Genomic DNA, 72,089 nt, shown 5'->3' with positions numbered 1-72,089 from the left:
AGCTAAAATGATGTCGTTTTCCGTAATCCTAGAAAATCCAAAGCCGTACAGGTTCGCAGCAGGGGAAACAAAATAGTGTTCATCGGTTGAAAAATTTGCGGCGAAGTGGTTATTTATTTCGTCAGGAGATTCATATTTCATGGTAATATTTTGTTCGTATCATATTTTTGTCCGATCAGATTAAGATTTAATGTTTCAATGATAAAAAGTAGAAAATTTATAAGGCTTATCTATTTTTTCTTGATATAGGCATTTAACCTGCCTGATATGGGCAATCAAAACTTGTCTCTTATTTCAATATTTTATCATTTAAAACTTTGCAAAAGCTTCAATTTGTTCAATTTCCGATTTCCAGATGAATAAGAAAGAAAAAACCATTAATATTTTTGCTTACAGATTCTGTAGGCATGAGAATTAAAGTTCAAGATATTTTACAAAACTGATTAAGATCTTGGTTGAATTTTATTTTTTCAATTTATATACCAATGAATATTTATCATGCCATTTGTCAAAAGCGTCCCAAGCAACCAAAAGTTCCATAAAACAGGTACAAAAAAGCTTACTCAGCCTCATCATTGATATGAAGTACGTTCTATGTAACTCAAAATATAAGTTCTAAGTGATACTTTAAAGTTCCAAAACAAATCTTAATGACCTTCTATTCAGCTTCCAACGGCCTTTTAATTCAGCTTCTAAAAAAATCGTAAAATGAGCAAAAAATTCTCTATCTTTCTATGTTCAGTACATGGTGTCGCATGATGCTACACGCCGGATTCCAAACTCGACAAATTGCGGTTTGCCGAGATTTGTTCAATTTGCTTCTCAATTGCCTCTTCCCACATTTTCTACGTATATCGCATCAGAATGGTATCTCAAGTTTCCAATTACTTATTGAAAAAAATCTTGCCCGGCCTCGGGATCGAACCCCAACCTTCGTGGTGAGAGTCGAACACGCTACCACAAGGCCATGCCTTGTTGTTCTAGCTTAAACTAAAACTCGAAGGGGTGATATGATTTTGTAGCATACCTGCAGGCGCACCTTCCCAACCAGACAGCCAGCCAGCCAGCCAGCCAGGAGGAAAGCACCTTAATGCACTTTTTGTGACTAAGTAAATCCCGTTTTGTGGACTTTTGTGCCCTTTATGTCCCTTGCAACGCGCGTATATATCAATATTGCAATTTTCAAGTTAATTAATTGGTACATATAGTTCACTAGCAGGAATTGGGCAAAAAAGTCCCATACAACGTACATATTAATCACTTTTGCAACTTTCAAGTTCATTTATGAGAACGTAAAGTTCACTACAGCGAACTGGGCCGTTGATTCTCTTTGTCAGCCAATATGTAACTTTGGAAGCTTTTTCTAATCATACATTTTTAGTCGTTATACAGCATGGATCATCCTAAATCTGGACGCATTAAAAAGGGTCTATCTCGGAGATATGTATACGAAATAAAAATGTTTTATACTCAAAATGTAGGGTTTTCATTGCAGTTTAAAAAATTACATTTCGGAGTCCATGGTCTTGTTTTTCACAAAAACTGATAAAGTCCTAAAAATACAATGAAAGAGATTCCAGGCACCTTAAAGCACCGTTTTTTGAGTTATAGTCAAATCAAGCTGAAAAATTCATGCAAAAGGGTAATTTTTACCCATTAATGAGTATAAATTCAACAAAGTTGATGTTGGTTTGTCAAAAAAAATGTTTTTCATGATTGATCAATCATTTCACACATTTTTCTCTTGAGTTTCATGAAATGTCTTGATGTTTTTTATCATTTAATGATCAATTAGTCCAAAACCCGGTTTTCAAAAGAAATAAAAATTAGGGTCAAAAATAACACCAAGCATCATACTTTAAAAGATATTTTTACAAAATTTTTGTTAGAATTTATTTTAAGTTAGTTAAAATAGTAATTTTCATACAAAATTTTCAAAAATAACAAAATAGTCTAAAACATCTAATCATACTTTTTGCCGCCTTATTATATTGAACTGCCCCATAGTGCATTGGCTTTGTTAAATTTTTGGCCAGAAAGCTGCCCAAAATCCATCTTCACGTACGGTTCGTCATCCATGAGGATGCATCCGTCGTACTTCTTTAAAACCTTGCTGTATAACTTTCAGGCATGCCATTTGGCTACTACACTGCTTTAATGTTCGTATTAGTTGCTTACTGGCCCGTTAAGATTGTATTCCTTCGTGCAGGCGAATCTTTCTGACGGTGCACCGGTCGGTATTGAATTCCTTGGCGATGTAATAGTCTGACAGCCCTGGGTTTACCTTGATCGTTCTCAACACCTTCAAATGCAGTTTCCGATCCTTAGTTTAATTATGACGCTTGGTATCAACCTGCCGATGGAGAGTATGCATCTCACGAAAACGTTTAACCCTTCGTTTCATAAAGTAACAAATTGACAACAATTAATGTATGGAAAAATGGAAAAATCGTATTTTATTTTAATTTTTTTTCTTGATGTACTCATCATTTTCAACTGTTTAAAATGATTTTTAAAGAAAAATAAAAAAAATCATGAAACGAAGGGTTAAGAACTCTGCACACGGTCGATTTGACCATTTTTAACGATCTCGCGATTTTTGAACCCGAAAATGTCGAATTTTTGACGTGAGTGTCCAAAATTGATTTTCGTCTCACGGCTTCTATCGCGTATAACTTTTTTGAAACAAAACGAATCATAATTAAATTTTCAGCACTAATAGAGGAAACATTCCAAAACAAAGTAATGTCAAAACATTTCAAATCCGACTACTAGGAGCGCTATGGTATAATAAACAGTGCCTCCAGATTTTGGATGATTATACAGTGATCGCGATATATGCCTTTGAGTATGCGAACAGTAATCAATATGCACAAAATTTAGGTATAGTACAAGAAAATTTGAAATGAAAAATTAATAACTGTCATGTAACCTCCAAGACATTAACAGTACTTGATTAAATTGAAATATCTCAGTGCCACCTCAGATAGCATATGTACAGTAGAACCCCGCTTATCTGAGCACTGGTTATCCGAGCCACTATTTGAATCCAAAATCCATGTAAAAATGTGTTTGATCATCGCGATATATTGTTAAGCATTTTAAATAACGTTAAAATATAAACTTGCCAGAAACGTCGATTAATTATAAAAATAAAACCATGTAAGATCCGAGCTATGCGCCTGAATGATATGCAATACTAGAGCAAAAGGATAGGGTTTGTTAATGTATTTCGTTTAATCCGAGGTTTCATTTATCCGAGGTGGTCCCTCCCCCGATTACCTCAGGTAATCGGGGTTCTATTGTACATCTTTTTGTATAAATACCATCCGAGCGCAAAGCTGGATAAATATATTGATCTTGTGTCAACCTGATGGCTGGAATAACGCGGAGCCCAGAAAACTGAAATTCAGATAAGCGGGGTTCTACTGTTTGACGTTCATCCTGGCTTTTTGGATAAATGATCTCAATGTACTCTTAATGGTATGGACATGGATATGGGAACCCTAGTATAACCCTCAAACTGCACTGATTAGATATATTTAATCTCCAGCCATATCACCAATCGACTGTACGCGCATATTACCCAATATGCCATTGAGGATCACTTCCTCCTATTACATTCCGTCCTATAATCATTGTGTCATTTCATATCACCCTTTCGGTAAGGCGCGTTCTGTCTACTAGTTTTGGCGTTCTACCCCGCGGTGTGTTTTATATATGTTTTAGTTTTCTACAGAAATATCATCAAAATCGTGTTTTTATCATTCTGGTGCGTTTTGTACAGTTTTCCTTTTCAGTTTCAAGTCTAATTTAGAAATGATCGAAACACAACCCTGTAAGAAACTCGTTTCTAAGTTTTTACTTTGAAATCGGATTATTAACTCCAAATTTGAGTTCTGATACTGAATCCTAGTTTTTTTCAATTTTTATTCAATACTTTGGCGAGCTATAAATTTTGAAATAAACGACGTCTATTTGGCATAATGACCATAAGACCTAATATCTATTCGTTCTTACTTCATTTGGCCAAACATCTCTCGACCATATGGACCAACACGTTGCAACCGTGGTCTAGAGCACATTGAATATAATTTTACCTATGCATTGCATTCCTTATGGAAAGTTCCAAAGATAAGTGGGATGACAACTGATTTACGCTTTTGTGCTTTTACCATCTTGTGTTCATAAATTTGATTCGAAGATTGGATACCCTTCGATAAGAAGGTGTTTATCACACAAAACTATGGAATATTTCTAATATATTCATCAATTTTTAGGATTTCAATTTCTTATTCAATATTTTCAGCATAAATTTTCCCCGGGAGGCCCTTCTGATGAATAACACAATAAACTACGCGAAATCAAGAACGAACGAAGGAACGAACGAGTGAACGTGCAGTGCTGCTCAGTGATTGCATTGGGATTAGAAATAAATTATTTTCCCATCCATAGAGCTACGCTACCAAAAGAAAGAGCGAGTCGACGAGGACTTGCATCTATTGCAATTTAAACTGGAAGGAACTTCTATTCAGCTTCATGCACACGAGCAACGAACGAGTTCTACCTCTTGTGTGCACAAACATCGGTTGTTGGTATGTACTTACTTATGGATACATTTATGTTCACATTTATGCAGAGCAACGTTGTTCAACATTCCTTATTCACGGACCACAACAATATGTTACCTCTAGAAACTCTCAACCGAAACTATAAAAAAACAACTTTTGGGCCCTTATTGTCATTGTCCAGAGACTTAGAATTCCAGTCCATTCAGTCGTTTGGTCGGTCGTTTTGAATGAAAGTGCAGCACAGCAGCGTTTGCTCTACGACCGACGACGACGACGACGATGGCACAAGTGTATGCGCGCTTGGAATTCTGGGAATATTTTTTGGCTTCGACCTGATTTGTATCGTTTTTGGCGTACGAAAAAGTTCCATCTGAAGGATGTTTCCCAAGTGAGCTATTTGACCGGATGATATAAAACTATAATAAATACTTTCGAGGATTGAAATCATGGGAAAATAAAGAACAATGTGTGCAGAAAAAATGCTTACGTACATTCTTTTAATTTTTGTTCATTTTTTTTTTGTTAGCTTAAAAATACTTTTGGACAATCACATTGTTTGGATGGGATCAAAATATGATGGTAAAACATGGAGAAGTAGGAAAGATATTTAAGTTTGAAGATGGATGTTATTCGTTCCTTAGTTAATTGATTGTCTTTTTTAGGCTTGGAAACAGCTTCCATTAGACCATGGGAACAGGAGTGACAGGTGTTTTTTTGTCAAAAATCAGGACGCCGCGAAATAAAAAATCTGGATTTACAGGACACCTCTGAATTTATGTAATCTAAGCTCTGCATAGATTACATAAACAAAGGCGAAATACAGGTACTTTATACGCCTTAATTTATGCAATAAACGTGAGCAGCTTCTTGGCCCATATCGAAAAACACCATTTAAATATTATCTTTACTGACGAATACCATCGGTTAAATAAGTTTAACTATTTTTATTACAGATTTATTCGAAGTTCTCATAGTTTAATTAAAAATAGGATAATTGATATGTTTTTTTTTTTTTGAAAATCATGACTGTCCAGGGCATTTCGAAGAAACATTTTCATAAATCAGGACAATTCGAGAGAAAATTCAGGACGGTCTCTCGAAAATCGGGACAAATTCTGATAAATCAGAACACCTGACACTTCTACATGGGAAGCCAAGATTTTTACCTTAATTCTCGTGGGAGCTTTCATTACATCGTATGAAACAAAATGTAAACAAACAGTTTTATTACAAATAAAAAAAATTCAAAACTGACATAAACTAGTTGCAATTTTTTTCCATTTAGTTCATTCATAGTCTGGACAACATATTCAATATGTGAAATTCAATTTATGAAGTTGTTTTGATAACTTTTGCAGCAGTTTTCTGTGAATTCTTAAGATGTTTCATGCGTCGTAATGAAAGCTCACGCGAGAATTACCTAATTTGAAAGCTACAAGACAGCAGTAACTGAATTTCTTCATGAAAATTCTACATCATGAATCAGCCTGTGGGCTCTATCTGTACATCGAAAGAGAAATTCGGGGATCTTTAATAGCTAAAAAGCATTTTGCTCGCTGGTCATAAAGTTTTTGAATCCTGACGACTCCTGGCTATATGCACACATTTCTTTTTTCCTTCATGTACATTAAGAGCCCACAGGCGGATCCATGATATGACTTTTCAAAAAGAGGTTATTATTCTTCAGCAGTTGGCCCGTACTGAACAAAAATTTCATATGTGATGTTAATGCTTCTACCCGCTCATTTTCAAAATCCTTCATTTCTTCTTACTTTCTATCCATTCATGAAAATTTTATTATTTTAAGATGTCCCTACTAAAAAGGACGTCACCGCAAAAGGCGATAAATATTTATTTCCAGGATCTCAGAAAGAGAAGAGACCTGATAAATCGTCATCCAACAAGCCATTTGCTTTCGTCGAGAGCAACCAGGACCTGGACCCCGCCAGCGAAAATAATCCAGATCTTTTGCCTTCTGGTGAGTAAACCTTGTTTTTTAAAATTCAATAGGTAAAATTTAAGTGTTTTTTTTTTAATCCGGGATATTTTCGTACACATTTGCTATTTAATTTTAAACGTTGCTAGTTTCTTCCGGTCCGAAACACCATCACCGGGCAAAAAAAGTTGTTCCCCCAGAGAAGGAAATTTAAAGTGTTTTCCTCGGGAAGTGGTTATTGTGCCCGAAAGCTAGTTTACAGTCCCTAGCTCATAGTGTTATCGAACATTTTGGTCCTTCGAACCGGATAGTCCAGTGAAATTTGGACATAGTTGGACAGTTTAGTGGTGATATTGGGTCGCCTATGAATAGCGACGGACATTTTGTGCTGTTGGTTCGAGAGGAGAAATTCGACGCAGAAACAATAGCAGACGAAGAGCAGTATTGTCAGGCATCACTCCTTGCGTTGCGTCCGAGAAAGGTTGAGTACTTGAGTGCGCCTGGGTTTGCAGAAAGAGTTGAAGCAATATCCCGTGTTAAGCTTCCGGACATCAAGCTGCCAGTTTTCAATGGAAAACTTCGGGACTGGATTCTGTTCCGGGATATGTTCGATAGCCTGATTCACAACAACACTTAGCTCTCCGACATCGATAAGTTCACATACCTGCGGTCAGCAATTAGTGGAGTCCAATAATTCCTACCCCGTAATACAAACACTCAACCGCAACACACCACAGACAATTCCTTTACCTTTAATGCGGCACTAATGCCGGAATGCGCTAAATTTCGTCTGCTACATGTTTTAAAGTCAACCGTTGTAGTGCGAGTTGAAGATCGTTTTGGAAATCATACGTTTGCGAGAACATTGTTAGATTCGTGTTCCGAGTGTTGCTATGTGACAAAAAGTTTTGCGAAAAGGTTGAATCTTCGGAGAAGTCACAACGTTATGAGAATCCAAGGAATTGGAAATGATACAGTTGAATCGAATAAGTCAGTTGAGGCGAGGGTTCGGTCTCCTTTGTCAGAAATATCAACATTTTCGGAAGATATGAGATTCCATGTTTTACCAAAAATAACAAGAGAACTGCCCATTCGAAAAGTTTCGCTCAATCGGTGCGAGATTCCCCAGAATTTAGTGTTAGCTGATTCGGAATTTTTCAGTCCAGGTCCGATAGACATGATCATCGGGGCAGAATACTTTTGCGATTTATTGCAATCTGGGAAATTGAAAGTTTCGGACAATGGTCCAACTCTGCAAGAAACCGAATTTGGTTGGGTTGTCTCCGGTAGAGTTTCTGTTAGTTCCGTCGCAACATTGGCATCTCCAGTCAGTTCAGATTATTTTGTCAGTTCTACAGCGAATTTGCAAGACATGATTGCTAAGTTTTGGGAGTTAGAATCCTGTAATACTTACAGTATTTTGTCAGTTGAAGAGTCAGTTTGTGAACAGATGTTCAAAGAAACCACAATTAGGAATTCGGAAGGTAAATTTGTCGTCACCTTACCGAAAAAACGTGGTGTTTTGCGTAACTTGGGTGAGTCTAAAGGAAAAGCGATGAGTCCATTCCTCAGTTTGGAGAGAAGGCAGAATTGAAGGCCTTGTATGCGGATTTTATCCATGAGTTTGTGTCTATGGGACATATGAAAGAAGTGTCAGATGATATGTGTCAGAATTCAGTCGGAATGAGTCCGAATACAGTCGGAATGTGTCAGAAAAACGTTCAGAATGAGTTAGAATCAAAATTTGTGTATTATCTCCCACACCATGAAGTATTGCAGCCGGAGAGTACAACTACAAAGCCACGCGTAGTGTTTGATGCCTCGTGTCGCACCTCAACGGGCGTTTCGTTGAACGACGCGTTGATGGTGGGGCCTACTGTGCAGAACGATTTGTTGTCAATCATCTTGTGCTTCCCTTTGCACCGATACGCCATTAGTGCTGACATCGAGAAGATGTACAGGATGATACAAGTTCAGCAACCGGATCAACACCTTCAGCGAATTTTGTGGCGAGATACACCTGATGAACCCATGAAAATGTTTGAGTTAACGACCGTTACAAACGGAACTGCTAGTGCTCCGTATTTGACAACAAGGTGCTCGAAACAGCTAGCTGAAGATGGATCAGCAAGTCATCCGATTGGTTCCAGAGTAGTCAGAGATAGTTTCTACGTCGATGACTGTCTAGTTGGAGCGGACAGTGTCGAAGAAGGTAAGCATTTAGTTGAAGAAACTACCGATCTCAAAAATTCAGCTGGGTTTAATTTGCGGAAGTTCAACTTTAACTCACCGGAGATATTGGCAAGCATTCCCCAGAGTAGGAAATTTAAAGTGTTTTCCTCGGGAAGTGATTATTGTGCCCGAAAGCTTACAGTTTACAGTTCCTAGCTCATAGTGTTATCGAACACACGTTAAGAAAACAATTTCTCGATAAGGAGGTAGTCATGAGCCGAGCCGGATTGACATATATTTCGACTTGCGTTAGTCCAGCAATTATTCTGAATTGCTTTACAACAACTTTCTAAAAATCGCACGATGTCTTCCGAACCGATGACTGATAACCGATTATTTTGATCCAGGAAATGTCAAAAACAGCAACGCCACCAATGGTATCTGTAAATACAGATGCACTTTTTGGTTCCAAATCAATTTGAAATCATTTTTGAAAACACCGAGTGGTCGAAAGAGGAGAGTGTAATAGCATCCGTTGCACCTGTCCAAACAACTTTGGAAAATGAAGATGAACTCGTGGTGGATACCCAGATTACCCGAGCAAGCATCATAATAGTGGATCACTTGAGATCAGTCACGGTAATGCGGGATGATGCAAACACTGTTCTGAATTGGAGAACAGAATACGAGCAACTTGAGGCGAAACATTCCGAGCTCGAAAAAAGGATTGCGAAACTGAAGCGTGAAGTCGTTAGGACCGATAAAGAGAAATTGGAAACAGATGAATACTCGCTGAGCATTTCAAAGGAACAACGAAGTCTATAAGCAATCTAAATGATACTACCAGGTAACGTTTTTTTTTACTAAAAATCCATTGATATCGTCTGGCGCATTGTTTTAAACCGCCTATAACATTTGCTGAAAAAAGAAATGGTAAAAAAAATTGTATTTTAGTTTAATTTAAGGCATAAATTGAATTGAATAGCATAAAAATACTCTATGATAATTTATCGGCCTCATCGGAGAAAAGTGATGTCCTTTTTAGTAGGGACATCTTAAGATTATGAAGTTTTATAGATGGATGAAACGTTAGATGGAATGAAAGATGGTGAACAATGAGCGGGTCACATATCAAATTTTTGTTTGGCACGGGCCAACTACTTTGAAGTGATAGATACAGATAGCGTTGCTTCTATCACCACACAACGTTCTATCCATCTATAAAATTTCATAATCTTAAGATGTCCCTACCACAAAGGACATCACTTTTCACCGATAAGGCCGATAAATTAAAGTAACATTATTTTTAATACTAGCCTTACGGTCTCCTCCAGCAGGTCGTGCATTGGTTCAAAAGCTAAGTTCTGGTAATGTTTGAGTTCGTGTAATGCACAATCTTTGATGAGGCCGCAAGTTTTGGAACTAAGAGTGTCTTCCTGAAGACACCTTATATCTTCTTTATGAGAGTCCAGTTTTGGAAACAAAGCTCCAAATCCACCATTCTTCCAGCAGGTTCTATAAATGTGGAGGAAGGGCCACTTTTATTGGATTCGACCCTGGACTCAGTACGTGTTAGTTCGAATCCTTTTTCTAAAACAACCTGCTATAATTAAACTGACTTACTTTCAAGGAGTTCCATTAAGGAAGGGTCCAAAATTTCTTCCATTTTACAATATTTCTATGCACGACACACAGCACTCTTAAACTAATTATTAATCGATCAACAGATTAAAATTATTGTTAACACTTAATTTGCCGCCCGGAATCGATGCTGAAATCTAGAGTTTGTTTTGATTAGGTCATATAAACCAACATTTACAAAATTGAATTATTTAGTACAAACGATTGAAATACATGTATTCTACGCTTGGTAAAAATTTTTGTGTCATTTTATCTAAAAATTAATTTTAGAACATGATTCGAATTTAAGACGTATAAAGACTTTCTCATTTTCAAGTGCAATTTGGTTTTAATGACTATTTGCATCGCACTTAATTCGCCCAAATTGGCATACATGCAAAAAGTCGCAAAACAACAGTTCGGTTTAAGCGACCTTTTGAACTTCAAAAGCAAATGTGGTGTAAAGTATTATACTGATTAGATTTTTTTAAGGAAGTTTTTTGCACGAGTCCCAGGCAAACAGAAAATGAACTGAAATACCCACAAAGCGTCGATTTCAAGCTGCTGCAGCGGTGAAGAGGAAAGTATCCCACTGGAGTATGGTTAATACTTGGACGGGGTCCGTTCCAAACTTGCCGTGCCATTCTGTAGTGCGCATTGAAAAAACTGATTCTCACACTCGTGCAAGGGTAGTCTTGTCCCCACCTATAGATAAACCACATAACCCTTGCACGAGTCTGAGTATCAGTTTTTTTCCATGTTTTGAGTGCTACGTCACAAACGTTCATGAGCCTCTCGACGTTACAGTCACTATTCACCGACGGCATACAAAGCTTCATGTAGGACATGCTCTATTATCTCCCACTTAAGCAAACCACTGATTTGCAATGTATTTCGCGCACATTTTGTGTAAAAAAACGAGTGTACTCGTTGAAGGAAAGTGTTTTCTACAAACGCTTATGATTTCTTATTACTTAAATTTATTAAGTTGCTTTAAAAACATGATTTTTCAAAACTATATTCAAAGCCATGTAAATAAAAAATATTCAAAGCCACAAAACAAAATTGTGTTGCAAAAACGCGCCGCTGTGTATTTAATACGCGCCTACAGCCGAACACACCCGCAAGCAGCCGAAGGCCGAAAACACACTAATACTAACAGACACTTTTACTAAAGAGAAAATCAAAATGAACTAAACAAAATTTTAAAAAAATCAATAGTAGATTTTTTTTAGCTCAATCAACGCTTAAAAATGGTTCATAACTTTTTGTTCACTTTCAATGTAAATTGGCCGTTTTGAAAAATTAATGCTATTTTCAGCCTACTACGATTGGCGCGTTATAACGAGCGCATGAGCCGTGATAGAACATACCCATAAAAAGCATTCCTTAGCGAGTTCAGTATGATTTTTTAGCATAAAATCATAGTTTAGATTCTCTTCTATCGATGTGTCAGAAATTATTGTCTTATTCGTTTTTCTTTGCTTGGTGACACCTTATTGAAAGTGTTTTAAAATTTAGATCGAAATGAAGAAAAACCTAAATTGTGAAATTATCACGACCCAGGGGCATTTTAAGGTAGAATTCATACTTACCACGACCAATCATGTCGATGGACTCGCTCGCAATTCCGGTATATTATTTCTCGTGTGTTAAACAGAGAAAGCTATAGCCTTCACTCCAATTTCACTCCGATTAGCTGTCATTCTTATGGAAATCTGTGGAAGAGTAAAGAGCAGGCTTTATTCTTCTTAGCAGGCCCAATCCCAATGGCATTTAAAACAAATTGGTAATATTTTGCACGCTTAAAATGTTACAGATTCTTCAAAACAAGGGTGGCGCGTATTAGCCACATGGCGCGTTATATGAACTTTTCCCCTAATTTAATAAATCACAATCAAAGCACCCTTTCATTTACGCTTTTTTTCCTGGCGCGCAGCACGACGACGCTATTTGTTCTAAATAATAAACAACTTTATTTGCGTCCCAAACACTCCTCCTGATAAGTATCCATGGCTACATTTGGCCGCTTAACACTTGACTCCGTCGCGTTACGTCACAATCATTCATAAACAACTGTATGGATACAACGAACTAATACTAAAGTTTTTGGTTGTCCCCACCTATAGTTAAACCACATAGGTTGCAATCTACTTCGTACCTACTGGAAATTCCAACCTTGTTACTGATTGATGGGCAGCGGCTAGACAATCAAGGCAAGGTACTCTAAGAGTACGGAACCTCAGGGCCGGCTGGCTACGTGGTAACCAAGGACTTTACGGATAAAATACACAAATCTGGAAATTTCATGTTAATTGTGGTTTTATTGATGTTTTTATGTGGCGTGTTGTCTGTGTGTATAAAACAATGTTCTGTTTGTAATGTGGCGTGTAAAAAAGCTCACTAACCGTGGGTTTGCTGCTGTTACGTCGTTGCTCCGGAAATCCAGTTCCGGAAGCAGGAGGGCCGTCAATGTATTGGCGTAATGACGGGGCGACGAAACCGTCGGCGCCAGCGGGCGTTGGTGGACTCGGTCGATGCAGGCGTCTTCCTTCGTTGGTTGTTAATCGGCCTGCCCACGAGAGTGCCCCGTATCCGGACAGGCCGAGAAGGGAAGTCCTCCTTAATAATTAAGGATCCGCAGAACCCGAGGACGAAGATGCTGGTCCTTTACGCATTAGGCGCGAGACCACAAAGGGTCTGCGGGCCGAGCCATGACGAAGACAATCCGGTATCCGGGTGAATTCCGTAGACGTTCACAAACACTTAACAGGCACTTGACTTTACACACTGACGCCTGGTACAGAAGAGAGCTCGAAAACGGAAGCAAGCTTCCTTTTCGGCTTTTTCGTTTCGTTTTCCAACTTTTCCTTCAATATCAATTGACAGCAGCTTGCACAAATGTAGCCTACTGTGGTTCTATCTTGTTGTGAGACTTAACAAAAACATGAATTTTCTAGAATATAACATTTAAATATATAAACTAAAACAAAAATCCAACAATTTGTAACCAACCGGTTACAACCTTTGGATGAAAGCAAAGTATCATCAGCAAATAATCTTCTACCTTTAACCACTCTTTAACTTTTGGTACATCAGGAAGATCAGAAGTAAAAATATTGTATAAAATTGGCCCAAGTATACTACCCTGAGGGACACCAGCTCTAATGGGTGTCCTTTCAGAGCATGAATTTTGATTGCTTACTTGTAAGGTTCGGCTAGTCAAGTAATTTTAAATGATTTTAGTGAGATATACAGGAAAATCAAATCGAGCTATAGCTAAATTTACTAAACCTTTGTGCCAAACACTGTCAAAAGCTTTTTTTAATATCTCGCAGAGCAACACCAGTTGAATAACCTTCAGATTTGCTAGCGTTAAAATATAAGTTACACTCAAAAGTTGATGTGTTGTATAATGTCCATGACGAAAACCAAATTGCCCGGACAAACTTAAGTTTTGCCTTGGCACCACTTATACGTATATTATACTCGCCTTTGGGTATGCATCTGTTGTTATCATGGTTTCGTTTTAGTCTGTTTTTATTAAATCAACCAACTATGTTTGAGTAGCCAAATTTAAAACAAATTCAAATATATTTTTCATATTGACCAAAGAGACGCTGCCGTTACTCTATGTTAACAGTTGACGATCAGACTTCGTTGGAGACAGACGTCTTCTAGATACAAAGCAACAAGTAGTACAACCTCAAAAGAATCAGCATTTCGTAATATTGTTCTCTAACCACGTGTTTATAATGGCGGATGAATTAATGAAAATCACGTTAGCTTTTAAGTATCCGGAAAGTGCCTCTAGTCAATCTCTGGTTGAATTGGCCCGGGTTTTCAAAGGTTTCAATGCGGATATAACAAAGATGGACTCTTTCTATAGAGTTGCAGAGGAGAAGTCTTTGTTTATAAAAATTAAGACAAATGCTGCGATGATGGACGCCATTTCTCAGAACACAGAGGTAGGGGAGATAAGGGCATAATGACCACCTTAAGGAAAACGCTTATTTAACCATAGAGAACAGCTATAATATGTGAATTACATCATTGTTTCGTGTTCAGACACTCAAATAGTCTATTGCCTAATTGGATGAAACTTGAAAAAGTAGATAAAAACGTTTAAAAATGCATTTTAAAAAATTTTGCCGAAAGCTGAAAACCAGTCACTGTAGGGGCATAATGAGAACCCCTGGGGTATAGTATAAGCACTATTAATCAGGGCAGGATGAGCGTTTTCTGCCGGGGAATCAAGCAGCGAATTCGACTCGATGAAGTCAACTGAATAATAGAGCTACAGCTTGACTTGTTTCATCAGACGATTTGGGCTATTGATAAGGTGTCGGAGAGGAAATCAGAACTCGGGTCTACTGATTACCTCTCCGACACCTTACCAATAGGCCAAATCGACAGATGAAACAACTCAAGCTGTAGCTCTATTATTCAGTTGACTTCATCAAGTCGAATTCGCTGCTAGATTAAACGGCAGAAAAAGCTCATCTTGCCCTGATTAATAGTGCTCTGTTCGCCCCAGGTCAACAAATTTAAGTAAAAACGCGTTTTAAAATTGATAAAAGTGAAAAATCAAAAATTTAATGATAGTGAAAATTTAGAAACAATGTGTAAATCATGTTGCAGTGCGTACATTTCAGATCAAGATGATTTAAAGGTCATAAAATCTTATTTGGTGGTGCTCAAAAATTATAATATTTTCGTCACTTGAGAACCTAGCTGGTTATTATTGAATATTTCTGTAAAGATGAACAAGATATTTCTTTTTTGGTGAAAAATTAGTACAAAACAAATCCTCATAAAAAATTGTTTTTGAAAATACGTACTTTTGTAGAAAAAAAGAGTGCTTACTATACCCTGGGTGCTCGTTATGCCCTTATCTCCCCTACTCAAATTGTTCTACTCCAACGGGAATGCTGTGGAATTGACTATGGGATTAGCAGAGTGTTCAACCAGATAAGTAAGGATATTCGATTTACCTCCGGAAATCACCGATGAGAACATTGCTGCGATCATGATTAAGTACGGAAAAGTGAAGAGAATGGTCAAAGAAAAATTTTCTCGGGAACTAGAATCGGATTCATTGACCGGTGTGCGGGGATTGTTCATCGAGTTAAAAAAGAAATTCCAGGTTTACTTTTGTTTTTAAATAGAAGAGGGAGAAATTATTACGACGGTTTAAAGCAAAAATGTTTTCGCTGCAAGCAAGAGGGCCACATAAAGCTCGATTTCCCGCAGAATCAAGTAAATGAAGGAATATTGAACCAGAACGACGTAAGACGTAGAGATGACCAGCTCGGAATCTAAAAGACAAACGGAGAAATCGAAAACTGATAAAAAGCAAAGTAGTTTCGCTGAAGTGCTTGAGGGTTTCGCAGATTTTGAGCAAAAGGAAACCGAAGAATCCAAAAAGCAGACCACCGGTATACGACATCGATCGCCAGTATCAGAGGATACAACTTTCGCTACTGATCAGGATGGCTTAACGCGAAAAGCTTCACGACGTTTTCGGAAACTAAAAAAAGGAAAACCAGCTCCAGAAGATAGCAGACGTTCCCGTAGTAAAAAGTGTTTTTCTTTCTATGTCATTTGAAAGCAGTTGAAGTTGACTAAACTTGAACGAAATTCTTGTAGATATTAAGTTACATTGTAGGATTCAGTTATATTTTAATTTAAAAAAACTTGCAGTCGTGTCAATATACCTCTACAACTTTTTGTATTAGTTTTTACCCCTAAATGTATGCAGCACTTTTATGGTCTTTCTTATAAAACCCTTTTTGACATGACAATTCGAACAAAACCAAAAATTACTTCAATTGTTGTTATGCATTAAAAAACACAAATCTATCAAAAACTATAAACGATCACACGTTTTCAGTAGATTATTCATGAAAACAAAGTTTGTTGCAAGTTACCCCTTTTTTCAGAGTAAGGTGAAAACCGCATGTTTTAGATAAATAAAAATAACTGGTAAAACCAATAATTTTTATGACTACGTCAACTTGTCAACTTGATGTTCCATCAACCTTAAAACTTTTGGTTCATAAGAAGAAGTCATTGAAGTTGAAAAGTATTACATGTTACCCCAGTTGACGCTGTCAACTTTACGGTAGGGGAGAGTGGGGTATCGTGGGCCATGGGGAAACGTGGGCCACTTTTAATATCTCAGATGTGTGTTGTGATAAAAATCTCAAACCAACTGTCATCGTCGTCGCTTTGCGTGAGCATATATTCCTATATGTTGTTGACTGAAATACGCATCATATGCTTCTTTTATTTATCAAGCTAAAAAAAGTTAGAAAAATTTACTTACATAATTAAAAAAACACCCGCTAATTTCATCAATTGGGGACCTAAAGTGCATAACAAAAATATGCTCATACGCTTATGATCTTAGGTTTGTCATGATCTTTCACGTGGAAAAGGAATTTTTGATGAAACATCAATAAGTCACACAAACGAAACCAATTGGCAAATCATAGCTTGTGGGGAATCGTGGGCCACACATCTTGAATCTTCTATACTTTTATGTTTTTATACACATTCAGAACTTAAAATACGTTTTTCGTAACTGCAAAGTTTTCTTATGCCAAATGAAGAGTTATGAAATATTTTTTGTCCATCCTATATAAGCAATTTTGCCAAAACGTTCGCGAGCCAAGTTTTGGAATCTATGCGATCATACACAGCTCTCTTTTTTTTATTTTATCATCAGAAATTGCTTTAAAATAACGGAATGAATTAGGAAATCACAGTTTCGGGTCAACTCATAAACTTTGCATGTTATTTGGTCGATTTGGATTTGGTGGCCCACGATTCCCCACCATTTTTCATAATCCAAAAAATATTGCTTTTTTTCAAACAGTCAGAATTTGGGGAAAATAACTTATTAGAAATTTAAAAAAAAAAATACCGTTTGATACCTTGAAAATGTAGAAAACCATACCATTTTTTATTTTTATTTTGTCTTTTATAATAAAGAAGTTATGGAACAACGAAAAAAAGTGGCCCATGATTCCCCACTCTCCCATACCTATTATCCGAACGAATGGAAATGATCCCAAAACGGGACTTACGGTGGCCATCAAGTCAGCTCACATTTCGTATCAGGAAATAAACGAGCTCTGCTGCTCTGTGACACATTCGAAGTCCCATCTGATAGAGAATCCATATCCGATGCCATATCGGATTGGGCGAATCTGGCCAATCCAACCATATGATGATGTTGATGTGATCAAATTGCGGCATCCCCCGGAAGGCAAAAGCCTGGCCATCACTTCTCCGGGGACAGTTTGTTCCGGAATTGATTAGGCGATAAGGGATAATCCTCCACCGCCAGAGTACTGCGTCGCCTATCAGGAGCCAACAGCAACAATAATATAATCGGAAACCGGATGCTAGGACTTTTGTCCTGGGTAGCAAACGCGCAAAGGGTGGAAATGAGTCTCCAATGAGCTGCAAATAATCTGTGCGATGGGTAAATGTGTAATGAGAGAGGAGATTTTATGACAACCGGGATTATACACATAATCGTAAAAGCAAACACAATCGCTGGAAACAATGTGGCCATCAAGGGAAGGAATGCTAGAAAAAAAAGGAAAAACCCAGTAGATAGGTATGGATGCAATTGTCTGCGGTTTTGTTTATCCACCGGATTTAGAGGAATAAAATGTTCTAAAGTTTCCGTTCGGTTCTGATGATGGTGGTGTACGCTTCTTTGATGGAGCAATGGATTTTTACGATAGACAACATAATCCTCGTGAAACCAGATGGTCATAAAAGCTACTTGTTTGATGGAATAAAAATTTGAAGCATTAAAGAATTAAAATTTAACATTCACTAAACATATCAAAATGTAGTTGAAATTTAAAAAAAATGCACTTTCGTTTCCCTTCTGATTTTCTTATTATCTTTCCTATAGCTTTTACAACCTAAGCAAATACCATCGTAAATTTATTTTGTTAAAAACTTTTTTACTTTTTTAGATACCTTATACTTATAGTCCACCCTTTTTTCTACTTCAATGGCTTCTATAAACTTAATGTCCGTAGATAATCATACCGCTTGTACATTAAAAGTTTTAATGTTGCTTGGACATCAAATTGACGTACCGTAAAAGGGGGCAACTTTGATCAGCGGGGTTATTTTGACCAACAATAATTTGTTGCACATTATCATCAATAACTGAGTCTACAGTTTGAATATTTGAAAACTGTTTTCTACGTTTTAAAGCCTACTAATTGAGTATGAAAAAGGCAAAATTTGGTTTGTATTTTAAACAAATTCTGTTAGTAAAAATGTAATTTCAAAATCTTAAAATAACTATTTTTTCCAAGGCTCGCAAATAATTAAGAAGCATACGGGTTGTTGAATGTGAAAGAACTCCTTTTTTTGTATTCGTATAGTTAAAGTGCTATTTTTATAGTCGTTTAGTGATAAATTTTTTATATTTTAAAATCAAGGACATTTTCCAAGAGTAAACCCGTATAGGACAAAGTGATAGGAACGCAATCAAATGGTTAACTTTGAAGAAAAAATGAAAATAGAAATAGTGGGAGGGCTTATGGGAATATGTGTAGATAAAATTTAATTTGTATTTTGTAAATCAAACTATTTATCAATAATTTTAGTTTTTGCCCCTAAATGTATGCACCATAATAGTTCCTTTTTCGATTATAAATGTGTTTAAACGAAAACGTTTAAAAGCATAGTAACATTGATAAACTAGCATTTGTAATATTATGAAGGTGTTTTGTATCCTTTATAATCAAGAAAACTCTTTAAAACCGTAAAAATAGAGACTGATCAATGTTACCTCAAAGCATCAAATTCTAAACAGAGACGAAATCGATTTTTAAATCAAATTTAAAGTAGTCTAATTAGTTTCTGGAACCATGTTTTTCGTTCATAGGAGTCCAGTACTGGTTTTAAAAATACGAAACAGACTTTACAGAAAAAAAAATCAAAAAATATTGAAAAAAGTGATCAATATTACCCCGGATTACGGTAGTCAGAAAATTATTGGTTTCACCAGTTATTTTTCAGTATCTAAAACAAATTTTTTTTATCAAATTTACTATCATGAGTGATTTTTTTCCTACTAAGAAAATAGGGTAAGTTGCAACCAACTTTGTTTTTAATGAAAAATCAAATAAAAACGTTTGGAAATTTACAGTTTTTAATATATTTGAGATGCCATAATGCAGAAATCACCTATTACAGTAATTTTTGGTTTTGTTCCAATTCAATTTTCTTTTATTTTTTTTCAAAAATACTACAAATACATACCTCAATTTTGTGTCGATTACTGTTTGCATACTCAAAGGCGCTTCTCGCGCTCACTGTTCATAACTACTAAAAATGCATGTTTATTAAAACAAAATGAATTAATTTGTTATAAGCTGTATTCATTTCATAGTTTATGCATAAGATGCGAAACAACTTCATAGAATGGCAAAAATACGTTGGTATTTCTGATCGAAAGTTTTTCAACAAAAAAATTAGTACATTTGGTTAAATTTCACAAAAAAAGAGTACGCCCATTTTTCGATCGAAAAAGAGTACATGTACTCTTAAAAGAGTGCGTATGGTAACTCTAATCTAACCCTGCTGTTGCATAATGACGTTTGACGGTAATCAGTTGGACATCGTCCTGTAGATGGGCAACATCGAGCCCGAAATTGGTAGACAAGAAAGGTAATTTAAAAACCTTTTCCGTTAGTTAGTTAGTTAGTTAGTTATAAAGTTAGGTGTCGTGTCCTGTAATACGTCATGTTTTATATGTGTAGTATAAGTTCTTACTTTGTCACAAAATCACTAAAATGAGCGAAGACTACGATTTGTTTTTTAATTTTATTACTACAATTTTGAGGAAACATCATTTATGTATGTGAAGAAAGGTTAAAAAAAACTACGAACAAAATCATAAAAGCATTTCAAGATGCTTGATTTTTGTCAATTAATTCAATTTTTTAAGGGATTTTTACTCCACAGAAGGACTTTGTCAGGCGAATACTTAAGATCTTAATTGGCATTTCGGCGAAGTATACATTTTAATAGAAAGAATATCAAATGAAAGTAATGAAAATTATAGACGTATAAATAGATTCCAAAGCAATCAGAAGTCTTGTATAGACTAAAATGAATGCTTTCAAAGTTCAATTTTAGCTGAACAAAGGTTTCTGAGAGAAAAGAACTAACTAATTCCCTTAAATTTATATTAATTACTCATTTGCGAAAATTAAAGTTACATGAAGGATATTTAAGAACGCTTTATGAGACTTCATAATGGATGTTCACAAGAAGGATTTAGTTGAGACATAAACAAGTCACACGAAGGATATTCAAGATAGTTTTAAGTGACTTCTAAACGAGTGTACTCAAGAGGGTCCGTAATTCTGCTTCGTTTAGACATGAACAAGTCCCACGAAGATAATTTGAGATCGTTTTGTGTGACTTCTAAAAGTGTGTTCCTTAGAGGGTCCGTAATCTACTTTTTTGAGACATAAATAAAACAGTTCCGAAAGTAAATCCAATCGACAGTGTTCATGATTGAATGGATTTTTTAAAGAAAATTAGAGTTAGTAGTTGTTTGTTATGTTTCCGTCGCAAGATGTTGGAATAAAAATAGGCGGAGGAACAACCTGATAAAGGTGAAATTTATGTTCCAGGTAGTCAAATTTTTCGAGCTATAAATAATTAAAAAAAAAAACATTTCCATTTCAATTTTGCAGCATCCTATTGTTCACTTGCACCGGATGATTTTTAAAATTCAATTGATATTAATCATCAAACATTTAATCCAGAATCGGATTTTGATGTTTCGTTTGGAGAAGATGACGACCAAGAAAATGAAACTAAAATAGGTGAAATTGAAGGGGATATAATTGAAAACATGAACCTTGAAGAATGCCTTTGATACTGGGCTTTTAAAACTAAACAATCTCATGAAGCATTTAGGTAATTTAATATTAGAAATCATTCGTCGGAAAACAAATTCAAAACGGTTGCCGTGTTCTGCGTGAAAATTATTACACACTTCGAGGGTTGAAACTTCTAACATAATAGTCATGCCTGGTGGACAGTTATGGTGCAAAGGGGTAAAACTTTGTTTCAAACATTACTTTCTACTTTTACTTCATTACTAAATTTTAAATTGTTGAAAAAAAAAAACATTATCGCATCTTGAACTATATTTCCAGAAATCTTAAAAGCCCTCTCTCAAGAAGAACTCACATGAACTTGTCTGAAAATATTTGTTTCTCTTCGTTCATTGATGGACAATTCTTTACATAAGTTTTCTTTTCATAAACATAACGCGATGATTAAGCTTACGGCGCCCACAGTACATGGAAAATAACAGGTAGGCCATTACGCTTAATCTCATTTGAAAGTTCCGTGTATGTACACAGTATGCTTACAAAAGTAGTTGAAAATTCGGCAGTTCCATCTATAGAATGAAAGCAAGCAATGTGTTTTTTCATAAAATTTTGATTTTAAACCGTAGAAAAAGCCAATTGCATATCACTTTCAGCTGTGCCGAAAGGCCTAATGTTGTTAATTAAATCAATATGCATCAGTGCATATTTTTAAAATAATTTTGATGATTATAAATTTGTAAAAAAATATGATTTTCTGAAAAATATCATACATTTGCCAGTTTTTTCCATAACTATTTTAAAGGGCCTCTTACAAAAACGTTTAAAGAGAGTGGAATAGCCTATCTTGAATATTTCAAAGAACGGCGCCAAGCTCAGTGGCCTAAAAACACTACCAGTAAATGTCAAAGCTAGTGTTACCACAATGATGCTTTAGTAAGCTACGGACATCCAGGTGAGGCAAAAAGAAATTCGCTGCAGCACTTTTGCATCATTTTTTTTTTACTTTTCGGCAGAAAAATGAGCACTTTTTGAAAAGATTCGTAATTGTTTAAGATAAAAATCGGGCCGGAATCTAACAAAGTCAACAAAGCCATTCTTTTATAGATGAGACATACTCAGTTTGGTGAAACTTGTAAACCTATCCAATGCAAAACTCTCTCAAAAACTTAAAAAAAAGTTTTAATAATGATCTAATGAAACAAAGTTTGATACCTGCTCACTGGTCGGTGATTTATTCAGATCAATTTGACATTTGAGCGTTTTTTTTTCTCGGTTTTCCACCCCTGGACGGACATAAAATGTCACCTGCTAATATCTTATTAAAGTTATGTTTATCTTATATTAATTTATATTAATTCTATAAATTGCTTCAAAGTTTGTGCTATGAAATCATTCTATCATTTAACAATAAACTTCTGTTAAAAATACTTATTTTTTGAATCAGCTTCCAAAATCTTTCTGAGATATTGATATTGATACAAAATACTGATGGTATTTATCATGATACATTTTGACCAAATAATGAGCAATCTATTTGTAATGCTTTGCCTTTTCTAACAATTTTTTTAAAATTGAACATTTTATACGAAAAAATTGCCAAATGAATACTTACAAAATCTGCTCGAAATCCCTCATTTCTCAATTTTGTTTCCAATTCGTTCAGCTCTTGTTCGATATCTAGGTAGGCTTAAAGCAAAGGCGAGACCTACTGCCTTGGAACTTTCGGTGAGGTCGTCGAGTTTGCTCTGCATATCTTGTTGTGTTTGGGCGAGCAAAACAATATCGTCTGCCAGGTCAAGGTCGTTCTGTGGTCGTACTGTGGTCGTACTGTGCTCCATGGTTGAAGGATTCCACGGCAATCCTCGGTTTGATCTACAGTCAACTGATCCAGTCAAGATCTCATCCATTACGATGAGAAAAAGCAGCGGTGATAAAATACATCCTTGTCTCACTTCAGCAGTTACCGGGATAGGTTCGGACGAGACACCGTCGTGCAAGGCTTTGCACGAAAACGCCTCGTACTGTGCTTCGATGAGATGGCCTAGTTTCTCTGGGACTCCTCGTCGCCTCAGAGCCGTCCAGATGTTTTTGTGGTTAAGTCGGTTTAATGCTTTTTCGAAATCAACGAACACCAGTAGAAGAGAGTGCTGTAACTCGTTGATTTGTTCCAGTATTATTCGTAGCGTTGTGATGTGCTCCACACATGATCGTCCGGATCGGAATCCAGCTTGTTGCCGTCGGAGTGTAGCGTCGATTTTCTCCTGGATCCTGTTCAGGATCACTTTGCAGAGTAGGGTAAAACTGTACAAGACGCACCAGCTAAGCATAATTGCTATTTACAGCGATACCAATCATTTAAGAACCAAATTGAAAGTTGACGACAATTCAAGGATGAAATTTACGTATTATCGAAAACATAAAATATGGTAAAGACAAGATTTTGACTGTATTTTTTGTAAAAAACTAAAACCGCCAGAAAACAAACCGCGGGGTAGAACGCCAAACTAGGAACGCACCAAACAGGAAGGGTGGTAAGAAATGAAACAATGATTATACGGAATGTAATTATTGAAACACCAAATGTTTAATTACATGTTCATCGTATTTTTGTAAACTAACATTCTTTGGCTAAAAATTATGTAATATTGCTAAACTCACCGAAAATTTCGCTTTTCAAAATGTACTTTTTTGTATCCTTATAGATAAAACGCCTTCAAGTAGGCAACGAAATTCAATTTTTTTGACTGATATAGTGATATCGCGGCAAACATGGCGGCCGATATTTTTTTCGAGTCGAATTATGGTGCACCGTTTTAACTCGACCAAGGACAAAGTAAGTTATAACTATGCACTGTTATCGTAATTTGGGAGTCAGCAAATAAAAAGAATGGCATTTTGTTTTGATATCGGGTTTTCTCAAAAGTTAACAGCATTCAAAATTTGAGCGTAAAACACGTGGTCTTGTAGGCATTCTGCCCCAATTTTCATATGATTGATTTTTGATAAAAATTTGTAGAAACTTTCTACTAGAAAGTTAATAAAATACAACAAAATATTTATAGTCTTCCGAAAGTGCACATGAGTGGTGAAACGATAAGCTGTAGTCTGTAGTCTGATATTGCGCAGGCTATTTTACCATAAAACCTTATATGTTACTTATGAAAAATTACAAGTTTCACGCTGATTCCATGAATTCCTCTGTTTCTAAGAACTTAAGTAGATTTTGTGAACTTTTCATCTATTGAATGATGAAAAACCTTGTTTGCTACAATAAAAATGAAGAAAAACATCACTCGAAGCCGTAGGTTAGTGTATTTTTGAGAAAGAATGACATGGGCCATCTTACCCCGCTGGTGCGTCTTGTACAGTTTTCCCCTACTTTGAGGGTTGTACAGATCAAAGTTATGCCTCGCCAGCTACCGCACTCTGTCAGGTCTCCTTTCTTGGGGACCTTTACGAGGATACCTTGCATCCAGTCGGCCGGGAATGTTGCAGTATATCAAATGTCAGCGAATTGACGGTGCAACATTTGTGCTGTCAAGGAAGGGTCGGCTTTCAGCATTTCAGCAGGGATGCAATCGATCCCAGGCTCTTTGTTGGATTTCATGACTTTGATTGTCGCTTCTATTTCAGCCAGCGAGGGCGTTTCCGAATTGACGCCATTGAAGCGACTCGAGCTGCGGGTTCTATTGGCCATCGCTATTCGTGCCTCGGAAGAGTTGTTCGAAGTGTTTCAGCAGATCTATTCGATCGGTCAATAATTGACCTGCTCGCTCTATTAGTGACATTCTAGCATTAGTCCTTGCACCACTGAGGCGGCGAGAAATGTCATAAAGTAATCGGATATCTCCATTGGCGGCGGCTCTTTCCCCCTCTTCGGCTGGGGAGTTTGTCCAGGCTCTCTTGTCTCGTCTACAAGCTGGTTTAACTGCCTTTTCCAGCTCCGCATATCGTAAGCGGGCGGCTGCTTTGGCTGACCCGGTACATGCCTGCTTAAATCCGACTTTTGCCTTTCTCCAATCATCCTTCAAGTCATTCTTGATTCCACACCACTGTTCTTCGATTGTCCTGTCTGTCGGCAATTCCGAGGCTCGGGATTCTAGCTGTTCAACGTATGCCCTTTCACCTCGGGATTCCCCAACCGACGGCTATCGTATCGACACCCGATTTTCTCCTCGATACCCAAGTGACTTTAGGTACTGATCGATGGGGGAAGAGCGATCAGCCGATCACCATGTTGTTGTAGCCACAAAATTCTACAAACAGCTCTCCGTTTTCGCTTATCTGTCCTAGGCGATGGCGCCCCAGGATGCGCCCAAGGTCCTGATTGTCGAAGCCCATCTTTGCGTTGAAGACGCCCAAATGGATTTTAATGTCACCCATCGGAATTTTCTCTACCACGCTGTTCAATTGACTGTAGAACTGCTCTTTCTCCTGCAAATCGGCAACGTCAGTCGGCGCATAACGCTGAAAAATTGTAAGGTTTCTAACCCATGTTCTGAATCTGGCTACGATTATTCTTTCGTTTATCGGTTCCCATCTTATGAGGGCCGCATGGGCCTGCGGGCTTAATAGGAAACCAACTCCTCGTTCCCGAGTAGCATGTTCTCCTCGTATGCCAGAGTAAAACAGAACTTGCCCGGACTGTGTCTTGTGTTCTCCAGTATTAGGCCAACGGCGGCTAGCTTCTCTAGCAAGTTGAACCAGCTTGCCTTGTTGGGCAAGGGTTAAAACGTTCCCAGTTCCAATTGTAGTCCGTGTTTTCATGCTAAAAGTCGTTGCCAAGGTTGCTAGCCTAAGGTCCCTACCCCACGATGGTGCTGCCGTCTTGGATTTAGCTGGCGGGAGCTTCATTTCATAGATTCAGCCGCTCGCTGCGAGACTGATGCTGTTTGAGCCGCCCCTGACCTGGAGAACAGACGCGGCGGCCACCTTCTCAGTCTGCATGCGACAAAAGCATCCACCGGGGTTGGGTACCCGATCTCCACTTAGGTTACTCGCATCCCTGCCGGTACCACGGGGAGGTAGAGATAGGAGTTGTGAATAAGAGGTGATATGACCACTATGGGGTCTCGGGTTGCACTTTATCCACCATTCGCCAAAATTGTCACATTAATATATTTATCTTGATTATAAAACTTAACTTTGAGGTGAATCTGAATCTGAATTTTTGAAGTTTCATCGAGATTGTGAATCCTACCTGTTGAACCTTAGCTCAAATCTGATCTCCGAATATGAGGGCGATTTTTGAATCTCAGTTCTAGATGATAATATTCCTGTTAATTATTAACCATAAGCGTAATTTGTATCGGAAGTCTTAACTGAAAATCTCTTATTTGATTTCTGAATTTCTAGATTTCAATCTTGATTCTTTCTTCAGTTATTTATTCGAAAACAACTTATGAAATTGATTAAACATTGCGAATGATGACACTGTTTCCATTCTGAATCACCATTATGAAACTTTCTTAACTTCCGATTCTGTATAAGAGTTAAAAATAAATATCAAGTATTTCCCTTTATATTCTGGAATGCTGAGTTTCGAATATGGAAAATGCAACTGCTTTAATTTTGAAATGCAAAACCAAGATTCGAAACTGAATTTTGTGTCAATGACGAAAAACAGAATTTCATGAATAATAAACTGGATGCAGAACCCGAAATCTGATCACAGATATCAAATTTGAATGTTAATAACCAGAATCTGAAAAAATTGTAACCGTGCAAATGTGGGCTTTGTTTTCCTAATTATCCGTCAACATCTAAATTTTTCAATTAAAATTATGGAGAAAAATACATGAATATTGCTTATTTAAAAAACACCTCAGTAAATTTTAAAACATATTTTAAGATTCCAAAATTCGTTAATATTAATTTTGATAAAATTTGTTACTAAAATTTAGAAGCAAAATACATATCGTCAAACGGGACATCGTGTAAAAGCAGGATTAGATGCAAAATTCGTAAACAACAACATTCATTCAATTTTTACTAAAATACTAGCTGACCCGGTGTGCTTTGCTACACCTTCCAAAATCAAATGATATTTTCAGAAATTTGGGATTATTAAAAATCAAATTATGACGTAATTCATAAGTAACCGCTATAAAATGAGAGCTGCAGCTGGAGTTTCGATTTGCAACACATAGATCACTCAAACTTATATTCTGAATCTTGATCTATAAATTTGTGTTAAAGATTTGATAATTTTAATCTGTTTCTATATAGTTCCATTGGTTGATAAGTTTTTAAGCTTTACAACAAAATTTATATGGAGCCCTCCCTTTTCTTCCTCTCTCTAAACTATAAAGCGTAAGGGTCTATAACAATCGTAGAAACATATCTCGTAACCAAGTACCTTTTCATGCCATATTTGTTTCTATTTGTTGGCATTGTTGGCATAAATTGAGAACTTATGCTAACAAAATTGGGCTTGTATTGGGCTCACCTTCCTCCTCCCATGAACTTACTCACTGAAGAGAGGATGGTCACCATACCAAAATGATTTTCCATGTTAAGATTTGTCCATTTCTCGGATTTTGTAAAAAAAAAAAGTTAAATGTAAGCTCTCCTCTTCCCTTCCTATATTCCCAATTCTATCATGCTACTGCAAGAAAGGAATCACATAGAAAAATTTCTCGTATTGGAATACCATCCCATGCCAAATTTGGTTTTATTTGCGTAGTAAATTCTTGAATTATGCATAAACTTGAAAGGGAGTACCATCCCCCCTTTCGTTCTCCCCATTGAATGGAGGGAGGAGAACTTAATATCCATAAAAGTATTTTTCGTACTCAAATACTATTTGATTTGATGAACTTGGTTTCATTTGCTCGATTAATTCTCGAGTTATGCAAAAAAAATGTATGGAAGCAGGGGAGCTTCCCCCTTTATATCTTTGCGTTGAAAAGGTGGGGCTTCAATTTATAATAGAAACATTTCTCGTATTCCAGTACCCTTACATGCCAAATATGGTTCAATTCACTCGATCAGCTCTTCAGTTATACTGAAAATTTTAAGGGAGATCTCTCCTCCCCCTTTTCATCTACCTCTTAAGGAGTGAGGGATACCAAATATTAAAAGAAGCATTTCTAGTATCCAAATATCGTTCCGTGACAAATTTGATTCCATTTGGTGTTGTAGTTTTTGAGTTATGCAGTAAACATTGTATAAAACTCCCCTCCTTCTTTCCTTTCTCCTCGCGGGAAGAAGGAAGGGGTCTCAAACAACCATTAGAACATGTCACGTTCCCAAATACCCACCCATGCCAAGTTTGGTTCCATTTGCTTAATTAGTTTTTGAGTTATGTCAAAAACTATAAAAGAAGCCCCCCTTCCCCTTTCTACGGGAAGGAGGGAGGGGTCTCAAATAATTATTGAAATATTTTTCGTATCAAAATACCTTTCCATGCCAAATTTGGATCCAATATATTGATTAGTTCTCGAGTTATATGAAAAATTGTAAGGTAGCCCCCCTCCCCCTTCCTATTATTCCACTGAGAGGAGGGAGGGGTCTTTCTATTCATAGAAATATTCCTCGTTCCCAAAAACCACCCCATGTCAAATATGATATTATTTGCTTGATTGGTTCTCAAGTTATGCAAAAAATTGTTTTTTGTTTGGAAGGCCCCTCCCCCTTCATGGGAGAGGGAGGGGTCTCAAACCACAATAGGAACATTCCCCTAACTCCAATACTGCAATGTTTCATGCAAATCGGTTCAGTAGTTTCCGAGTCTATAGAGAACAGACAGACAGACAGACAGAAATTCATTTTTATATATATACACTGCCGGCCAAAAGTTTGGGATCACCCACTAAAAAACATGCAAATTTTGATTGTTCATATCTCAGCCGTCTTAGGACATATTGCAAATCTTCTGATATCATTTGAAAGATAATGAGCAATAGATATTTCGGAGGTATTTTGCCCAAATATAATGTTTTAGTTTTGAACCTAAAACTTAACCTAAAGTTATAACATTTTCAAAAAATCGCACTCAATATTCAAAGCCGATCATCTCGGGATAGGGTGGACAAAATCTCAAAATTTGAGTGGCATTAGAATCCCTATTCTTTACTTCTCAAAACACAGTCAAAAAAATTTGTGAAAAAAATCAAGAATGTACTTTTAATTAATAAAATAGACACTTGAGTTATCGTCCAAAAGTTTGGGATCACCCCTTTGTATGGCGAGTTTGGGATCATTCTTATAAAAACATGCAAATTTATTTTATTCATATCTTTCTCATCTAAAATCGTATTGCAGATCTGAAGGGTTCATTTGGAAGTCTAGGAATTGTTGCTTTTTAATAAATTCATTCAAAAATTATATTTTAAGGTGAGAAGTATAAAAAAAATCAGAATCATAACTGGGAACTTAAATAAAAAAAACAATTAATTTCAGGTGATTTTTTTATGGTTATCACTTCAAAATATAATTTTTGAATGAATTTATAAAAAAATCAACAATTCCTTAGCTTCCAAATGAACCCTTCAGATCTGCAATACGATGTTAGATGAGAAAGATATGAATAAAATAAATTTGCATGTTTTTATAAGAATGATCCCAAACTCGCCATACAAATGGGTGATCCCAAACTTTTGGACGATAACTCAATTGTCTATTTTATTAATTAAAAGTACTTTCTTGAATTTTTTCACAAATTTTTTTGACTGTGTTTTGAGAAGTAAAGAATAGGGATTATAATGCCACTCATATTTTGAGATTTGGTCCACCATATCCCGATATCATCGGCTTTGAATATTGAGAGCGATTTTTTTTAAAAATGTTAAACTTTATGTTAAGTTTTAAGTTCAAAACTAAAACACTATATTTGGGCAAAATATCTCCGAAAAAGCTATTGCTCATTATCCTTCAAATGAGATCAGAATATTTGCAATATATCCTAAGACGGCTGAGATATGAACGATCAAAATTTGCATGTTTTTTAGTGGGAGATCCCGAACTTTTGTCCGGCAGTGTAGATACTGTATTAAAGTTATCATTGAATGATAACAAATTGATGATGACATCGTGAAAGAGTTTATGAATGTTTTTGATTCTTTTTAAAAATTTAAAAAATCGAGCAATAGATGTACAAATTTTTTCATTTTTCGATGACGTAAAAAACTTTGCCCAGTATGACTGATTGACTTAATGATATCACCTACAAACTTTCAATTGCTTTTATTAGCCTATACCAACACTGTTGGAGTAAAAATATTTTTCGGACAATGACCATTTTTTTTAAAATAAATATTTTTATGATTCAGTTACCTGTCGGGGGCAAAATGCAACAAAATGCAAATCAGAACTAAACCCTCATAAATCTCGATTCCATATGCCAGGATATGATTGTTTTGCATTACGCGTTTGTTAAGTTTCATCCATCCTAAGATTTATTTTTATGATTTAAGCTATGAGAATATTTTGTAGTATTTTTACCCCTAAATGTATGCAGCAGATTTACGCTTTTTCCTTAAAAACATTTTTGACAGAAAAAAATGTAAAATTTAATTGGAACAAAATTAAAAATTACTGCAATTGGGGCTTTATGCGTAATGACATCCGAAATGTATCAAAAATTATAAATTTTCAAACGTTTTCATTTGATTTTTCTTAGTAGGGTGAAATCGCATGTTTTTGTAAATTCAAAAATAACTGATGAAACCAATAATTTTTCTGACTACGTCAATTTGGTATCCCATCAACCTTAAAACTTTTGATGTACAAGATGTTTGATTATCTGGATTAAGATTTTAGAAGCCATAGAAGTTGAAAAATGTTGCATGTTGCCCCAGTTGACGGTAATTCGTATTACTCAATTTAAATATTTGTTGGCTTTTGTAAATAAAATGAAATAATCTTAGTCTAATTTTATTAAAATTCAATACTTTAGACTAAATTTCTATCAGCAAGTGGGGAAATTTTCGAGAAACTGTAGTAGATTTTTACTCTTGAATCATTTTGATCGTTCATAAATTTGGAGTTTAGGACAGAACATTTCGCTTGGCATTTTTTGGACAACAATCATGAAAGCATTTCTAGATGCTTGATTTGTCTCAATTTATTCATTTTTTTTTTCAAAGGGATTTCGCATTCGCCCCTACATCAATTCAAAATGATCTCCTAGTGTTCTTCAAGATTTTTTTTGCTACATAATCAGAACTGTTTTCATGTGTTTTGTTATCTTTAGAGTCAATAAATTTCATTATTTCTATTTATTTCATTCATTCAATGCTTATGATCTGGATTTTTTTTAAAATTTAGATGATTTTGACTTAAAAATCTAATATTGAATTTGTACGATTGTAATTAGAAATTACAAGACCTTGTTAAAAACATTGTCATTCTTTGTCCTCCAACTTCACACGCAACATATACCAGCATTTTGTATCCTTTAAAATAAACATTCCTTTGAAACCAAGCATGAAAACCCACGAAAAATGGGTACAGTAGGTATTTAAGTACTTTTGAAAAGATAAACCCACACCATATGTCTGATCCAGCTAAATCGAAACTATATCGGAAAGAAAAGAAAGGAACAAAAAAAACGTAGAATCCTCCAAACGTTTACCTAAATCATCCATCTTAATCGATACCTCCCTCAACTTCTTAGGTCGTCGTCGACGGACCTTTTCGGGCCTAAATCGACAGAAGTTATGGAGGCGAGGAATCAACAACACTGTTGGGTTGGAAGATATCTCTGAACAGGTGCTTCCTGACGCTTCTGTCAAATTATAGACTCTCTACTCTCTACTTCGGTGTTACATTCTGATGAGTAGAGCTAAGAAAAAGGGAAAAAATATAAAAAAAATAAAGAAAAAAGAGCCTCAAAGGAATAACCACACCAAGATTGAGACGAGGAAGAAGGAAAAATCAAGCAGTTTATCACTTCTTCATCCAACAGCTGTCGAAGTGATTACTGATTCCGCACCCTCGTCTTGCCTCGACTTGTTGTTCCTCAAGATGGATTCCAATCGCTTCGCCAGGCAGTCAAACCCTTAGGAGAAAAATTACCCCCAAAAGCATATAAATTTCATAGCCCTTCAGATTGTTTCCTTCCTGGGCAAAAAAAACCGAGGCTGATTTGAGATGGCTCGTTAATATCATCGAGCTCAAGATTGCGCTGTCAGTATGAATAAACTCCATAGCTTATCTTTCGACTTTGAGCGAGATTGCTTTTTTCGGAACTAGGAGTGAGCTTGATTACAATTCTGCACGTATAGTTCTTTAAAATTAAAAGTTCTAGATTTGTTTAATGTAAACTGTACAACAAAGCTTATATATTTTGCAAGGCCTTAAGGAGGAATGTTTCAAGAGTGTTAGATAGTTTTTCACATCGTAGGATAGTTTGTTAAAGTTTTTTATTTTCCTAAAAAATTTAAAAATTCCAGCAATAGATGTACAATTTTTTACATTTTTCGATGCCGTAAAAAAGTTTACTCACCATGACGAATTGGCTTAATGATTCCTGCAAACTTAATATTGCTTTTATTTTCCTATTTCAACACTGTTGGTGTAAAAACATTTTTTGGATAATCGCTGAATTTTTTAATATTTTTTTTTATAATCCGGTACAATCGTGGGCTAAAATGCATCAAAATGCAAAACAAAGATTCATCTTTTAAATCTAGTATCCGTATGCTGGAATATGATTGTTTTGCATATCGCGTTTGAAAATTTCAAAATTTCATTTATCCATGTTTTACCCCTAAATGTATGCAGTACCCGTATGCTCTTTCTTTAAAAACATATTTGACAGAAAAAATGCCAATATTAACTCGAACCAAACTAAAAATTACTGCAATGGGTGCTTTATGCATTATGACATCACAAATATATAAAAAACATTAAATTTTCAAACGTTTTCATATGATTTTTCGATAGAAACGATGTGTGTTAGTGTTACAACTTACTACTTTTTCTTAGTTGGGTGAAAAATCGCTTGTATTTGCAAAATTAAAAATAACTGGTGAATTCCAGGTGGTCCCATCTACCTCAAAATTTTTGATGAACAAGTGCTTTTAGAAGCCATTGAAATTAAAAAAGTGTTGCCTGATGACCCACTTGACGGTATATTTTTTGTTTCAAGGAATTATTTTTCCTTGCAGAACCAATTAGCTAATTTTTCCATATAATCTCGCTTACAAAAAAAAGATGATGTACCATTTCTTGGATACGGTGAAGCATACCGTAATCCGGGGTAATATTGATCACATTTTTCATATTTTTCAGTTAAGGGGAATGTGGCATATTTCATATGTTTAAAATCAGTCCTGGACCCCAATGAACGTAAAACATGGTTGCAGAAATTTATTAGACCACTTTAAATTTGATTAAAAATCGATTCCGCCTCTGTTTTGAATTTGATGCTTAGTATTAACATTGATCAGTTTCTATTTTGACGGCTTTAACGTGTTTTCTTGATCATAAAGGATGCAAAACACATTCAAAATATTTGAAAATGCTAGTTTATCAATTTTACCTTGCTTTTTAACGTTTTCATTCAAAAACCATTATAATCGAAAAAAGAACTATTATGGTGCATACATTCAGAGGCAAAAATTAAAATAATTGCATAATAGTTTGTGCTAAAAACTACGAATGAAATTTTACCTTAACACATTCCTCATGGCCCACTCACTATTTCCATTTTCATTTTTTCCTCAAAGTTAACCATTTGATAGGGTTTCTATCAATTTGTCCAATACGGGCTTACTCTTGGAGAACGTCGATATTTTTTAAATTCAAAAATTTATCTCTAAAAGACTATAAAAATAGCACTATAACTATACATATACAAGGAAATGAAAAAAAAGTAGTTCTTTCACACTCAACAACCCATTTGCTTCTCAATGCTTTTTGGTTTCATCAGGAGAGCTGTTTGTTTGCGTGCCTTGAAAAAATTGATATTTTAAGATTTTGAAATTAGATTTTTTACCAACAGGAAAAAATATTCAAATACAAACCAAATTTTGTCTATTTGATACTCAATTTATAGGCTTTCAAACGTAGCAAACAGTTTTCAAAAATTCAAACTATAGACTGAGTTATTGATGATAATGTACAAAAATTTATTTGTAAGTCAAAGATACCCCGGTGATCAAAGTTACCCCGTTTTACGGTACTTTTAACATAAGTTTTTCGAGGAAAGAAAGACATTCAATTTAAAGGGTGTCCTATCATTTCTAAGCACGGTTTTGAATAAACAGTATAAACACAATTTGCGTTAAAACAGCGTTTTGTAATCAAACTAACAATTTTCCTCACAGCAATTGATCTTCATTTACGAACTATTGGTTTGACAGAAGCAGCTTGTTTTTTATCCTGCTTCGGCTTTTCTACTTCTTAAACATCTTTAGACACAATCTTACCTTGGCACGATGGACGTTGGGGAGCGAAGATGCCTACTACTTTATTTTCCACATCCCGAACTGAGGAAGTCTTACTACTGGCGAACGCTACTTACTTTTTGGTCCAAAATTTTGTCCACCGGACACAGTTTCTTTCAGATTTTTTGTCCACGAAGCTGATTTCTTCTCCATACTTACTAATTGCTTCTTGGATTGCTCCATTTTTGCCAACTGACTCAGTGAAATGTTGGGGAAAGAACACCGTGTGTGCACGGTAATTTAGCTTTTCTGGGAAAATTCTTCTCATTTTAAGGAAATTTTTGAAAACTGGAACTCACGAACCACGATACACTGAGTTTTAAGTTGAACATTAACACACAGCAGAAAGCAGCTGTTTAAACATCATCCGGAATGAATGTACTAAAATCGTGCTTAGACATAATGAGACGAGACACGCTATAAACTGCACCAAATGGTGGCACAGCACGCTTACCTTGGCGGGACTTATAAATAACAGTCTCCAGTATATCTTGAAGTCGTTCAAAACAATGTTAAATGAACATAAGAGTTGATCTAAGAAAATGATTGCTTTCAGCTTTCGCTGGAATTGTATACAAAAAATTCTTAAATGCCTTTCACGGTTTTTCTCCCCGAAAGCATGCACAACCGCTAACATTTCTTCGAATTAAAAAGTGGGTGATGAATGGGTGACAAGGAAGAGAAGGGGGATTAAAAGATACTACTTTTTGAAAATCGATAGAACAAAAAACTTTTCAGCATATTTTATCTCATGTTTCAAGATATACAATCCGTTATAAAACATTCACACACTAAACCCAAAATCTGATCTAAGATTTACTTACAGCTCAAATGCGGTGCTCTTAAGTTCTAAGTGACTGTGAATATTCAAGTGAGTGAGACTCGAATTGATTGTATAGTTGGCGGTTAGGAAGAGCTGAAGAAAACATGCCAAAAAGTTAAAGGAAGAGTGTGAAAAAAAGGATTCATCACTTTTTTGTTCAACTATTGTACTGTGTTTTCAAACGAACAAATAAGAATATTTCGATATCTAAAAAAATGCCTTTCATGGCCATCATGGCAATTGTGAGTAGAAGTCTTCGTTAGGCAGAAAAATATTAGTAAGTATTATAAAAAAGTTCGTTATTAATTCATTTCATTTAGTGATTTTAGAAAAACTCAATCCGCAGCCCCTTTAACATGGCAACTGGCAAGCATGGATGGCAAAATTCCTCAGATCGGTGTGTCCAGTGAAAAAGAGTGCAATTATTATCATCTGCTCCTCCAAGCTGTGAGGAGATTGATAAATCGCACTGAAATCAAGAGTGAGATTGTCAACACATAAGAGTAAGCGAGAGCATTCACATCCGCTGATGAAGAGAATTCCCTGCTCCGGACAAATCTATTGCGCATTGTTTTGAGGAGAAATCTGAGATCTAACACAGTTTATTCTTGGTACGTTCACGAGAAAAGACACTGCTTTCAGAACCAATGATGCCAAAGGTATCCTGATTTTCGAGAAGCAGCCCTGATCTTATTTGCAATTGATTTTGTAATAAATCAGTTAAACCAATGGTAATCTTCGGTTCAGATGATATTTGAACGGTGTTTTTCCAGTTGGCTTATCTTTAGGATCAATTTTTAGAACCCAAATCACTTTCAGGTGGCCCAATGATAAGTTAAGAAAGTCTGACATCATCAACTCTGCGATATCAATGGATGCATTTTTTTCTTCCAAAACCTTAGTGGATTTGGCATGGCTTCAGTTCTCTAGAATAAACAGATTTCCAGCCCTGAGGTTCAAAAAAGATAGAAATGTGCGAGAATTATGTGAGTTTTTTTAACCATCTCAAGTCAGATTTTTGCTCGCTAAAAATTTAAGTTTTATTTTTGGATCAACTTTTGTTTTACGAAAAAAAAAATCGTAAGTAAGTTTTATTCAACATTTTTTTTCTCCTAAAATTGCATAATCACACGGGCTGAAAAACTTTGCAGAAAAAGATCAATTTGATGATGGAAAGTTTGTCGAATTATTTGAAAAACAGAACAGCTTGAATGACTGTAATAAAGGTGGTTCATATTGAAAAAAATAAGAAATGGAAGCATAATCCGATGATTGCTACTGTGGAAGTTGATTCGGAAACTTTTACTGCTTCGATAAAACGCGGTAAAGTAAATATTGGCTGGGAACGTTGCAAATTTTTTGAAGACATTAGGGGAAAGTGGGGATATTTGATCTTCTTTTCTTATTTTCACCATATCTTTTTGGAAAAATTTAGCAACTGGCACTCTTTAACATTTTCTGGTAGCGTGTAATTTAAAAAAAATGCGATATTTTTGAAGTTAAGGGATACTTGATCCTTTATTCAGGAAGCCCTAATCCATGGAAAAAATCAAACAAAACCCCAAGATAGAATGTTAATTGACTATTTTGGTCATGTTTGTTCTCATTTCACAATCTATAATTGGCAGAAAAAAAATTCTGTAGCTTGTTCTCAACCCTTAAGACATTGCATACTTACGGGCGCAATTTTTTATAAACAAGAGAAAATCAATTAATTTAGCCTTTTTCTTCAGATAATTGATGGATGAATATTAGCTATCTATATATAATCTCGTAATAAGCAATGATCACAATCCATTGAGAAGAAGAATATACTGGGATCATTTGTATCCAAATATTAGGTATCAATTGTACCCAAAATCAACATTTTAGAAAACTTTTTCTGAAAAAAGTTGGGAGTTTTCCATCGCTTTGAAAATATTGTATTATGAAGTTCGTTTAACACTCGAAAGATTGATGTATTGGAATAAATATTTTTGTTATAATATTTCCATGTTAGGAACATTTTAAAATGATGAAAAAAGATCTTCAAGTCACATTTTGTGAAATTTTTCAAACAAAGTTCAATAACCCAAAAACTTATTTTGTTTAAATTTTTTTGGGCTTCAACGATTGCTGTTTTGTTCCATTTGGCACATTTTTCTAGATCATTTGATCTTTGTACGACATTCCAGTTTGAAGATACAGCTAAGGAATCAAGTATCCCCAGGGATCAAGTATCCTCATTCTCCCCTAATGTTTTGCGTTGTTATAAGTGTTGGAATTATGGTCATAAAGCTGGATTTTGCAGAGAGTCAATCCGTTGTGCTAAGTGCGGCGAAGGTCACGATACAAAAGAATGCAGTGCACAGTTTGAAAAGTGTATAAATTGTGTTAATTTTAATAGCACAGTGAAGTTAGATTTGCAGAAGCAAGCTGATATTTGCCACCCTGCATGGAGTTATGAGTGCGAAATATATAAAAGAAAAGCCTCTAAGCAAAAATGTTCATCGATTACGGTAAATAGCAATCAAAATCAGATATCTTATATTTATTTAATTTAATTTAATATTAAATTTTGGAGATGAATCATTGATTTAATACCAACCAATATTTTCTGATCCTTCATAAGTTTCGGAACTAAGAAATGAAGCTTTATATCTATGCATCAAATTTATTTGGAAACTCACTTAGATACTAAAAATTATATTACAACATACAGCGTTCCTGATCTCATCAGAAAGAAATTGTAAAAAACCGAATGTTTCAATCAACACTGATGAAAACTTCTGCGAAGTGAAAGTATATGCATCAAAACCCTGTAATTAAAATAAAAGCCTGTTTCAAACCTCCTAAAGTGCGTTTATCTGATCTTTAATTTCCTGGAACCAATCCCAACCCCAAAAGGTAGATCCTCTAGGAATGTTTGTCAACTCTGCTGATGGATTCAATTATCTGCCAATTGCTGCTCTGTGCCCTCCATCAGACCAATCTCTCGACCTCTCGAGACCTGCCTCGAGTTCCAAGAGTGTGTGGGGCGTGAACTGAACCTGGCCTGGCGCCAACACAAATTTCAGGATAAATGGTTTTCTCGACCCGGGATCGAGAACAGAGGTTGTAAGAATCGAAAAAAGGGAAAAAAACAAAAGGAATCCAAGCAAGGTACACATGTATGTAAGGTAACATGTGGTCAACATGCCACACAATCCGTTCTGGAGTCCTACCGTTTCGATGTCTAGACATCCATCAGGGGGCAGCCAACATATGCATGCTCTTTTGCTCTGGCTAGGATGCTAGGTGGCCACGTGGTTGATTCGATTCCTTCCATGGCCCTGGGACGACAAATCGCTGACTCCGGTGCAGTTCCTCTGAAAAGGACCAACAACCAGGTCAAACGACGACGTCTTTCCACAGGTTTTACAATCTCAGTGCTCCCAATGTCCGTCCATTCTTTTCGTCAGCTGGAAGATTGGAAATAGTTTCGGGAAGAGAAAGAATGTAGCAAAGAGCGTTGTATTTTTTTCGTCGATTTGTTCGTTTTATGTTTCTGTAATTGTCCTTTGGTTTTGGCCACATGCAGTTGGTCCAGGTAAAATGTGCATCATGGGTTAAGGATCTGCAGGACAGGTAGGAGCTCTTGTTCGGTGCAATGTTTACCGTTTCTTCGATTTGGATGGAAGTGTCAGGGAAAAAATGTCACACTTGCACCACAGGAGATGTCTGTCTGTGTCCAAACGCCATGTCATGTGCTTTAGTCACACAGATTAAACGCTTTGTAAGTCGTTTTCTAGTAAATTTTATTTTTTGGAATTGATACATGCATAGGTTGAAAAAATAGTCTGCAACTAAGGCCGATCCCAACGGTGTATGGAAAACACGGTTTTGGACCACGCTAAAACAGTCCTTCTGGCACCGGTGGCGTAAATTGCTGAATGTCACACTATTCTTGAGTTAGTATAAATAAATGAATAACTTTTGGCTTCAACGAATTAGTAAGCCCAGCCAGAAAATAACAGAAGCATCCTTATGAAATAAGCGCAAAACAACAATTTACTTTAAAAAACAAATTGATGAAAAAATTTAAAAAAAGTCAGGGGAAGGGCCGATTTATATCAACAGTTGTTGTTGCAGACTCAAATTGTTGGGCTAATTTTTGAGCTTTTTCTGCATTAGTTAAAAGAAGTTTATCCCCATCTTTCAAATTAGGAATTGGCTTCTGGGGCTTTTTCAGAATTTTAGTTAATTTCCAAAACGGCTTTGAGTAGGGTTTTATGTCCTCTACTGCTTTAGCAAAATTTTCATAACGGATGAAATTTAAACGACGTTTGATCTCTTTTTGAAGGTCGCAATAAATAAATTTCAAATGAGGATCCCTAGTACGTTGATATTGGCGTCGACGAATGTTTTTCAGTCGTATCAAAAACTGAAGATCATCATCAATTAAAGGTTGATTAAATTTATGTTTAACTTTGGGTATTGAAGCGGCTTTAGCATTGACTATTGAAGTTGTCAAATTTTCTACAGCCAAATCAATATCTTCTATTGAATTAAGTGGAACGTTAACATTCAAATTACGTTCAATAAAATCCTTATATCGCTCCCTGTCAGCTTTTTGAAATTTAAAAGTTGATTTTAAAGGATTTTCAATGGGACTTTGGGATAAAGAAAAAGTTACTGGAAGGTGGTCTGAATCGAGGTCCGCATGAGACGCATGAATGTTGAGACTTGGTTTTTTCACAATTTTATTAGTTATGCCTGGAGAGGGCAACCCATTTTCAACCACCTCTGAGAACGATAAACAACGAGTCTGGGGCGCAGAATCAGCACAGGTAATATTAAAATCATTTCGGGTATTACCCAGCCGTGATTCCAATGTAGACCGAGGATGACCGCGAACAGGCAGGTTGTTTGCCGGCCTGACGTGTGAAGACGAAAAACAGGAAGGAGGAGAAGAAAATTTTCTGACAACTTTGGAATTTTTCCTAGAAGCAATAATTTTTGCCCTAACGGGTCAGTCTAGAGAATTCGAGGAATGATTACCTGCGCAATTCGCACACTTGAAAAATTCTGTTTGTGGTTTATCACCACCAAAAAGGCGTTTAGATTTTTCATGATCGAATGAGCCGCAAAGCATGCATCTGGCATTCATTCTAAAATTTTTAGTGCCGTGACTAAAAGCTTGACAACGACGACATTGCGTAATATTTTGAAGGAAATTGGTTGAAGATTTTCGAAAAAGTTCGAATTTGACTCGACATTGAAACATAAAACGGGCCTTTTCAAGAATTTGCAAATTATGAACTTGATCCTTTTTAAAATGGATCAAATAAAGCTCAGGAGCAAAACCAACACTACTTTGAACACTCATTTGAATTACTTGAATTATAGAAAAACCTAACAAAGAATTTAATTCAGTTGTGATCTCATCCGGTGTCTGATCGCCGGTGAGACCACGAAGTACAACTTTAAATGGACGATCACTTCTAGTGTCGTAAGTAAAAATTGATGTTTTTTATTATTCAAATAATTTAAAAATTTTTGAAAATCATTGAAAGATTCCGCCAATATACGAGCAGTTCCCCTTCGACCGATCTGAAAAGAAATCTTCACATCCTTGACGGAAGTGACGATTTCTTTCCGAAAGGCATTGAAGTCAGGAATTGTTACCGTAACTGGTGGAACTTTTTCGTTTTTAAGAGTATAAGAAGAAGGAGGTTTCTTAGTACTCTTATCAGAATTAAATATGAATACTTTCTCATCACCGATGTTATGAAGGACATCGAATGAATTGGAAATTTCAACTTTTTTGGGCGATGGACCTGAATTAGTTTCGGCAATTTGCTTTCTACCGGCTCTTGAGCCGGCCGATGACTTCCCCATGCTGGGAAGAAAAGAGAAAAATATGAATTAAATAAAATGAAAATAATTTTAGCACTGAAAAGTGCTGATTGAAAAACAGGTAAGAAAAAAATAAATCTATAATTACAGGATGGAGTCCTGGTTTGCTTTTTTTAAAAAGCTTTATTTGTCCATTACACACTTTTACCTTAACAATAATCACTACACAATGTTTTCACTATGAAGGTCGAGGTCCAAGAGAGCGAGCATGTGGACGGCAAGGCCTTTTATGGTGATTAACTGCTGAGCTTGCAGTCTCGCAGGTGCGCTGCTGATGGCTGGCATGTCTCCACGTCAGGTGATCTATACTTGGTCGGGTTCTACCGTAACTCCTCCGGGGGGTGAAAAAGTGGCGTCCTCGACACTTGAATTCTTTGCTGCAATTTTACATCTTCTATGGCGTGTCCTTTTAGAGAGTCTGTTGGATAAGTCTTTGTAGAAAGTTAACATGAACGTGAAAATGATGATAGCTGAAATGGTCGATAGCGAAAGGCCTCCGAATAAGCTCCAGTTCCAAACATCATTTTTGTACTGTTTGAGGTAGATGTGATCCAGTTTCTGTCGATTCTGGATTGTGTTGTTGTTGATTATCTTTATATCGGGAACATTTGCAAGTTTTCTCTCCACGATTAGGTTATGAAAAGATCCTTGCAAAATTTCTGCTTTCATCCTCAATTCTTTGGATGTAAAGTTTTGTTGGTTGAAGCTGATCGTACAGTTGATGAATGAAACCAATAAATTTCCGCTCACAGTTCTGTTGTCGGGACCACAATTTGTTGACAATAGGTCATTTTTGGCGTTGGTAATGAGAACGGAGTTTTCTGAGACAAATGTTGTCTTTGTTTTGTTATCACTGATGGTTTCGCAATGGGTTTTGGTGCCCATGATCATAGGTAAAATGCATTCATCGGAGAAGGGCTGGATGAATGATGATTGCTGTACGTACTGCAATGGTTCTGTTGTAAGAAATAACTCTTTCCCGTGTTTGATGATGTAGTTGGGACAATTTTTGATTACCGTATTGAAATTGTTTAGCGGGAACAACCGAAAAATCGATGACTCTTTTGGTGATAGTTGTGGTACCTGTAGGATGTACAGAAGGGTGTCTTGAGTGGTTGCTATCTTTGGAGTGACGTAGTTCATCGCTTCTTCTGGTAGATCAGAGTAGACTCCTTGTTCTTCAAGTAGTGTATAGATGAGATGTAATTCTGCCATTGACAGAATTCTGCTATTCGCCGTGAGAGTTTTCGATAGAAGTATTGCATCCTGGATATCAGTTAGTAGTTTGTTCAAAGTGTCTATGTTCACGATGGTGGTTATGATGTCGATTTCATTAAGGAGTATTTTGTTGACCTGGGAGTTGACTGCAATTGTGTTGATCGAGTTCGTTAATTGGAGAATGCGATCGTTGATCTGATTGTTGATTTTGACTTGTTGATTGTTTTCGCTGACAAGGTGGTTCAGCGATCCGTTGATGATCCTGAGGTCCTCCGCGTCCGGGCTGCCCGAAATCCATTTCCAGGTTGTTCCGATGATGTCCCATCGCTTCACTCTTTTCGACGGCTTAATTTGATAAAAGTTATTGTATAGTTGTTTAACTTTTTGTTTAATTATTACCGTTAATGGATCAGAGTCTTGTATTTTTTTATATGCAATGTTCGATAGTAGTTGAATTGTTATTTCAATATCTGTTAGATTAATGGGGTGCACAATTTTTATTACCCCTGTTTGAATTTTACATTTGTCGGTTTTTATTAAAAGGATAGGATTTTCATACAGATTTGTAATTTCTAATTCTTGCGTGTGTATAATTTTTAGCAATGTAATGCAATATATAAGGTGAATTAACATTTTGCACTGAGGGAGAGAGGAAAAGATTGAAAAGAAGAAAATTTAGAATGAATTACTGTTATTGCTGCTTTTTTGGGCGTTTGATTTTTCTCTTATGTCTTTTTATACCTTTAGGATTTTTAAACGTTTTTTCTGAAATATGTAATGCTTTAGTTTCTTTTGCTCTAGGTTGGGTTTTCGTTCTAATATTTGGAATAACGTAAACGTTATCACCTTCTGTTAAAATAGGGGGTTCTTCTTTGTTAGAATTTCTCCTTAAGATTTTCTCTTGAGAGTTTTGAATGTTCTTCCTAGCTTCTAGAAACAATCTTTGAGCATCTGCTATAATTCGTGCGGGTTCACTGATATTATTTTGATTGAAGATTAATTCATTGGGTTTGAATTTTGTTGTTGAGTGGACAGAGTCATTATACAAAGCAACGGAAAGTTTGGTTATTGATTTTGTATTCATTCCTGAGTATTTGTGTTTATTTGTATTGAAAATTTCGATTATTGTGGAGTGCGTTCTTTCTACTTGACCGTTGGTCTCTGAACAAGAAGCGTATTCTAATCTTGTGCCGAGGCTAGCTAAAAAGTTTTTAAATTGAATTGACAAAAATGTTGTTTCATGATCTGTGATAATTGTTTCTGGAACGCCAAACAAAGATATGTATTTTCCTAAGGCTTTTTGAACGTCTGTTAGGTTTTTTGACTTGAGGTAGATCATTTGCAAGTGTTTTGAAAAAGAATCTACTAATGAGAGAAAACTACACCTGTCGATAATAAAAATATCCATATGGATTCTTTGAAAGGGTTTGTTTGTTATTGGTCTAGGGCTGACTTTGATATTAAAAGGCTTTCTTTCATATTTGTGTCGATTACATATGACACATGAGTTGATGATAGCTTTAACCTTGCTATGCATACGTGGGAAAAAGTATGCTCGCTGTAGCTGGTTAACTACTTCAGTTACTCCTCGGTGTGCACGGTCGTGTTCTTGGGAGATGATTGTGCATTGCCTTGCTTCTATGGTGACATCTTCTACTTGATGATGGGCTAAAACGAAGTATCCGGATTGGCTGAAATGATTCTTATAGCAAATTTGGATAAGGTTAATAAGGTTTTCTGGGGCGAGAATTGCCATCTGTTTGCCATTATGGTATTTTTTTATAAACTCTGTTATAGATGCTTCATCGTAGTTTTGCATGGCTATTATCGTTCTGCGATAATTTACGAATGGGTATGTGATAGACTCTATGTTATGAGTACCATATCTAAAAATTACTTGATTTCTATAATAGTTCAGTGGACGCTCAGTTGAATTTATGAAATAATCATCCGAAGTGTCAGCCGAATGGACGGTTTCATCGTCGTCCTCTTCTGATTCAGTTGCGTCTTCATTTGAATTCAGGTTAATGTCAATTGGTAGTCTGCTTAAAGCATCAGCAACCACATTCGATTTTCCTTCTCTGTATTTGACAGTGAAGTCATAATTTTCGAGTTCTAAGCGCCAGCGCAAAATTTTAGCATTTTTTTCAGATGTTTTTATGAATGTCAAAGGTTTATGGTCAGTTACTAGAGTAAATTTAGCTCCGTATAGGTAAGGTTTGAATTTATTAATGGCCCAGATTATAGCTAGAGCCTCTTTCTCTATTGTGGCATACCGAGTTTCTGTGTCATTAAGCGTTCTTGATGCAAATGCAATAGGTCTTTCTATATTGTCTTGAGTTTGCGAAAGCACAGCGCCTAATGCGAATCCTGAGGCATCCGTTGTAAGAATAAACGGTAGTTCAAACTGAGGGTAAGTAAGAACTTGATCGGTGGCTATAGTTTGTTTTAGCGTATTAAAAGCCGAAGAAAATTCCTTATCATTTTTATCTATGACTGTGTCTTGTTTTAGGTACTTCGTCATTGGTCTGGTGATTTTAGAGAAATCTTTAATGAATCTTCTATAATAACCTGCCAGGCCTAAAAATTGTTTAATTTCCTTCGCGTTTTTTTGGCAAAGGCCAGCCGATAATTTTACTAATTTTCTCAGGATTGGGTTTTATTCCGTCGCTGGAAATAATATGTCCCAAAAATTCCGTTTCTTTCTTTAGGAATTCGCATTTGTCCAGCTGAATTTTGAGGTTGAAGTCAGTCAAACGTTTCAAAACTTTTTCAAGATTTCCCAAATGGTTTTCTAAGTTATAACCGATTGTTATGATATCGTCAAGATATACAAAACAAATTGAGCCTATGTATTCTGCCAAAATGCTATTCATACATTTTTGGAATGTCCCTGGTGCCCCTTTGAGACCAAAAGGCATCCTTGTAAATTGATATACTGCTTTATCAGTAGAGAAAGCAGTCTTCTCCATATGTGCAGGATCCATCGGAATTTGATGAAATCCAGATTTTAAGTCGATTGTTGAAAGACAGATTTACCAAGACTGTCTAGGATTTCTTCAATCTGTGGCATTGGGAATTTATCGTCTATGGTCTTTTCGTTAAGTTTCCTATAATCGATAACTATTCTCACTTTCCTTTTTCCTGATGCATCTACTTTTTTGGGAACTACCCAAATTGGTGATGAATACGGACTGGCGGATGGTTTGATTACCCCATTATCGAGCAATTCTTGAATTTGCTCCTCGACATCCTTTTTGAAATGGTAAGGGTAACGATAGCTTTTTGTATATACCGGTCGATCGTCTATTGTATTTATTCTGTGAGTAATTGCTGTAGTCGCAGAAAGTTTTTCTCCCTGTTTTAAAAGTACAGCTTGATTTTTGTAAATGATGTTAATCAGTTTCTTTTTTTCGAATGCTGATAAATGGGATGTTCTTATCAGGTTTTCTATGTCCTGTTCGGTTAGATCTTTCCGATTATTTGTTAGTATCGGTGTAATTGTGTCAAAATTGTTTACATTTAAATTCAGTTTAGGGAAACATTGAGGTAATTTTTTAGATTTTGTCGTTACATTAATCGTTGACTTCAAATTTTCAGATCTGTACAAACCCGGCTGAATGCAAATATTTTCATCTAATTGTTGAAATGTGGGAACTAACCAATCGCCGTTCTTAGTTGTATTTACGGTGATCGTGTGGTGGGTTTCCTTTTGCTTGGGGAAGTATTTTGAAAAGGGGAAAGTAATATTTAGGAAAGTGATGGTTCCTTTTGGATAGTCGATTTTAGCGTTGCATTGGGCCATGTATTGCGAACCAATGATGCCATCAAAAAAACTATGAAATTCTGATTCGTAAAACGTTTGAGTTGGAAGTTTTGGGCTCAAAACATTTTCGGTCACTTTTTTGTTAATAGTTTTTCTTCCCATCATGTTCGTGATACTAGTGTCTGTAATTTTTATGGTGTTTGGGAAAATACCTGGTCGAATTATGTTTTTATTTGCTCCAGTGTCTAATAGGATATTCAAATTTGAATGTTTGAATTTGCATTTTAAATAGGGTAAATAGTTTAGGGTACTTTTGGTTGAAGTTGGACTGTGCAAAAATTTAAATCTGCATCATCCTCGTCGGATTGTTCGTTTAAGTCTCTATCCTCGTTTTCGATTTCTTGATTGTTTATTAATTTTTTATTCAATGTCAATCTACTTCTGATAGATGGGTCTATGTCCATCGGTTGTGGAGGTGGTTGTCTAAATCCGTCGGTCATGGGTGGGGGTGTGCTTTGTTTTTGTGTGTTGAACGATTTTGAATGTGTGCCTTGGTTTCTTTGTTCAAAATCTTTTTTAGGATTTTTTCTGAAGTCCTGACTTCTAATGTTAAGGGCTGCAACCTCCCTTGATTTGAATTTGCATAGGAATGCGTAAGCATCTTCTATGTCTGCAGGTCGGGCTGCCTGAGCATATCCGAAATAGGGTTCACATAGGCCTGCGATAAACGCCGCAAGCGCGTCCTCTTCAATAAAAGCGTTTATAGCCGCCCAATTTTCCTTGTATAAAGGTTTTTGTTTGGCTAATGTTTTGATATTTTGCACAATCTCCTTTATTTTTTGGTGATAATTGGAGATTGATGTTCCCTCTGCCATTTTGCACTGCCATAGTTGGCTTTTATAGGTTGAAAGTTCTTGTCTGTCACCTAGTGCACTTATCAGTATTTCTTTTATTTCAGCAAAGCTTTCGGGGTTGCCAGCGAGGCACAAAATGTCTTTTGCTCGTCCCGTAATTTTATTTGCTATTGCTGTAACGTAGAGTTTAAATTGATTTTGAGTCACTAGTGGCTCAAAATTGTCTAATATTTGCTCAGCAGTAGCGAGCCATGACGATAACTGCTTGCGGTTACCGTCAAAATTCGGGATCATTTTTATAGGATCCGGAATTTTGAATAAGTTTTCCACATTCATGGTGGGAAAACTTAAACTTTGGAACCTTTGGTCCTGTTCCAGTTGTTTATTTCTAAACGTCTCCATCATCAGACGCATGGAGTTCAATTGATCTATAATCTCCTCCATGGTAGTTTTTTCTTGAGAAGGAAATCCGTCTATTGAAAGGTTCGTCAGGTTTGGTAGATTTTTCACCGGAACGTGTGCAAAATCTCCAGACGAATCCGAATCGGTGCTATAATCTGATTATGTTATGTTAGCAGAATTCAGTAACTCACTGCGGGCTTTCGCTAGTGCGTTTTTTATTTTTCGCTCTTTCGGCATTAATGTTTGCCCGGGGCGCGTTTTTTTTTTTTTTTTTTGTTATTCTACACGTTCTCTCAGAACTCGTGTAGAACTGCTGAACTGTGGTTCTCTTAGAACTCCACAGTCTCGCGTGGAGTAGAATTTCTCTTGGAACGATTCTAACTCCGGGCGGTTCGTCACACAATTTATTTTGATGTTAGCCTCTCTTAGAACAACTAAACATCAATCAAAATAATGATCACCGCACAGCGGGAAAATTTTAATATTCTTAACTTAACACTTAGAAAAATGTAAGAAAAAAAAACTTACCCTTGCAATCGTTGGCCGGCGGTACGTTAGGAGTGTCGTGCGGTGGCCCCTCAACTCCAACCTTGGTCAGATGCTTAGTCGCGGAGGCTCTCTTGCGGCTGTTCCTTTCCTTGGAAATTCACTTCACCTATACACTGTTTTTCACTTCACTTACTAACGCACCTACCGTAGGCTGCGCCAATTACAGGATGGAGTCCTGGTTTGCTTTTTTTAAAAAGCTTTATTTGTCCATTACACACTTTTACCTTAACAATAATCACTACACAATGTTTTCACTATGAAGGTCGAGGTCCAAGAGAGCGAGCATGTGGACGGCAAGGCCTTTTATGGTGATTAACTGCTGAGCTTGCAGTCTCGCAGGTGCGCTGCTGATGGCTGGCATGTCTCCACGTCAGGTGATCTATACTTGGTCGGGTTCTACCGTAACTCTATATATATATATAAAAAGCAATTATCTGTATGTTTGTTTGTTTGTTTGTTTGTTTGTTTGTTTGTCCTCTATAGACTCAGCCGTCTTAAGAGCTAGAGATCTGAAATTTGGCATGGATGCTCATTAGGACCAGGAATGATGAAAAATGTTTTTAGATTTTTGTTTTCACGTTATTGACGTTATTTTCCGTCGGATTGTGATGAAAATTTGCACATGAATGTTTCGAGAGACGAGCAATCGATTACAGTTATCAAATTTAGGGTCAGGGGTCGGCAAAAGGGGTCGTCCATATTCACTGATTAATGTTTTGGCGATATTGGTGTTATTATACACTGTTTTGTGATGATAATTAGCACATGAGTGTTTTGAAAGACTAGCAATCGATTTCAAGTTTCGAATTGCGGATCAGAAGTCGGTTGAAGGAGTCGTCCATACCCAACTTTAATGTTTTTGCGATTTTGACGTTATTCTACATTGGATTGAGATGAAAATTTCCGCATAGGAGTTTTGAGGGACGCTCTTTTGCTTTCAGGTTTCAAATCTTGACTCAGGGGTCGGCAAAAGGGGTTATTATCTGTTTACTGTTTTTACGATATTCTCTTGATTGAGCATAGAATTGTAATGAAAATTGGCACATGGGAGTTTAACAGAAAAGATAATTGATTTCAGGTGTCAAGTTTTGAATCGTGGTCAAAAATAAGGCCGTCCATGTTAGTTGCTCACTGTTTTCGCGATATTGTCGTGATCATGCATCGCATTGAGATAAAAATGTTCAGATTAGGGTTATAAACTATGAGCAATTGACTCCAGGTAGCATGTTCCGTGTCAAGGGTCGGCGAAAGGGGCGTCTATATTGACTGATCACTGTTTACAAGTTTCTGACGTAATTTTACATATAATTTGAAAAGAAAAAATTGCACAAGGGAGTTTTGAGGAACGTAAAATTGGTTTCAATTATCGAATTTCGGGCCATGGGACAGAAAAAGAGGGTTTCATTGAAAGTTAAGTGTTTTGTGCAATAATTTTGTTGGAGGCAGTTAATTGATACCAATTTAAGTGTGAAGGTCAAGCAAAAGAGTCGTGCTCACAAACAAATAGTACATGTTTCTGCCATAATGTCTAGATTTTGCAACCGATCGAGAAGAAAACACTCTCACATAAATTTTAATAAAAAGCCAATCAACAGTTAAATTTGAATTTCAAGTAATAGTAACAGTAGCGACTTTAAACACTGTTAAATTTTTTCCCCAAAATTGTCGAAAGAATGTTTCAAATTCATTTTCTGAACTCATTTTGACGTACCAATGATTTAAAGCGAAACGAAGTTCGTACGGGTTCAGCTAGTATCAAATAAATAATCAAATTTTTGTTCCTCACGGGCTTACTTCTTACCATTTCATAGTAGTAGACCCGTGAAGAACAAAAATTTGATATGTGATGATATGCTTCTAAATAAATTCTACCCGCTTATTTTCACCTTCTTTCATTTCATTTATCCTTCTTTCCATCCATATAAAAATTTCATAATCTCTAGATGTTCCTCCTAAAAAGGACATCGCTTTTCATCGCTAAGGCCGACAAATAAAAGTAATTTTATTTAATTATTTAATTTTGGTTTAAATTTTTATTTAAATTTTTATTCAAATTTTTATTTAAATTGTTAATTAAATTTCATTTATTTTCTGCACATCCTTCATCTCGCCCCTACACTATGTTTGCTTGATTCGATCTCATGGTTATGAGCTTTGGGTTAGTAGACATGAAGACTATTATCTACGCCACGGGGTGGTGGCTGAGATAATTAAAAAGAAATTGGTTTGACACGAATAGGGGAAAGTTGTTCTTGTGGCTGTTTCGAGCACTAAATTTTAGAACATCATACAGCTGAAAAGCAGAATCTCTTAAATGTCGTCCTTTTTGACAAAGGAGTACTCTGCTCTTCTAAAAGTGCCAGTAGTTTAACCGTTTTAACGTCCTTCACAATTCTGCTCTCAATAAATTTTTTGTAATTATCGCAAAACTTTTCCCACTCGGTAAAGTGTTGGAGAGTTTGAAGTTGGTCAGATACTCAAAATCAGTGTCAATCTGGAAAGACTATTTCGTCAAGTGAAAGAGTAAGTAGGAGTGTTTTAGATTTTACCAGAAGATAACCTGCAGGATCACGGAGTCTTGGCCATTCATCAACAAAGACAATCCTATTGGGGTTGCTATCGTCAATCTTGTTTTAAGTCTTAATAGGAATGACTCTTTCCACAAAGACAAAACTTCACTTTTCGGTTAGCAGTTGTTTCGCAGCCAATGTCTTATACCAGTAAACCGTCTTGTGTCTAGGGAAATAAAATAAATATTAGTAAGTTTTTAAGAAGGTTCATGAAATCGCTACCTTCTGGAGATAACGCCAAGGCTTTATCCTCTTGGTGTTTTAAAGGATTTTCTTCGGGCTGCCGAAGATTTCGCTGCTTCCTAACGTTGTGAAATCTCGCGTATAACAAACCAGTCGGATTGAGTTTGCCAGTCTTTCGGTCCCTGGTATTTAAGTATGTTTCCTGAAATGATTAAAAACATGCTGTGTTATTAATGCTTGATTATATACAGTACGGTTTTTTTTACACGGTAAAACGTACCACGTGAAAAAACGCGTAATTCTCAGAAACAGCGTAAAAACTGTCCTAACGTTTTAACTCCAGCACACATAAAAAACATCATTTACTTTTCGGATTACGTAAAAAAAACTTACCAAGCTGAGGTTCATCGGCTTCTATCTCCCCTAACACAATTTCTTTCAAAATTTTATCGAAATGTAATGAATCCATTTCCACTGATTTCACTTCCTCTTAACGCTCTTGACTTTTTAGAAAAATGGTGATTGTATAAGATGGCTCACGTTTCAAAATAACTAATGCGCCTGCAGTTGTTTTTAAGGTGGCAACATTACTTTTTTTTTTCGTTTTGGGGGGCTTTTGGCACGGACCAGTGTGATCCATAAAGCCAGTGGTGTTAAGTTATTATAGTGTCAAGTGACTAAACGTTACGCGATCAAATTAACCGAAGTTTAGTTTTTTAAAAGGACTATTAAATTTTTACTTTAAAGCTCAAACATCCAGCTTTATTTTACCTTTATAATCTGCCAAAAGGGAATACTCATTATATTGTTTTCTTTGCAGCATATCGATAAAACTGTTTTTGTTATCTAGGAAGGAGTATAATCTACGTTGAGTAGTGTGTTTTGTACATTCAAGTAAAATGTGTTCAAGATCTTCAGTTACTCCACAATCATCACATAAATTGGAGCTGATGAGACCCCAGCTTTGGAGACGTTCTTTTGTGGCTGTATGAAATGTCCTTATCCTGGAGATTTCTACTGTTTTATGCGTATTGAAAATCATGTTATTAAACCACGGTTTGGTGAGTACGGTCGGCATTATTGAAAAGTGTTTAATTCCTTTGTTTTCAGATATAGTTCGGTATTCTGTGTTCCATTCCTTCAGGATCTCTTTTTTCTGTACTAGTAGTGCGTCACCTAGGGTAAGTCCGTATGGTTCAATCACTGTTTTCAATTTACTCTGTTAAGCTGCCAGGTCAGCTCTGTCGTTTCCTAGTATATTTGTATGTCCTGGGATCCACTGAATTGTGATATTTTCCAAAGTTGTTTTGTTTGTAAAGTTTCGAATTTCGTTTATAATATAGTTGTCAATTTGGTTGTTCCTTAACATTTCACAACTGCTTCTTGAATCTGTGAGAATGCATACTCTTTTAATTTGTTTCTTTTCAGCATATTTAATGGCTTCTAATATTGCCAGCAGTTCTGCATTCGTAATTGTAAAATTAGGGTTTAGTTTAAAACTTTTGGATATTTTTTCGGACTGGTCATAGAAACCGTATCCTGTATTTTCTTCTGTTTTTGATCCATCTTTATATAGTAAATTATGATTTTTGTACTTTTCCTTGATCAAGTTTAATGTTACCTGTTTCATTACTGATGTGTTAGTGGTACCTTTTTTAATTTTGTCAATACAGGTAAAAATTTCTAGTTTTGAGGGGCTATTTAGGATTATGTTGTTTATTGTGCAAATTTGGTTGATCAATGTATAGTTGTCATGGGCAATTTTTTCTAGATATGAGGTGTGCTTAAAGTGTTGGTTGGAATTAATAAAGGGTAGTATTGTTTCTTCTATTGGGCTATTTCTATAGTAAAAGGTTTTTGTTATTTCCTTAAGTGCTAGGTAATTCGCCCTAAGTTTAATAGGTTATTCTCCTGTTTCGCTGAGAAGTACTTGGTTGGGTGTCGATTTCAAATATCTCATTGCTATCTTCAGTGATGTGTTATAAGCTGCTTGCAATTTGTTCATCTCTGTTTTATTAGCAGCTGCGTATATGGTGATAGCGTAGTCAATTTGAGATCTTATTAATGATTGTGTGATTTGTAATAGACTTCTAGGGTGAGCTCCATGGGATTTCCTACTCAACATTTTTATAATATTTGTTTTGTTTTTTACTTTTTGTATTGTTTCTTTGATATGTCGTTTAAATGAAAGTTTGTGGTCAATATGAAGTCCTAAATACTTCTGATAAGCTTCGTTAGGGATACTTTTGTTATCTATAGATATGCTTAAGTTATGAATTTTGTTCGTGAAACATACTGTAGCTGATTTATCAGGGTTAATTGTTAGTTTTAGTTGGGTGAAAATTGTGTGGATGTTATCTAGGATACTGTTCATCTTTTCTGATGCTAGAGTGGGGTTATTAGCAATTACTAGTATAGCAAAGTCATCTGCTTATTGATAACAGTAGCCCTCATTTTTTATTGATTCGTGCACACTAGCCGTATACACGTTGAACAAAATGGGGGACAACGGACATCCCTGAGGTAGTCCTTTATTAGTTTTTCTAAACATTTCTTTTCCATCGTTGAGTGTTAAAATAGTTGTTTCTATATTTCGGCTGGAAATCTATATTGATCTAATATTTCTAAAAGTTTTTCGATATCCACATTATCGAACGCTTAGGTCAATAAAAGTTACTATTGAACATTCATTGCTGCGTTTTGTCATCTGTACTCGAGATATCAGTGCATTAATACAATTTACAGCAGAGGTCTTTTTTTTTGAAGCCAAAAGAGTATTTGGGTATTATGTTATTGTTTTCAATGAATTTGACAAGCGGATCTTTAATGAATATGTTGATTGTTTTAAGAAATATTTGTATCAGAGAGATTGGTCTGTAACCTGCTGGATCTAATTGGTTTTTTCCCGGTTTATTAATAGGTATTATTTTCACGTTTCTCCATGATTCTGGTATGGAGTTTTCGAGTAAAACTTTGTTAAGAATTTCTGTAATTTTGATAGTTTTGTTGATATCAAGCTGTTTTAGTATTTGATAGGAAACTTTGTCAAATCCAGGGGATGAGCTATCTTTTTTTGTATGTATTATTTTTTTGAAATCCATCCACGTTAATGTTATTATATTTTGTGTAGGTTTTATTTGATACTTGATGTTGTGTGTGATTTCTGGAAAATTAATATCAATGAATTTTTGACTAATTTCATTGCTATTCAATAGATGGATATTCTCTTTCTTACTAAAACCTCCACTAATCATTTTGACCGTGTTCCAAAGTTGTTTGGAGGGTAAATCTGGTGTCAATGTATTGATAAGTTCTTTATATGATTTTCGTTTTTCTCTTCTAATTGAATATTTAAGTTTTGCTCTACTCTTTTTGAATTCTAAATAGTTATCTAATGTTAGGTTACGATAATATGCTTTAAGTTTTTCTGTTTTTTCTTCTAGTAAATTTTTTATTTCGTTTGTCCACCATGGCTTCGGTGTATTTTTGTCTGCCTTAGGAATAAATTCGGATTCGTTAATGGTATGTTCTAGAATGGTTTGTAAATTTTCCGCTGTTTTGATACTATCGAAGTTTTTGTTATTGAGTTTTTTGATAACTTTAGTTTTATTTATTTGTTTATTTAAATATTTAAATTTAGGGGTAAAATTATGTAGTTCCATATAGATCATTTTATGGTTTCCTGAAATCTCTTCGTTCAGAACTTTCCAGTTGACTTTATGTGCAATGTCTTTAGATACTAATGTAAGATCAATTGCTGATGGTATCTTATTTGGAGGTTTGATCAGAGTTGCTGATCCATCGTTTATAACTACTAAATCAGAGTTTTCAAGCAAGTTGACTATCATTTCTCCTCTGGGGCAGTTATGGTCTGCATAATTCCATAGGGAGCTATGTGCGTTGAAATCTCCTGCTAAGATTATATTTGTATTCTGTAATTCTATGTATCTGAGGAGTTGAGATAATGGATTTCTAATTTGATTATTGTTAATTGGAAGGGGGGGAATGTAAATAGATAGTAATAAGATGGGTTCGACGGTATTGATTAATTTAATTGCAGCAGTTTCGATAGGGGTAAAATCTGGTATATTTAGTTCAATAAAAGGTATTTAATTTTTAATCAAAAATCCTACACCACCATATCCGTTAGTTCTGGTTACCCTAGGGAACTTGTAGCCTGGAATGTTACATGGTTCTTGGTCTTTCAACCATATTTCAGAAAGAATTGTTATATCGATGTCATTATTTTTTAGAAATTGTGTCAAAAGCGTTCGTTTTTCAGATGGACGAATACTATTGATATTATATTGAATAATTTTTAAGTCTCTCGTTAAAGTGTTCATTTTAAATAGCTTAGTTCTTATCACGTTTATCTTGTTTGCTTTTGACGGAATTAGTTTTTATAAATTGTTTGAATGCTGTTTTTAAGTATTATCTGTGGTTAAATTGATGGCTGTTGGCTCTATAATATGTTGCTGTAACGGTTGACTGAACAAAGTGTTCAACTCGTCATTGATTTTTATCAGTAAGAGGTCGGAATTCCAGTCACCAGTTTTCTTTTTGGTTTGATCGTTTATTTCGGATTGTATCATTTTAATCTTGTCATATACTTTATTCATTTTCAGTTCTTTCATAATTTCTGTTTTAAGGTACATTGCTAGTGTTTCTATTTCTGTTACTTTTGTTGTTTTTGTTGTCGGATTATTTTTGTTCGAATTAGTATTTTTAAAATAATTGTGATATGAAGTTGTTGGTTGGAGGATTGGAAACTCTGTTTGTGAGGTTAGTTGTAATCTGAATTGTTGTGGTTGCTTAGGGTATAGTTTGATGGCTTCAATAAATGTCAACTTTTGAGTTGCCATAACTAAGTTGATATTATGTTGTCTAGTTCTTTCTGGGCATTGTCTATCATTTGATTCATGATTGCCTTGGCAATGTATACATTGAGGTTCGTGAGATTGGCAAACTTTAGTGTCATGTTCCTGACCGCATCGTCTACATTTTATTTTTGCTTTGCAGGATTTGATCTTGTGACCAAACCTCCAGCAGTTTTGGCACTGTTTAATAGGGAAAATATATGGATCAACTTTTGCTAAAACGCCATAAATTTTTACATTTTCGGGTAATATTTCGCCGGATATTTGAATTTTTAATGCAAGGGTAGGTATTGGGTTTCCGATAGGTTTTCCGTTATCAAATTTCATTCTGGTTATTCGTTCAATCTTTTCTACTTTTTTCGAGCATTCAATGTTTTCTAGTATTTCCTGGTTAGTCAGTGATAATGGGATTCCTTTAATTACCCCATACGATGTCTGGTACATTTTGGGGGTATAAACTTTATAGTTGTATATTTCTTTGAGCAGTTTTGAATTTAGAAGTTGTTCTGCATGGGAAGGTTTTTCGAAGGTGATTTTGAATCTACCTCTACCTGCCTGTGTTAGTTCTTTGAATGTCTTGATTTCGATGTTTTTGAGCATTTTTGCAATTTCCATTACGTGAATGAACCGTACCTTAGTCTTATCAACATTAGTGTTATCAGAATTTGTGTTTTTAGAATTTGTGTTGTTAGAATTTGTGGTATTAGAATTTGTGTTATCTGTGTCATTTGATTCCGTATCGGGTTCGATAAAAAAGGTTTTGAAAACTGTATTTTTAATCCAATTAGAAGTTTTGTTATTCTTACGGTTTTTCTTGTTCTTCCTTTTTGTCCTTTCTTCGTCAAGATCATTCGTTGAGTCATTCGTTAAGTCGTCGGTTGGATGGTCTCTTTTTGTTTTTTTCTTCTCACTTATCATGTCTCTATCGCTATTCTGTCTTTTCAGGTTTGAAGATTTTTCGTCGAAAGATTCAAAATTAACGTCGGAATCGGAATCATCCCTTCCGCCGCGGTCATCATCAGGATCCCTTCTACTCATCTTGGCTTCATGCCAAACCTAACCTATTTTTTCTCTTGAAAATTTAACCTAACCTTAAATAAAATCTTAATTAACGGTATAATAAATATTTACAGTTGGCAGTTATTAGAAATTGATGGAACTACACTTACTTTTATGTTTCTACCTTTTAACTCACTGAACTTCGGTATTTTAATAAAAGCACATTTCTCAATTAAAACTATTTCGCACGCGAACTTAACTCTCCACTGGACTTTACTTCACACACGTCTGCACAGGCGAGCGTTTGGCGGTTGAATGCGGCAACATTACTATGCGCCCGGTAGTTTTGACATTCTGATGGCTTTTTCAAAACTACCGGGCGCATAGTTATTTTGAAAAGATGAGTTCGCTTTGTCGTAATTATCATGCGTTTGGCGAATTTATTAACGACAGTTGTTAAATTACCATAAGCATTATATTTTTAGAACATTGATGTCAAACTATCTACATTATCATGCACATGATATTTGTGAGAACACGCATTGTACAAGAACAAGTTATCATGCGCATGATATTTTCTGCAAGAAGAAAATACTATGAGCTGTCAAAGTTTACATAGTAAAACTAAGATGTTGTAGTATTGTTGAAGGAAAACGTGGTGGAAAATACTAAATCGCGGTAAAGAAAACTGTTGAAACTTACGGTTTCCTCCGGAACAGCAGCAGCACAGCAACTAGCAGCAAACTTCTGCTGCCACGGGCAGAACCAAAACATTGTTTGTTTTGGTTCCTATTGCTATGTCCAATTCGCAATCGAGAACAATAGATCAATGATTGCTGATGACAGGTGATGATGATAAACGCGGTACGAATGTGTACATCATCACACGGTTAGGCAAGAATACTCAAATTGGGTTTGTGGTAACACAACAGTGTTGTCAGATATTCTGGGTAAGAATATCAAAGTACTCGTTGAGAAATGAGTATTCTCCCGGTTACGGAATATAAGAAGTGGAAAATGACAATTAGCTATCGCTAACTAATAAGGTGTGTTCTAATGACCTAACAGACGAAAGATGAATAAAGATAACTCTATTCCATAACTGAAACCTGCGTTTTAATAAATACTAAATCGTGGACATAGTAAAATTATCATGACGCTGAATTTGAAAAAAAAGGACACAATTTTTTCCGTGTAAGCATAAGCAGAGACACCGTGAGTATTTATCCACATATTTGTCGATATATTCGAAAACAACAGTATTCTGCTTCATATACGCCTACAGCCTGCTTCTCCCCTTTTTTTTATTTAGTGAAACGTTTTGACAGTTTTCCTTTATTAAACTTGAGTCGATTTCATCATTGAATTTGATTGTTCTTTCTTTTCAGGTTCTCATGTCGTCAAATGATGCCTTCAGCACATTCACACAATCAGATCGAATCAAACAATCAAATAAACTAAACTTTAGCCACATCGCTGATATTATCTTCTCAAATTGATTCTCCCAGAATCAGCCAATCGAAGCCCATCTGAACCTTTCCTGTGTACAAACATTTTGCTCGACTTTGCAAAACTTTCATCCACGTATAGCTTATCGAAATCCCACTCGCTAGTCGTACAACTTTCGAAGTCAATTAACGACGACGCCGACGGCCAATTTACGAGATAGTTCTTGACCGGCAGCTGAGACCTACTGCTGTTCGATTACACAAATTAGTAAGTTGGCCGTAGTTTAGCTCCAAAATGACCATTCCGGGACCGATAATGATGAATTGCTCACCCAAACTTTTGCTGCTTCTCCATTGTTTAGCGAATGGTTCTTGATATCTGTTGAAAATTGATTTTGATTATATAATACGATTTGTTATTCGAAGTATGTTTGTTTTGAGAATCGTCAAACAAATAATAAGCTCCAGATAATTTTATAACAACAATAAATAATTACTCAAATGAGACACCTAAATTTATCTAATTGTTTATGAAATTCTCTCCCGCAGTGACAACATCCGACAGAAAAATATCAACAAATGTGACTGACTAGTTGAAAAATTCCCCAGACTGGAAACTGTTGCTGTCAATAATTCTTAATTAGTGTCAACGAGCACTTCCTAAAATGAAGCCCCTTTTTGAAAAGACGAGACAAAACAGGTGGGTAAAGGTAAAACACAATGACCGCCATTCATCCATTGAATGTTGCTTATTTTTCTCATCCAATAGACATCGGGCTCGATTGCGGATCATAATTTTCCCTCCTCGAGTTGTTCCTCTCTTCGAACCGTTTATCGCGTCTCCAATATTTAAGTTCCTACCTACCAATAAATTTCGAAAAACCAACAAACCGGACAACTTCAACGTCGAAAAGTGAATTTGGACTTCGTTTTTTTTTTTTTTTATTTTGGCGGTAACATCTTGCGATAAGGAGACAAAATATGACCGCTCAAAATATCAATTAAAAGAAAACGACAAAATGCTTCCGTTCGGACCCGATACTGGAGTTTAGTCAACCAGAGGCTAAGGGTGGGTGAAAAGTTCCCAGCTCTGGCATTGATGCCAGGAGCCAATAAAAGTGTCAATAAATTGTTCGACACTTTGGGACCGACGACGATGCGACGCAGGAAAACTGGACCCCTGGAATCGACCGGGATGTCACAAACTGTTGGACGTTCAATAAGTATTGTAAACCTGCAGCTCAAAGTTGAAGCAATAAATACTTCGAAGGAGGAAGTCTGCTGATGTTTAGGTCTGGAGTAGGGTATTGTTTTCGTTGTCAATCGATGGGTTGTAAATTGCTTACTGTTGAAATATTTTTGTTAGATCAAATGATAGTTTTGACAGTTGGAAATTAACGATTGAAGAGATGATTTTGATACTCAACTCAACTTAACTTAATGACCTAAAAATTACCGTAAAAATATATTTATACATTTATTCATGAAAATAACACATGGAATTGAATTCAGTTTAAACACATAAAAAGGGTATCGTCAACTGGGGCAACATGCAACAATTTTCAGGTTCAATTGCTTCTAAAGGGTGATCGGTCAAAATTTGGTCAATATCAACTTGACGTATTTCTTTCAATTTCGCATTTAAAAAACCTGAACACCTCTCATTTTGAAGGTGTGTGTGTGTGTAGAATGTTGCTCCTATTTTGATTTTGAAATTCACTCTTCAGTTGTCAAAATGCCGTCCAAGGAAGAAGAGCAGCGTATCAAAATTTTGCTCGCGCATCGCGAAAATCCGAGCTACTCGCACGCAAAGCTGGCAAAATCGCTAAAAGTTGCCAAATCAACCGTTACAAATGTAATGAAAGTGTTTGGGGAACGTTTGTCGACAGCCAGGAAGTCTGGATCGGGGGGAAATCGAAAACTGGAAGCCGCTGAGACGACAAAGAGAGTTGCCGGTAGTTTCAAGCGAAACCCTAACCTCTCTTTCCGAGATGCCGCAAATAAGCTGGGTGTATCGTCTACAAGCCGGACTTATCGACTTACAAGAAAGTAGTGACTCCAAATCGCGATGATAAACAAAATACGACGGCCAAAGCGCGATCACGGAGGCTGTACACGACGATGCTGACTGTAAGGTGTGAGTTCCCAGTACATTAGTTATTCATCAATTGAAATAAGCATTCACCTACCCCTCGGCACAGTGCGAGAGGTTTTCCGGTTTCATTATTTGTCTCTCTCTGCCGCTCATCATCTCTTTCCCATTCATACGACTTCGCAGCGCCATTTTGTGAATCGTCATTCAATTCCCAGGCGTCCGTTTGGATCGATAGGCATAGACATCCGATAAAGATTGAAACAGTGAAAGATTTGATGACCGGAGATTTTCCCGATAGTCCCGGACCGAAGTTTTGCATTGGCGACCGTGACAGGACCCTAAATCTAATAATTTTATTTCGAAAAAACTTAAAAAAAATAAGAAACTTAAGGAAAATCTCCGGTCGTCAAAAATGGCGGCCATTTTCAAAAATGACCCAAAACTCGGCATTTAAAAGAAAAGACCAAAGTGATAGATATAGTAACCCCTTCCTCATTCACAGTTTTGTGTGTCGAATTAGTGGAATCTGTTGCCTAATTGGTTATCATCAGTGAAAATCGATAGTCGGCAGAGTCGAATTCGGAATTTCTGTCGGTATAATTTATACGAGGTGGAAAAAAAACAGAAATCTGATATTCGGATTATAAAAAGGTGAGTTAGCCATTACTGTTTCTTGATGGGAAAGAGAAAGTACGTCAGCTAGTTTTCTAAATTACCCAGGCGAGTACGCCAGCTAATATTCAAAACAGGCGAGTACGCCAGCTAGTTTTTTTTTTAAATCGATCAGGCGAGTACGCCAGCTAATATACAACACCAGGCGAGTACGCCAGCTAGTTTTTTTTAATTGTTCAGGCTAGTACGCCAGCTAATATTCAAAACCAAGCGAGTACGCCAGCTAGTTTTTTTTTAAATTGATCAGGCGAGTACGCCAGCTAGTTTTTTTTTAAACTGATCAGGCGAGTACGCCAGCTAATATTCAAACCAGGCGAGTACGCCAGCTAGTTTTTAAAAAAATCGATCAGGCGAGTACGCCAGCTAGTATTCTTTTAAATTGATCAGGCGAGTACGCCAGCTAATATTCAAAACCAAGCGAGAACACCAGCTAGTTTTTTTTTTTAAACTGATCAGGCGAGTACGCCAGCTTATATTCAAAACCAGGCGATTACGCCAGCTAGTTATAAAAATAATCCAGGCGAGTACGCTTCTTAATGACCCAAATGACCAGCCAATATTCAAAACAGGCGAGTACGCCAGCTAGCTTTTTAAAGTCGATCAGGCGAGTACACCAGCTAATATTCAAAACCAGGCGAGTACGCCGGCTAGTTATATAATAATCCAGCCGAGTACGCCAGCTAGTTTTCTAAATGACCCAGGCGATTACGCCAGCTAATATTCGAAACCAGGCGAGCACGTCAGCTAGTTTTTTAAATTGATCAGGCGAGTACGCCAGTTTATATTCGAAAACAGGCGAGTACGCCAGCTATTTTTTTTAAGTTGACCAGGCGAGTACGCCAGCTAATATTCAAAACCAAGAGCCACCTAGTTGTAAAATTAATCCAGGCGAGCACGCCAGTAATTCCGAATCAGGCGAGTACGCCAGCTTGTTCTCAAATCTTATAAACCTAGCTAAATATTACAAGAATCCGAGCGATTACGCCAGTTAGCGCTCAAATGTAAACCGAGCGTGCACGCTAGCTATTATTCAGAAACATGCTAGTACACCGGCTTTTTTCTAAAATTCATCAGGCGAATACGCCAGCTAATATTATAGAGCTCAAGTAAGGCTAGTACGCCAATTAATACCCAAATTTAAACTACGCAAGTAAGCCAGCACATCAAGTAAGATAATCAGGCGATCTGACGTTAAACAAAATTTTTTGAATATCGGTGTCTATTTTTAGCGATTTTGTGTTTGAAATCATGGGGATTTAAGGACTTTGGCTATGTCTACTGCCTAACATAATCTTAACTAAGAAATATTAAGTTTGTTTAGATTGTTAACAATTGTTTCCTAGCTAGTGAATACGTTAATTACTAAATCAAGCTCTTTTGTCGTTTGTTCGATCAGCTCAATAGTTGAAAATGGCGAGACCAGGGCGATTGGTGCTTTTGGATTGGCAGAAAGAGTGCTCCGATCAGAGCAACGCTGAATCGGATCCATCGGGCACCCCGTCTGCAGGATCCAGTTTCGAAAGTTTGTCGACACCGAGCAGTCATGGAAATACTAGCGCAAACGATAGAGAAACGCGTACGAAGTCCATTGCTCTACCGATGGAAGCGAACATCGAACGACTTGCTACCGCTGGAGATCATTCTTCTATCAATGAAGCCCAAAATGAGGAAACCAATATCATTCTTAAGCCGTCATCGAGCAATCCCATTGAGAGATTTGGCAACTGGCTCTCGGATGCACTTGCCGCATTCCAGAAAGGCCAGATACCTCCTGCTTTCTCCAGTGACAATCAACATATTGATCGCGCCCACCACGATTCACCTCATCAGATTGTTCATCACCTAATTCCTGAAGAGAATCCTTCAGTCGTTTCTAAATCCTCAAGCAGCATACGCTGTGATCACGTTCGTCGTTTCCCGGACAATGTGCCGGCGAATAAGATGTGGGAATCGTGGTGCCGATTTTTCCAAAATTTTGAGATGGCTGCCTCGCTCGGAAATGCAAATTCGTCCAAGCAAAAAGCACAGCTGTTGTACATTTCCCTAAGCGAGCAGCTCCAGCGTATCGTAAATGCTTTCTATTTAATGCCGAACCTCTCAAGTCCTTCATGCTATGACTAGTTTGTGAAAAACATCGAAAAGCATCTCTTATCCATGACTGATACCTCGGCCGAACATGACAGTTTCCAGGCCATGAAACAAGGTCTAGACGAGTCAGTTGTAACATTCCACTCTAGACTGGTTGAGAAGGTGCGTCTTTGCGGCTACAGCATTGAGGACCAACAAAAGTTTGTCCGAACACAGCTTCTGAAGGGCATCTCGAATCGCGAAGTTGCGAAGTTCGCAAGAATCAGTGGCTCGGACATTAATTTTATCGTGCAGTCCGCAACTCGGGAAGAAGTAGCTAATCTGAATGCCAGTTCCTCGAACAATGCTTTTGCTATCGATCGAGGTGGCAGTGCAGCTAACCGTCAACCTTTCAAACGGAACACTAATTTCCAAGGGAGCTTCAAAAATCCACCCAGCAAGCGACCCCGGTATGGCGAAACTTCAAAACGTTGTCCTGATTGCAACCACATTTCCCATCGTTTGGCCGGATGTCCAGCTATTGGTGCGACATGCCTGCGCTGTGGCGAGAAGAATCATTTTGCGAGGTGTTGCCCAAATCAAGCGTCAAGAGCAAACAAATCGAACACGAAACTTTATGAAGTATCTGAAAAAAAGAATAACGAACAGGTATAAATTTCAATCTTCTAGTCGTAATATTAAAGAAATATAAAGGATTTTTTTTAAACTATTGAATATTTTAATTATATTTTTCTTATCTATAAACCTATTCCAGAATGTCTACGCATTATCGCTGGACGATGTGCTAATCGAATGTAGCTTGGGATGTTCCGAACCTATAGAATTTCTTATCGATTCAGGTGCAGATGTCAATGTCATAGCTGGGAAAGACTGGGCCCGATTAAAAAGTCAGTCGGATGAGAGTCTAGTGGATCTTCGAATGATAGATCACTCTCAATTTAGAGAGCTTAGAGCGTATGCTACTGAAACACCTTTGGTCATGGAGTGTGCTTTTAGGGCTACAATTAGCGTCGTCGGGTATAGCAAACCAAGTATTAAAGCCGACTTTCTGGTGGTACGGGAAGGTCGGCGTTCTATACTTGGTCGATCAACTGCGAGTGACCTCAGACTCTTAGAAGTTGGGGCGATGGTTAATGTCTGCGAAAGCAATCCCAAAATTGTTGAATTTCCGAAAGTGCCAGGAGTCAAAATTAAATTCAGCGTCGACAAAAACGTTCCCCCAGTAAGAAACGCGTACTACAACGTGCCTGCAGCACTTCGCGAAGGTGCTAGACAAAGGTTGGCAGATATGGAATCAAAAGGAATTATAGAACGCGTGTTTAAGGCACCGGAGTGGATCAGCGGTATGTCTGCGGTTCCAAAGGGGAAAAATGATTTTAGACTAGTCGTAAATATGCGCGCCCCTAACAAGGCGATAAAACGAGAATATTTTCGTCTTCCGTTGGTTGAAGAGATGAAAGTACAACTGCATGGGAGTAAGTTCTTCTCAAAATTAGACCTTAGCAATGCCTTCTATCATCTAGAACTTGCTGATGAATCAAGAGAACTCACAACCTTTTTATCCGAAGGCGGTATGTATCGTTTCACACGTTTAATGTTTGGCGTCAATTGTGCCCCGGAGGTTTTCCAGAAAGAAATGTGTCGTATTTTGGAAGACATACGGAACGTTATTGTATATATAGACGATATACTAATATTCGCTAAAACTTTAGAAGAGCTCCGTTCAACCGTAGAAAAAGTACTGGAAGTGTTAGGCAACAATAACTTGACACTCAACAGCGAAAAATGCGAGTTCGACAAGACTGAAATTAAGTTTTTGGGTCACATGTTGAATGAGCATGGGTTCCAAATTGATGATGAAAAAATAGAAAACATTAAAAGATTCCGGGAACCAACAACCGCATCCGAACTACGCAGCTTTTTAGGGCTGGCATCGTTTTTGAGCCCTCACATAAAAAACTTTTCGGATATTTCTAGCCCATTATGGGCGGTCGCGACTACTAAAACATGGAGTTGGGGTCCGAACCAAATTAAGGCTTTTGGAGATGTGAAGGAGAGTATAATGAAGTGCACTACTACTTTGGGATATTTCTCGAATAATGATCGAACAATTTTGTACACAGATGCGTCACCTAGTGCACTGGGCGCTGTCTTAGTTCAAGAGGATGAAAACAGCATAGCGAGAATTATTAGTTTTGCGTCGAAAGCACTAACAGAGACAGAAAAAAAGTACGCCCAAAATCAGCGTGAAGCCCTTGGCGCAGTTTGGGGGGTCGAAAGATTCTCTTTCTATTTGTTCGGCCGTCATTTCACCCTGCGCACAGACGCACAGGGCGTAGCTTTCATTTTAAACCGTTCTCGAGAGAATTCAAAGAGAGCGCTAACCCGCGCAAATGGCTGGGCATTACGCCTCTGCCCATACAGTTACGATGTTGAGTATATTCGTGGGCGTGATAACATAGCGGACCCATCGTCGCGTCTCTATTGTGGTAATGATGAACCATTCGAGGAAGAGGTAAGCCCCTGGGAAATTGCAACATTGAATGTCAATACTTTTGGATTCCTAACTGAAGAAGATATCCGTAATGCCACCTCTAGCGACGAGGTTCTGCAGAAGGTTCTGGTAGCGGTTCAATCCGAAATATGGACTCATGATTTGCAAAAATTCAAAGCTGTCGCAGATGATTTGTCCATTCTGAATGGAATTATCGTAAAACGCGGTTGTGCTGTGATACCAAAATCGTTGCGTAGTTACACATTAAATGTTGCACACAAAGGTCGCCCTATGCCCTCTAAAATGAGAAGCATACTACGAGAAAGAGTTTGGTGGCCTGGAATAGCTGCGGACGTTGATAAATGGGTGCAAGCTTGTCAGTTGTGTGCCACATGTGGAAGACCTGAGAAACCGACCCCTATGGAGCGAACCTTCGCACCGAAAAACGTTTGGCAAACAATCGCTTTGGATTTCAACGGCCCTTATACTAAATACGGTGGAATTTCCATACTTGTTCTTGTTGACTATCGCTCGAGGTTTTTAATCGCTAGACCAGTTAAGTCAACCAGTTTCGAACATGTAATAAAGGTTCTTGAAGAGGTTTTCGACAGGGAAGGGTTTCCTGAAAACATAAACACCGACAACGGGCCTCCATTTAACGGTCAAGAATACAAAGAATACTGTACTGAACGTGGTATAAATATGATCTTCTCTACGCCTTATTATCTACAGCAAAATGGCCTAGTAGAGGGATATATGAAAATTATAAATAAAGCTATGGCTGCAGCCTTAAGTCTGATAGATTCCGAGGTGGACAGGTTCGCAGCGGAATCGGCGATGGCCGTACGGAAAGTGAGTTGATGGAAAACTGGTTTTATCCCGGGGAAATAAAACGCACGCGACTGGTGTAAATATACGTTTAATCGGGAGAAAGGCTATCTAAGAACTAAACCGTCCGTTGGCGTACGACAGTGTAACCAAACGAGACGAACACGCTAACATTATTTTAGCGACAAGGGGTACACAGTAGCACATATTCTAACACTCCTCCTCTACTTGTGCCCCTTGGCTACTCTCAAGACCAATCAGCTCCGTAACCTTCCTCGCACGTTCCTGCTACTGCCCCATACACTGCTTCTCTGGACGAGATGCTGACGCAAGATTTACGCCGGCTCGCCCACCAGCAGCAGCTCCTCCGACAAAGCAAACCACAACTGCTGCGGTTGTCCTGCGAGAACCTGGGTCACTGGCCCATTCAGCATCGACAAACTCCTCGATATTTTGGTCCTTGACATCATCGAGTTTCAGCCTCAAATCACCATTCCTATGGCGAATAACCGGAGTGACCACTCCGTCGGAATTCATCCCGCAACACTCCTCATTGTCTCGAGCCACGAGACGCGTCTTGTACCTTGCAGTCTCACGAGACTCGATCATCCGAGCGTTACGTTCCGGACACTTCTTTGCTTCGGCAAACGACACTGGTTCCACTACCATTTGAGCGACCAAACCAGAAACCTCCGTGCCGAACCCATCGGACTCCTCCTTCACGCACAAAGGATTTCCTGCTGACTTTCCAGGAGTAAACTGCTCCTCCTCACTTTGAGCTCCTCCCAAATTTTCTAGATGATAGCTTTCCTTCGGAACACTCACTTTTCCCGCTCTGTAAGCAAACTCTAGCTTACGGCGTCCATTCTTCCGGTGCCACTGGTGTTGAGAGGATTTTATTTGCTGCTTGATCTCACACTTCCCAACAGTCTCCACCATCTTCAGGTGGTATAAATCACCTGACCGTATGCCCTTCACCACCACTTTTCCTGATTGCTCACGAATGTCACATTCGTCCTTTCTGAAAACCACTTCAAATTTCTTTGCTGTCAACTTTGGCACAGACAACAAACTTGTATTCAATGAAGGCACATATAAAACATCCGTCAGCGTAATTGTCACTGTTTCACCGCAGCCATCAACACCAGTCACCACAACCGTACCACATCCGGCCGACTTCACTACTGAGCCATCCGCGAGAACAACATCCCGAGCACACTTTTCTTTGAGCGACGTAAACGCTCCTTTCTCGTTCCACATATGGCTGCTGGCCCCACTGTCGATCACACAGCACTTTGGCTTTTTCCTCCCAGCCATAAATAAAACAGCATTGCGCTCTGTTGCTCGCTCGGCTCTTTGCGGTTCAGTTTTTCTTTTGTTGCCCTCCAAATCTGGGCAATCGCGCTTGTAATGGCCCTTTCCCCGGCACTGGAAACATCGCACTTCCGATTTTCCCCCAAAAGCTCTTCGCGAACCCGATTCGCTCTCCAGCACTCTTGCTTCCCCGGATGAATCACCCGAACGTTCCTTTCGGCGCTGCCATTCATCCAAGAGTTTGGATTTCACCAACTGAATCGTTAGATCGTCGTCCGGTCGTCCCTCCAGCGCTGTCACTAAGCCACCATACGATTCGGGCAAACTTCGCAAAATCATCGCGATTTTCAGCGAATCTTCCATTTCCTGCCCCGCACTTTGCAACCGATCAAATAGCTCGTCTATTTCACAAAGGTGCGATTCCAAATCGCCACCTTCCCGCAGATTCAAGTTGCACAACTTTTTCAGCACTGACACTCTGGAAGTCACGGTGCACTTCGCGTGATACCTCCGCAAACACTCCCAAAAATCACGAGCCGACTGGGATGCTTTCACTAAACCATACTGGTTTTCTTCTATGCAGAGCCCCATTGTCGCGCGAGCCTTTTTGTCATCCGCTGACCACTTTGCCGTCACCGGTTCCGGCTTCCGCTCCTCCACCACATAAAATAATCCTTCCCTGGTCAGGAGCATTTCCATCCGGAACTTCCAGGATGACCAGTTCTGATTATCCAGCTTCACGAATTTGCAGATTGCTTCCATTTTTGCTGCCACGGAAAAATCCAACCGCACACCGCAAGCAAAAAACGCACTAGAGCAAATTTCTTCTCCCGCACCGAAATTTCAAATTTCGCAAAATGGCGGACCACCGCAATACACGCAATTGACTTTTCGCGAATGTTTCGATCAGCACAAATCACTTCCGGAAAACCTCCACTGGGTCCATAACCTGATAGATTCCGAGGTGGACAGGTTCGCAGCGGAATCGGCGATGGCCGTACGGAAAGTGAGTTGATGGAAAACTGGTTTTATCCCGGGGAAATAAAACGCACGCGACTGGTGTAAGTATACGTTTAATCGGGAGAAAGGCTATCTAAGAACTAAACCGTCCGTTGGCGTACGACAGTGTAACCAAACGAGACGAACGCGCTAACATTATTTTAGCGACAAGGGGTACACAGTAGCACATATTCTAACAAAGTCTAGGGACAGACTATAAGGAAGAGCTACGCGCCGCAATTCAGGCTCAAAACACAGCAAAGCATACAGTAACACAAATCCCACCGGAAGAGGTCTTAATCAGAAGAAAGGTAAGACGCCAACTTCCACTCCTGCAACCTGGTAAGGCCAGATTTAAAGATGAGGTTCTTGACAAAAATTATCGTGAAGCCAAAATAAAAGGAAAGAAACTAGGAGACATGCGAAGAGCCGCTCGAAACTGCCGTGTCAAGGTAGGAGATACCGTTATTGTAGAAAGGATTAACAGAGCCAAAGGCGACACAAGATTCTAGCCTAATAGATACACCGTCTTGAAAGAGCATTATGGCAGTCTCTTACTGCAAGATAACGACGGCCTGACAATGATGTGGTGGTACAGTCCAGGATGCAGAAGAAATTTGTGAACACCATTAAAAAAACTATATATAAATTCAAAAAATCTTTGAGAAGAATTTAGGATTGTAATAACTGATAATTATTTGGTCAAAACAGGTTATAAAATCTGATCGTGTATAGTATTGAACAAATTGCATAAGAATGTATTCGTCAGTCTATAAACTAGCTTGACCGAGTACAGTGTGCTTGACTGTAGTTTCGTGCCGCGAGTGAAAAAAAGAATAATGATGGGAAAGAAAGGTCCCATGAATTTTTGGATTCACCACAATGGCGTAAAAGGTAGGAAGAATTGCGTTTGCACAATTCTATGGGTATGTTTCTCGATGTTTTTTTTTATTATGAATCCATCCGCGGACCAACGACGCTCCCCGCAAGTGTGTTGCCGTCCAAGACATGTTGGTATCACATCACCGCACCGTACCAAAACGATGAAATTTCGGGTTGACGAAGGAAATCGTAAGTACTAGTTTCAAGGACGCTCGGTTGAGAACGAAATCCAATCTGATACACTATGGACGATCATTTAGTTTGAGATTGTTTAATTTTAATACACCTCCAAACGCGGAAAGTTGAAAAATTCCGATTTAATTTAAGTGCTGATTAAAATGCCGCCATTTGTTGAAAAAAGGAACAGTAAGATTGGTGTTATGTTCGAAAAACAGATGTCGCAATTGTGTTAAAAAAAAAACAGCAACAGATAGCGCTGTTTCTAGGTGTTGCGTCTTGACTAATTAAATGTTGGTAAGTTCGCTAAAAGTTTTAATCAATGACATCCAGATGGCATTACGGTTAAAATGTGTAATTTCTGAAGATTAAATCAAACTCGAATTTTATTACCATATATTGCTTAATCTTTTTGGTGAAATAAAACGCGCCTTCATTTCATATCAAAATAACGACTAAAACAACGCGACTCATGTAAGTATAGTATTTCACTCCAGTATTGTTGTTCATTTTTTCCCTGATCGTTTATAAGGAAAATTAATTTCTGTTTCAGATCGAGATGAGGACGTTATGGATATTCTTTACCGATAAATAGTGGCATAAATCTATATTGTGGGTTCTGGTGCAGGCTGAGAGACAACCCATGCCGGAACCCGGTTCACTACCGGCCTAGGCTTCGGCTGGACGGGAGAGGTGGTTCCTGCTGGCGCTTAGATACACTCGCTTTGTTGATGCGCGTCGTCTTCCACTGTCGGTTGGATCGCGACTCTTTGTTGGAACGAGAGCGTTTGTATTACTGAGTATGACTCGTCATAAAAAAAGTAAGTAATGTAGCAAAATTTTTGGAGAAACGTTAACAAAAAAAGAACAAATGATAAACCATCACTTGAATGAAAATGAAAGTAAAACTGGAACTTTTCATATTCGTTCAAAAACATTTTTCTTTGGAAAAAGGCTGTTTGGAACAGTAAATAAAATATGATTTTGTTGAGAAATGCTGATATAATTTAAAAAAAAAAATCTTGAAACATATTATGGGGACGGTTTTTGTGTAATGACTTTTGCATAAGAATAAATAAATATGATGGATTGTTATTTTGATGTGTAACGAAACTAAGGCCCTCAAAGAAGATACTGATAATTCAACAAAATTTAAAACGATGTGTCGTAACATGTTATGGAGCAATCACATTGCATTGATACAGAAGTGAACATGATGAAGAGATTAACATCGTCTCATACACAGGGTCGAACTTGACTCAATTTAGAATGGCTCAATTGGGTTTTTTGTTTTTCAATGATAGAGTCAAAAAAAATAAATAAATAAATAAATAAATAAAGCAAAGAGCAGAGAGTAAAAAAGTTAACAGTAAGGAATTAGTTGGCTTATGCACAAATTTAAAGTCAAAAGTTGATGTTCAATATTTGTATGTTGAGAGTCCCGGTTCAAGAGGAAATTGTTAAAGGTTCTAGAGTCATGAATTGAAAATCTACGGTTAAAGTCCAAAAGTTATGTGTCAAGGAGCATAGGCCACGAGTTAAGGGTCAAGATTTGCGGTTCTATAGTCAACAGTTGGTTCAAGAGTGAAGCGTCAAAATGTCGAGGTTCTATAGTCAATAATTGAAAATCTAAGTCAATGTGCAAAATTGAATAGTCTATTGTCGTAGGCCTCGAGTTAAAGGTCAAAAATTAAGGTTTAATAGTAAGAAATCGAGAGTTATAATTCGGAAATCGAAAGTCTAGATTCGTATGTTTTAATGTCAGGGATCATTGGCATGAAAAAGATAAATGATAAGGAAATTACCAATAAAAAAAAATAAATGAACAATTATTTACCAATCTGATTTAGTAATGATTGCATGATTGCAGTTTCATGAAGGATAAATGATAAATTAGTTGCTAAATTGACACATCATGGTATAGAAATAAGGCATGACCAAATTGTATTTTCATAAAAGAAGGCATTACTGGGCATGACATTGTTGCTGTAGATGATTTATGCTCAGAGCCGTTGTTGAAGAAGCATTACTGAGCATGACAAATAATAAAAGATGGCATGATCTTATATATTTCAGTTAAATATGACATGATTAAGCATGACTCAGAACGTTAAAAAAATACCATTGTTTTTAAATAGGTACCAGATGAAAAACTGACAAATAATGGCATGGGAATGCTTGTGCAATTGGATTTCAATAAAAGATGGCATGGAAAGGCATGTCTCAATTAAATTTTATGCCGTTTTCGTTTATCTCCACTCGCGCGGGGCAAAACTTTTTCTGAATAAACAAACAGAATCGTTACCCGGGACGATGCAAATATATGGTTGCTATACTCACCCTTATGCTTACCCCCAACACTGACAATTTTTACGGGGTGCAACCG

General features: G+C 37.0%; 2 protein-coding genes across 2 annotated transcripts; one reads left to right on the top strand and one right to left on the bottom strand.

Moving 5' to 3' along the window:
* Positions 1–41,392: 41,392 nt before the first annotated feature.
* Positions 41,393–48,465, bottom strand: LOC129739722 (uncharacterized). Its single transcript, XM_055731227.1, has 2 exons — positions 48,057–48,465; positions 41,393–43,145 (listed from the first exon to the last, which is right to left on the bottom strand). The coding sequence occupies exon 2, from the start codon at positions 43,137–43,139 to the stop codon at positions 41,592–41,594; it is 1,548 nt and encodes a 515-aa protein (XP_055587202.1). The 5' UTR covers positions 43,140–43,145; positions 48,057–48,465; the 3' UTR covers positions 41,393–41,591.
* A 14,610-nt stretch (positions 48,466–63,075) lies between these two features.
* On the top strand, positions 63,076–66,600 carry LOC129761063 (uncharacterized protein K02A2.6-like). Its single transcript, XM_055758767.1, has 3 exons — positions 63,076–63,657; positions 63,764–66,355; positions 66,514–66,600. Exons 1-3 carry the CDS (start codon positions 63,076–63,078, stop codon positions 66,598–66,600), a joined length of 3,261 nt encoding a protein of 1,086 aa, XP_055614742.1.
* The last annotated feature ends 5,489 nt before the right edge of the window (positions 66,601–72,089 follow it).

The sequence above is a fragment of the Uranotaenia lowii genome, chromosome 1 (assembly GCF_029784155.1).
Source record: "Uranotaenia lowii strain MFRU-FL chromosome 1, ASM2978415v1, whole genome shotgun sequence".
Lineage (NCBI taxonomy): Eukaryota > Metazoa > Arthropoda > Insecta > Diptera > Culicidae > Uranotaenia > Uranotaenia lowii.
This window is presented reverse-complemented; position numbering and strand designations above follow the sequence as displayed.

Excerpts from the sequence above, each read along its gene's own strand:
- LOC129739722 (XM_055731227.1), bottom strand. The coding sequence starts at position 43,139 with ATGTTAATTCACCTTATATATTGCATTACATTGCTAAAAATTATACAC.
- LOC129761063 (XM_055758767.1), top strand. The coding sequence starts at position 63,076 with ATGACTGATACCTCGGCCGAACATGACAGTTTCCAGGCCATGAAACAA. Across the intron at positions 63,658-63,763 it reads AAAAAAAGAATAACGAACAG|AATGTCTACGCATTATCGCT; the intron begins GTATAAATTTCA and ends AACCTATTCCAG. Across the intron at positions 66,356-66,513 it reads CGGCGATGGCCGTACGGAAA|CGACAAGGGGTACACAGTAG; the intron begins GTGAGTTGATGG and ends ACATTATTTTAG.